The sequence below is a fragment of the Oryza brachyantha genome, chromosome 7 (genome assembly GCF_000231095.2).
Source record: "Oryza brachyantha chromosome 7, ObraRS2, whole genome shotgun sequence".
Classification (NCBI taxonomy): Eukaryota; Viridiplantae; Streptophyta; class Magnoliopsida; order Poales; family Poaceae; genus Oryza; species Oryza brachyantha.
Window position 1 is genome coordinate 4,110,329 of NC_023169.2, and position 70,363 is coordinate 4,180,691.

Genomic DNA, 70,363 nt, shown 5'->3' on the forward strand with positions numbered 1-70,363 from the left:
TATCAAAACAATCAAGGATGCTTACTATCTAAGTCTTCGATGTGTTTATGTGCTGAATGAAATCATCTAAATTTCTAGCTAATGCATTGGCCGAAAATTTTCCCTCTTGCCATTTTGTTTGATAAAGTTGATGTTAAGGAGATACTACAACCAGTGTAACCAATAGTTGGTGTCAACCAAAAGATAAAACTCCCCAAAAAACCAAGCATAGATCTAGAACTTGTGTTAAAAAAATTTCAATGTGGGCGTCGTTCACGTTACCGAGATAGTGGCCAGAATGAAAATTCTTCTTCCAAATATTTCTGCCATGTTTCTCATGTCATCCTTGTATAGAATCAAACTGAATGCGTCTATTAATAGCCCCTCTGTCAATTTCCCATTGGAGAACTATTCCTCTACATCATTTCCATAAGTAATAGAGTTGTCGATCTCTAAGAGTTTTACGTTGTGGTTGTTTTCAAATATAAATGGGATGTGATCGAACTAAAGCATGTCATTCAATAAACATTTAACTGAATACACTGCGGCCTATTAAAATTATTGTAAAAAAAGTCAACTATAAAGGAAAAAGGAAAAAAGGTGCTCACATTGTCGCCTAATGCGCCCTCGCAGGCCGACGTAGCGTGTCGTTTTCTTTTTGGCTTCCTTTGTGCTGCTTCATCCCCCACCATTGATGAAGATGCTCCACCGATGGCCACGCATTGAGGTAGCACGTCCTCACACTCAGTTTGCTAATCGGCAAACCTAATCCTCTTCACCCTAGCAGGGATTTTCCCAGTGATCTCCATCGACGTGCCTCTAGATTACTAAAGAGAAGCATTAGCGAATAAACCTAGGTTGCGGTCAGAATGAGATGAGAAAAATAGAAGCAAACAACCAAAAAAAATAAAAGAAGATGGGATTGAGTGGCGGAGGATATCAAGAGTTACCTGTCGGCCACCTTTGTGGGTGAAAAATTACCGGGAAGAAACTACAGCGGCACCGGCAATCCCCAAAACTGACTCCGCGAGAAGAGGGGTGGTGCTCATCAACGGATAAGAAAATGAAATGCCCGAAAAAGATGTGCGCGGTGATAACTACGTTGGTTATGATGTGCCTATATCCTGAAGATTCACTGCCATAAACTCTGTAGCTGACTAAAAAAGCGGCACGAATTTAATATCTCATGTCACACCCAGAAATTCCTCACATGAATTTCTAAACTTAAATGTGTATTAAAATCCCTGTCCATGACCAGCCAGGATACACAAATAGACAACGTTGATTACATGACCATCATTCTTAGAACAACTGAAAATAATATTTAACGAAAATGCAACAGAAAGATAAAGTAGAGTAGCTCCAATGTAGCACGGCTTCAGTGCATAGGCAACGGCTTGACGGCGAGCAGCTTACTCCTGAGAGTCAGCTCCATCGGATTCAACCTCTAACTCTGAAGGGGGAAATTATGCAAGGCTGAGTATAAACCACCGTACTCAACAAGTAGCATGAAATAGGAGTAATAAATGATGCAATGGATCACAAGGGATATGCTAAGGTTAATTGCATAAAGCAGCATTTAATAAATAACAGAGATTTAAATAGAATAAAATAAATAAATAACATTTGTAAAGTACCAACATCAATGTCCAACGTTACACCATGTTGCAACGGGCCCAACCACTACTCAACGCTACACCACGTTGTAGTAGTCCCAAACCAAAACCATATTAATCATGTTATTAATGGTTCGACTAATCACAGTGAATATAGCAGGTCACCCTTAACCGTGGGCATGGGTATTCGAATAGGTTTACTCTGATCAAAGGTGTACTACTGTATCCACAAGACACAGTTCCACTACACTTGGACGTGCGCTGACATACCATCATGACATACCGGAAAGAAACATGTGATACAACCCGTCGCATAACCCTCTCTATTCAATCACATCACACTGCAGGATTCATTCCCTCCTTTAAACCAAGGCGGGGAGACCCTCTTGTGCCTAGGCGAATCCAGAAGCAACATAGACCGTCGTAGGGCCCATCCATACTCTATCACGCTCACCCTAGCTTGGGTGCGTCGAATAGTTCGCAAGTACACTTCAAATCCCACCGTTGCCCATACTAGCTTGTGGTTAGCACTAAAATAACTTTCAGGGTTTCCTGCAAATCAGTTCTTAATTGTCATGGGTGCGAGTCTCAAAACCATGCACCCACAGCCCACTATTATCAATATTTTGGTTGGCATTAACCCGTACTGGGTATTAAATCATCATCATCATTAGCTATCCACTACTAGTAATGATCAATGTGTGATCCCATGAGCTACTTGTTCTAAGCAAAGCTAAGTGTTACCTAGGCCTAACTCTACACAAATTACCCCTGGTATATAACATGAATAACGGAGGATAAACAACGGCATAATAGGTTACCCAAAAATAAAATACAGTAAATACTTTAATTAAAATAATGCAAGTTTGAATAAATAAAGCAGGTATTTTGCAATAATAGGATCAATATGTTCAAATATGAGACACTTGCCATGCTCTGCTCTCTGGAGTACTTCGGCGACGATTTCGAAGTAAATCGGCGCATCAACAGGCTCTGGATCTAAGCGAAAAGGCACAAACATAAATAAAACAGGCACAAACTCTACTGAAACATCACAAGAAAATATTTTAATGGATTCTTGGCAATTTTATGAATTTAATGAAATTTTAATGGATTTAAACGGATACCGGATGGATTAGTTATGAATTTTAGAAGTTTAACTGTTTTTTTAAACTAAATAGAAAATCCTTAAATCAATTAATTGTGTAATAAATCAATTAATTGTGTAATAAAGTGAGGTGCTGATGTCAGCGAGAGGGATGAGGTCCACCTGTTCGTAGGAGGCCCGGCGGCGTTCAGGTGCGGGGAGAAAAAACAAGCGGCGGCGTGCGGAGAGGAGGATTTTATAGGGGCGCGATGGCCGGCTAGGGCGGGGAGGAGGTTGGAGTCCACGGCAGGTGCGGCGGGGAGACCGAGTCGGCCATGGCGGTGGAACGCGGGCTCGGTCGGGCCGGGGCGGGGGGATCGGACAGGCGGTGCCCGCCTGTCAGGGGGAGGCAGGCCGGACTTCGGCGTGAGCGCGGAGCGAGCTGGGCTGAGGCGGCCCAGCAAGGAGGAGGGGAGGGCGCACGGGCGCGGGAGGAGGAGGAGGAGTTGGGCCGCGCTCGGCTGGGCCGGCCCGAGAGGAGGGAGAGGAGAGGGAAAAAGAAGGAAAAGAAAGGCGAGGAGATTTAGGCTACGGCCTAAATACGAAAAAAAGAAAAAGGAGGGGAAAAGTGAGGAAAAAGAGAAAACCTCGCTTTTTGCCATTTTTAAATTAACTTTGGAGCAAAATTTTATACTCTACAATTCAAATTTAAATCTAGTTAACAATTTAGCCTATTCCCGAGATATTTTAAAATATTCCAGCGAACTTAAATTTGATTAAATTAGTTCTTTTGAGGGATTTTTTTCCTGATTTAATTAAGCCAACTTATTTGATAATTTCTTTTACGATTTAGGCTTAGATAGAAACTTCAGGTGTGACATCTCACCTTTGAGATTGAGTTAAAAAACAACTCACTCAAACAGGTACGTCATATATCCAGAAAACACTGTGAGTGTATGGTATGAATTAAAAAATAACTGGCTTCGAATTTAGCATAGTGTTATGTGATGGGGGATAGAGTTAAAAAAATAACTCACTCAAACAAAGCACGTCATATACCCAATCGCGTTGTACCATATCGGGTATGAGTTAAAAAGAATAACTATCTTCGTAGGTAGCATAGTGCTGCATGTTGTTGAGTCAAGAATTAACTCAAAAAAATGACTACCTACTTATTGAAAATTGCATTGGTTGTTTAGTTAAAAGTTAACGTAAAGTGTAAAACAATTGGATCATAAACTTGCGTGAGGTATTCACTAAGATAAATATTAACTACCATCTGTAAACAGGTGGGATGCACTTGTGATGGGGGTGTGGGGTAGGGGCGGTGGTGTGGCACGCGTCATGTAATACGTAGCTAGAGCGCATAGCGCCATATAGTAGTTATATTATTTATATTTATATATATATATTATAAAGAGAATAACGATTTTATCAAATTTTCGTCCATCGTGGGCCCGTATGTCAGCCACAGCCGACAAACAATATTTTGGCCGTCACACGCACTGTGAACGACGTTTTAAAAACTTTTCGTGCTCACCCAGGAAAGAAAATTGGATAGCTGGATGGGAATAGTTGATGCCATTGACGTGAAGTCGTGGATTCGATGTCCGCGACTGCTGCCGCAGAATTCACGATTGTATTATTTTGTCGATTAAAATAAAGATTTTTTTAGTTCTAAATTTATATAGTGCATTTTGTTATGATTTTCTATTATCAAATATACAGGCACAATAGATTTTAAATTTAACATCAAATTTTGGTCACCTAAATGAATTCTCAAATTAAATCATTACTTTTAGGGTATAGTACGTTTATTGTTGTACAAAGTTGACGAGCAAAAGAAATTTCTACATATAAACATTTCATTCATGTATAAAGTTTCTGAACAGAAATAGTTATTTATGTTTAAATTTTATGAATACCTATGCATAAATATTTTATTTGTATAATACCTACCTTAATTTGTTTACGATATTGAACACAATTCACTATTCTCAAATATAAACTTCTTCACACAATGTATGCCTCTCACATCAATTATGTGTTGATCATATTTAACTATTCCCGACTCCACGAATAATTTATTTTCAAATTTTATTTTAACTAGCAAGATGTCCGTGCTTCGCTACGGGTAAAAAGAATCATTATATATTAAAGAAACCACTAAAACATAAATGGAACTCAGTAGTAATTAATTAATTATGTGAACCATATGATAACTATATATCATGTTAGTAAAATTTAAAAAACAATCAAGCTCATAAAGAGCAATTAATCATTGCATGTTTTCACTACACATGATTAAATAATAGGCATGTGAATGTGAAATTGTCTAGCTAAGACTTCATAATTTGCAAAATCATTTTACATTTAATCTAATAAATATAGCCTAGATATTATTTCTCATGAAGAAAAAGGATTCTAGAGATAATGACTAAGAAATACTATCAAAATCATATCAGCAGGCTCAAACAACATGGAGGCTTTGACCATAAAGTTGTCGTCAGACGCTTTAAAAAATACGACACATCTAAAGAAGACAAAATGTTAATTAGCATAAATGATAAAAAAATCAGTACGTATATAGAACAAATGACTTGGAAGGTACATTTTCTAAGCCATCAAAAAAATTATTTACTTGTGATTGGTCTATACATTGGAGATGGAGCAGAGAACAGTGAGGATGTATGATGGATATAATGACATTACAAACACTCTCTCTAGTTTAAATTCTGGTTTTTTTAGCTTTCCCCTTATTTTATCTTTCCTTTCTTTTTTTTTATTCTGTTTTTTCTTCTTCCTTTTCTCCTTCTTTTCTTCATTATTTTCCTCTAACAGCGGAGAGGGAGCTAGAGACGGGCGATAACGGCGCGGTGGCAATTTTGCACTTTGCAGTTTCTTAGTTTAAGTTCTCTTTTTAAATAAAAGTGCAATTAAATTTTTGACCTTCTACTTGAAATTATATATATGAAAAATATTTTTCATTGGTAAACTTTCTACTTATACTAAATATTTCGATTCATAAACATGATACATAAATAAAAATTTCTATTTATAAGCTTTTTACATAAATAGACATAAACTTTATACATAGATAAAATATTTATTTTTATAATCTTTATGCATATGTATTCAAAAAATTTAAATACAAATAAAATATTTCTATTCATAAACTATATACCTAAATAAAATACTTATATGTAGAAATATATTTGATCCCAACTGTCAAAATAATTTACCCTAAAATCACAATAATAATGACTTGATTTAAGAATTTATTTAGGTGTCAAAATTTTGGTGTTAAATTTGTAATCTATTGTCTAATATGTTTTTTAATAAAAACAACACTTTAAATTAAGACTCAAATCTAAGTTTCAAACCTAGATAACAGTTGATCAAATTTTGGTCAAATGTCGCTCACATCTGTAGTGACTTGCAGTTTCCCGTTCACCTTTGTTCTGATGTTCTGAAGAAAGCAGTGATAACTTTGAACTAAACAGTCAGCTCTACCAAGAGATCATTTCTGATTTCAATTCACAACGTTGTGGACGAGGAGGGAAGCTCAGAGAATCAATTCACCGCGTCACGGCTGCCACAACGCAAATGTGCCAGGAATTTCAGGTTGATGTATTAGGACACGTACAAAGTTATCTATTAGCTGACTCTCTCAATCGCCACGTAAGTAAAATTGGTGATATGAAGAAAAGAGAGAAAATGAGAGAAAAAAAAAAGCTCTCAATCGCCACGTAAGCAAATTTGGTGATATGAAGAAAAGAGAGAAAAGGAGAGAAAAAAAAGTTGTTCCCATTCATGACAACGGCTTAGAGCCGATTCTTACCATTTATTAAAGAACTAGCTTAATAAAAAATATATTATTGCATTAATGAATAAACCACATCTGACTACCTTTATAGACTCTTGTTGCTGACGTGGCTTGAAATAGAGCCCGCAACAGGCTCTACCTTTGAACATGCACTTACAAGACATTGAAGCTCAAGTTTCAGCGACAAATGCGGCTCATTGGCAAAAGCACCAGCCGTGAAAAATATTATGCCAGTACATGTTGAGTTCAACTTATCTGAATGCAAATCGCAGCATGTAAACCAAACAAGGTACCATATCACAAAGGAATAACACCCAATAAAATATGCAAATATGACTTATCTGCAAAGCACATATTAGCTGATGACAAGTCACTTGCATTATATCAAATTCATGGAAGTGTGCAGCAAAATAGTGAGAACTTAGCCACTGAGGCATTCGCTAAGTAATAGCTACAAAACTCCAATCACATAAAGACCACCACACAGATGACTATCGCAGCACCCTAACTTAGATGATGCCAATCTTGTTGGCCACGTCAAGAGCGTCATAGTCTGGTGTCAGCTTCACGTAAGCCTTCTTCTTCCCGTCAGGCCTGGAAGACAAGTAGAATCACTTAACTACACTAGCTGGCAAATCAAACAGTAAAATGAGGTACGAAGGTAAGTGCTAACCTGATCAGAGTGTTCACTTTCTTTGCCTGAATGTCATACATCTTCTTCACGGCAGCCTTGATCTTCTTCTTGTCAGCCTTGAGGTCAACAATGAAGACCAGAGTGTTGTTGTCTTCAATCTTCTTCATTGCCGACTCAGTTGTAAGAGGATACTTCAGGATTTGGTACTGATCAAGCTTGTTCCTTCCAGGGGTACTAACCCTGGGGTACTTGGGGTCCCTAGCCTTCTTCAGGGTCTTGGGGCGGTGAAATGTCACAGACGTGCGGATCTTCTTGGTCGTCTTCTTGGCTGTCCCAGACTTAACAGCCTTGGCAGCCTTCAAGGCTTGGGCCTTGGCATCACCCTTCTTGGCAGGAGCAGCTACACACAAGGAGATCAAATGTCAGTTCATGCATCTTAAGCACCGAGAAATGGTCAATAAACATGGCAGAACTATCATGGGCTCTAATGTAATCCATTACAGGAATGAGCATGCATCAAAACTTCACAATTCAATACTCATTTTAGAACAAACGTAACAACATAAAAGACTTTATTCAGTACAAATAATTGCAATCATTTGTCCTAAGACCCTATCAAGTAAAGTAGCATGACTACAATATTATGATGCACAGTTCTAAAAATCAAGAAATACAATCAATATGAACCAATTTCTACGTGATCTCCAATCAAAAGAAGGCATAAAAAGACCATAAATAGTTTTGGTGTACCTTTAGGAGCCATTGGAGCTACACAGGGCTGCCTTTTGGAACTGCATACAAGGAAGAAAAGTAACTTAAAAGTATGGAATAGCAAAAGCTGTCATGAAACCGTTAAGAATTGAAATATTCTAGCACATTATCAATAGATAGAGCCATAAAACTAAGCATAATTGAAATATTCTAGCACATTATCAATAGATAGAGCCATAAAACTAAGCATAGAACTGTTAAGTACTGATCAGACAGCGCTGATAATTCTGAAGGCATTAGGCAGACATTTCAGCAAGTGCAAGAGGAATAGTAATTGACAACATGCCCTCTCATCATAATATCACCTGAATCAAAAACCCCTGACGTAAAACTAGATATTAGGGCATTCCCAACCCATAACACTAGATATGGTTTCTATAAACTTCCCATCATCAAGAAACTAGTACTAAACACTACTCTTCCAATGCAAACACCACTATTCCACACTTAAATTTAATACTTATCTCACATGATATCTTGGATGTTGTGTAGAAACCATGTCTCATGCCAGACATGATTTCATTCTCTTTCCTCATTTATTCACTTGCCACATCATTTTTCATCCTATGTGGCAATTTTTTAATGCTATGGACATCATCATAGCCATCAGGTTGGGAATGCCCTTAACTATTATCAAAAGCTCACATAGGCAACAGACTCAGAGCTCACAAATCAAGGAGCCACACTAACTAATAGTTAACAAAGCACTACATCTCCAAATCAACCATAACGAGCACACTCATATAACGCCCAACATCTCGGTGAATATCAGCAGCACTATAGATTCAGAGCACTAAACTGTGATGTCCTACCGACAATTTCAAGAAGAAAAGGCACGAACAGCGAGCTGGTAGCAACTACAAGAGATGCGTCGTCAGAAAGGCGCCCCAGGGGGAGCGGATCTAGCCTGGCTCACCCTCAGACCAAGGGGAGCCGCGACCACGTCGGGGCCACCGAGCAGATAAATGCGTTCGGGCTAGCAAGAGTATGGCGGAGAAGGAGGGAGTAGGAGGACGCGGCGGCGTCGGCCTTACCTCTCCGGCGCGGGGGCGGGGGCGGGGGCGGGGGCGGCGGACGGGAGGATGAGACGACGGCTGCGGAGAAAGCCCTAGCGCCGTCGTGGGGCGGCGCCTTATAAGAGAGGAGAATGCACGCGAGGTGAGGTGCTCCCCTAGGGTTCAGTCCAGTCCAGGCAGGCTGGGCCGGGACGCGATGCTGTGTGTGGGCCCATCTCATGGTGGCCCTGATACTGCCTGGATGGGCCTGATACTAGCGCTCGGCCCTCGTGTCCACCATCTCCGTCCCGCCCCCCTCGTCCTCGGATCGAGAATGAGGATACGTTTGGTTGATGATCAAGACAGGATGGAATATGGTTATCTATATTTTAACAGATATGGTGATCCAAATTTATATTTGGTTAGATGGATAGGACAATCCAATGTTTTGTTTGGTGGGATGGTTGAGGATGGATGAGATAAGCATATTTAATTACTAATAAATAATAATATTAATTAATCAACATAAATATTATCCTAATTAGTACAAATTAACAATAAAATATACCTATCATCACTAATTAACACTAATTTAAACTTTTTAATTACTAATTAATAAAAAACACGCTAATTATCACTAAACAATCACTAATGAATACCGTTAGTGAAGATAGATGAGCTCATACAGTCAATTTGGTCGGATATACACATTCAGCATCTTCATATAATATTCCTCTCCTGGGCCACCCTATCTAGGGATGACAATGGGTAAATACCCATCAGGTATTGCTATCCCATACCCATACCCACTAATAAAATTTTGTACCATTAAAATACCCATACCCGTCATGGGTAAGAAAATTTCCTCATACCCATACCCGCTTAGGTAAAGCTTACCCGTCGGGTCACCCATATACCCGCAAAAGTTTAAAACAATCTAAATATCCAACTTTCCATATAGTATATTAATAAACGCTAGATACTTAGGACATAACACATTCATATAGTGTGGTGAAAAAGGTATCGATAGTTTAAATACCTATGGTTTTGGTTAATTAGGCTAGGCTAATATGATATTAAGATATGACATGCATTTAAACTTATGGGTATTTATTACTCATAGGTAAACGGATATGAGGATCATAAGAACGTTTCTCTACCCGCATATCTATCGGGTGAAAGTATTTGCCCAATTACTTACCCACGGGTCATATATTTAGCTCATACCCATATCCATTATAAATACCCATCGGGTCTTGGGTTGCGGGTCCCCATTGCCATCTCTAACCATATCCAGCTTCGCCCGCGAACCAAACACAATAAAAAACTAGACGGCCATCTCCCATCCAGACAAGTCCAGCCAACCAAACACACCCTAAATCGACAGCGCCTCCAGCCTATTCACGGCACCGGTCAGATCGAGCCTCCATCCCGGGCGTGTCCACCGACAGTAGTAGCATCAGCCGCCACCGCTGCCTTCTCCGCCTCCGCCGTCACTGCTACCAGTGGCGGATTCAGGATCTGAAGGTTGAAGGGGCTAGCTACCAGCCCCCCTATTCTTTCTTCTTTTTCTTCACCTCTTCTTCCCCATCCTCTTTCCTCTATTTTACACGAGGAATCCGACGCGTAGGGAACTGAAGCCCTGCTAGCCCCCCGATAGATCCGCCCCTGACCATGACCTACAACCACCCCGCGCACATCAGAACCTAACTAACACAGGCTACAAAACCAAACCAGGGAGGGAGCGCGACCACGGCGCGTAGGGAGATGGAAGATCCGCACCTTGCCGCGCTTCGCGGGCCTGCCTCCCCTTCCCCCGCTGCCGCCTTCTCCTCCGCGTCCGCGGCCGCCGGGACACCGCACCACCGAGCGAGTGCGAGACAGGCTATACTGCGCTGGTGTGGTGGGGGGCAGCCATTTTTTTATTTTGTTTTCTGCTAGTGTATACGATCCAATAAGGCATTCCAAAAAATTTTGATCCAAAAACATTGTATCAAATCTTTAGACATCTAAATGAAACATTGAACATAGATAAAACAAAAAATACAGTTGCATATTGCATAGTTATGTGAAAATTTTGAGACGAAGCTTTTAAGCCTAATTAGTTCATTATTAGTCATAAGTGCTACAGTGACCTACATGTGCTAATGATGGCACCTACATGTGCTAATGATGGCTTAATTAGGCTCAAAAGATTTGTCTCGTAGTTTATAAGCTAGCCATGAAATTCGTTTTTTCATTTGTGTCCGAAAATTCATTTTAACATTCGGTTAAACGTTTGACGTGACATCCAAAATTTTCTTTTCATCAACTAAACACCCCTCGGTGAAGACTCTTCACGAAAAGTTATATGATATGTAATAAGTAAAATATCTAGTATGTTCCCAAAAAGGCGGTTGTTGGTTTCTGTGTTAAACATTTAGTCACCCGTCTTATTTTAAAAAAAATTAGTCATACGTAAAATATTATTCATGTTTTATCATCTGATAACTATAGAAATATTAATCATAAAAATTTTAAATAAGACGAAGAGTCAAGTATTTTATCTAAAATCTAAAAAATAATTTATTTTGGAACGGAGTTTGTAGTAGTTTTCTACCGTGTTTCGATGGTAGATGGAGGATTTGTAGTGACGCCAAACTTTTGGTATCGTTTGGCGTTAAGACTAGACAGAGATTTTGGATAGAAATTGTTAATGCCAAGCTTTGGTAAGTTATTTATTGGGAGAAAATTAAAGTATGCCTTTTCGGTTTGAGATTTTTTTCTTTTCCTTTCATGCACGTATATATCTATTTATTTGTCTTGTATAGTATTGATAAAGTATTCAATACAACTATAAAGTAATCGAAACAAATATGATATGTAAATGGCATGCTCGACCTGCTGAATACGGGATACGCATAGATATATAGATACACGGTGCAGATACGTCCATCAATAACAAATATGCCAATCCTGTAGGAAAACAAGACCCTAAATTGGGTGATAAGCGTCTAGAGCATACAGGGAATTGAAGATCAAATAGGGTAAAATCAATCTTGATTTTTTTTTATTTTTAAAACATTTTAGGCGTGGCAGTATTATCTTGCTACGTTATTATGGGTGGCGTGGGTAAAAAGTTTATACGGTGAAAATATTTTCATGAGTTTTAGTAATAATATTACTTAATAAAAATGTTTTAAAAAAATTAAAAAAGCGTAAATCTTCGAGACTTCATTAGGCATGGCCTTAGATTTCTCAGGCAATAACTAAAATTATAGAGTCTTTTACCCCTATACCATTAAAAAAGATGTTGGTTACCTGTGTGCCACTAAAATTTTTCCAGATACTTCTATGCCATCCACCAAAATTTCTTTTACCTACATGTCATTCCGTCCCCCTTCTGTTAGAAAAGGAACTCTTACATGTGGGACCCACCTAGAAAAATTACCACCACCGCCCCCAGCCAGTCCTCCTTCCTCTCCTCCTCATCCCGTGCGCCCCTCCCCCCGAGCGACCCTTCCTCCCAGAACCCTAGCGCCGATGCCGCCACCGCTGCCAGACTGGCTAGATCCGCCCTTCCCCTGTCTCGTCGGACCCCTGTGCGGCCCTCCCACCCGTGCGCGAGTACTCCCCGTGCGCCCCTCCTCCCGTGTGCCCCTCCCTCCCGGAACCCTAATCGCCGGCGCCGCCGGACCGGCTAGATCCGGCGTTGGCCTGCCTCGCCGGACCGCCATCACCGCCCTCGGACCGCCGTGTGCGCTTCAGACTCCTCCTCTCTCCCTTGCGCCACCCGGGCAGTCGCGGTGGTGCAACCAGCCGGCGGCCAGGCCGGCGCATCGGCCGGCGTGCCCGTGCGGCCACCCAGGCCGCCCCCCACCGTTGTCGGCCTCCTCTCCGCAGCCATCCTGCCATGCGCCAGCCAGTTAGGCGGTGCGGCCATGCGACTAATCGGCGGCCAGGCCAGCCGGCGGCCACGCCCATGGTGAGACCCCAAGCCGACTCGCCTCCAAATTTGCCTCTTCTTCCCGTGCAGTGAGGTAAAACTTGATAACTTCTAGGAGAACCGATGGTAACTAGACATCGTTACAATTCCATTGTTGAGAGTGTTACAACTCTTGTTAGAAATCTAATTGTTTGCAGATAGAACTCTAAGGCAGTGAGGCAATTTTGGGTCTCAAATATTTTTCTATTCAATCACATGACATAACCATGATTGCATAGGGTTGTACTTGAATTGTAAATTTCCAGTTGATTAAAATGCATGATAATGTTAGCATATTTTCTTCCCGTGCTTAGCATGCTCTGTTGTTTTAATCTATCTGTGTGCCACCAAGCCGTTATGCTTAGGATGCTTTGTTTAATCTGCATGCTCTGTAGGATGGATACCGACTTGGGTAGCGAGCCTCCTGACATTCTACAGTGGGAGATTGGTACTGGGCAATCAGTTGAACTTAGCATAGACGATTCTAGGCTTCAAACACATACTAAATCGATACAGGGTGTATTGCAGTGGCTTCAAACACATACTAAATCGATACAGGGTGTATTCTAGGCTTCACACACAGAAATCTGATGCAGACTATGACAAGAAAGATCCTCCTATGGCAGTAGGCACTATGTATTCAGACATGAACGCTTTTAAGTTGGCTTTAGCTACACATGCTACCAAATATGAGTTCCAATATAACATTGAAAAGAGTGACAAAAATCGATACAGGGTGTATTGCAGTGGCAAGAATGTGGGCTGTAGGTGGAGGATTCATGCCACTCCTTTGAGCGATGAAGTCACAGTGAAGGTAAAATTTTTGTAACACTCGGTATGCATGCATTGATGTCTTTATTTTTTAGTAGTAAATAACCATTGATGTCTTAATTGGCAGATCACAAGAAACCCATATGATCATGAGAATTGTCAAAGCACTAGGAGGGCAGGCACTTGTGTAGGAGTAACATAGTTTTGGGTGTGTGAGCAGGTGCTTGATTGGTTGAAGGAAGATGGAACATTGGGTGCCAAATGGCTGAAATGGAGGTTGAAGGAGACCCACAAAATTGATGTGACATACAGGAAAGTTTATCTAGGTAAGCAACTTGCTATGGATAAACTTTATGGACCTTGGGCCAAAAGTTTTGACAACCATTACAGATTTAAGGCTCAGATAGAGGATACTAGTCCTGGATCCTTTGTTATAATTGATCACCATACCATCAACAACAAAATAAGGTTTAATAGGTTGTTCTTTGCTTTGAAAGCTTGTGTTGATGGTTTCCTAGGAGGTTGTAGGCCATATGTTGCAGTAGACAGTACATTTTTAAATGGAAGGTTCAGGGGCCAGTTGTGTGTAGCTTGTGCAGTTGATGGTCACAACTGGATGTACCCAGTAACTGTTGGTGTCATTGACTCAGAAACAAATGAGAATTGGGAGTGGTTTATGGGGAGGCTAAAAGAAGCGATAGGCAACCCAGTTGGGTTTACATTCAGCACTGACTGTGGGCAAGCAGTGATGCATGGGGTGAGTGCGGTTTTTCCATATGCTGAACATAGAGAGTGTATGTACCATCTAGTACAGAAAAAAGGTTGCCCAAAAGTTTGAAGGAAAGATCTTGCCTCATATAGTGCAAAAGTTGAGAGGAGCTAGCTATAACCTTGACATTGAAGTAATCACAAGCTCACCTGATAGCATTGCAGAAGTTTCTGCTAAGGGAGGTTCTGCTAGTAGCTTCAGGTTTATAGTAAACATAACTGAGAGGACATGTTCATGCAAAGCTTGGCAAAGGTCAGGAATACCATGCAAACATGCCATTGCCTACATCACATCAATCCCTGGGGCCAAACTTGAAGACTACGTGGATGAGTGCTATTCAGTTGAGAAATTCAAAATTGCATATGTAGGTTCTGTGCCCTCTATTCCTGACAAGTCCATGTGGCCCAAACCCACCCATGGATTCTTCATGAATCCTCCATTGCTTAAGTCAACTGCAGGAGGAAGAAGGAGGAACAGGATGAAATCAGCTTTGGAGGGAGGAAGTAGTAGGAAGAAATCAGGCACAGAGGGAGGTACTGGCAAAAGGCAACATGAGTGCCCAATATACCACCAGTTAGGGCACCATTGGTACACATGTAAGAATGACAATCCAGATGACATAGCTGCATATGAGGCTGAGAGGTAGACTTTCTAAACATAGATACACAATGACAACACTTCATGCTTACTTATGTAAAATAATAATTTCCCATACTTTATTTCAGGGGTCCACCCAAGAAAAGGCTGAAGAAAGCATCTTCCAGTAACACAGTGACTAGCATTGTTGTGGTCACTCCTAGATCTTGCATGGTATTCTCCCACAATGAGGAGGTGGACAATGCTACACATAAGCCAAAGAGAGTGAAAAAGGCTGCCAAAAAGAAGGGGTCACCAACAACAAGTACTGACAATTCAGTGACTAGTAGGTATGGGTGATCTCTTCATCTCTCACTTTCACCTTTCCTTATCTTGTCATTTACAACCTCACCGATCTCATTTACAACCTCACTTCCACTTTTTTTCACCCAAGGTCTGCAATTAGATCAAATGACCCCTTTGCTTTTCAAATTGGGCACCCTCTAGTTGTTCATGAAGACATTGCATCCTATGAAGTCTCTCCATAGACAGTGCAGACACCAAGGAAGCAGCAAGCTGTCATGAAGAAGTGTACACCAAGGAGAGTTCCAGTTGAGGTGGCCAACCCATCCAGTCCAGTTTCTAATACCAGAAGCAAAAAGAAACTCCAGCTTGAATAAATTATGTGGAGGAACTAATACTTTTGATGTAATTTAAGACATGTATGGTTTGGTGTGATGAAAACTAGTGAACTACTACTTTTCATGTGGACTTTTTTTTTGTGTGGACTAGTAATATTTATGTGTGGACTTACTATGGTGAACTACTACTTTAAATGTTGGTGATCTTCTTATGTGTGAACTTAGTGTGCTGATGAACTACTTTATATATTGCTCATATGAACTTGTTGTGGATGCAATGGTCATGCCGTTGTTTTTTGTTGGTGTGCAATGGTCATGCACCTGCTTTTATCTATTGTATTCCTATATTTTTCTAATTTATTCTCATATTTTTACTGATTTATTCAGGTAATTTGGGTATTTTTCTGTTTTTTAATTATCCTGATTTTTTGCAATTTTTTTGGATTTATTTACGAATTTTCTTTTATTTCATACAATTTTCAGGAATTATTAGCCAATTTTCCTGCATTTCTGTGAATTTCTAGACATTTCAAAATTTAATTACGAATTTTCTAACTTATTTCCTTATTTAAATTAATTCTGTCATTTTCTTTTTTTACTGATTTTCCATATTTATTTACTGCTAATTTATGCATTTTTCGGATTTTTTGAATTATCCTTATTTTTCCGAATTTTATGGTTTTATTTATGAATTTTCCTTTATTTATACAATTTTTCAGATTTATGAGCAGATTTTCCTGAATTTTCTAAACATATTTTAATTTAATTATGATTTTTCTTACTTCCAAAATAATTATGTTATTTTCTCAATTTTTACTGAATTTTTCATATTTATTTACCGTTTTAAATATATTTCTATGAGTTCTTTACTAACAAGGGCAAAACGGTATTTTTATACCTCTATTTAACGGTGTCAACGCACCATCCATTCAAAATGGCACGTAGGTAAAAAAAATTTTGGTGGATGGCATAGAGGTGTCTGGAAAAATTTTAGTGGCAAACAGATACCCAGCATCTTTTTAATGGCATAGGAGTAAAAGACTCAAAATTATACTACCTCCGTCCGTCCCAAAATAAGGTTATTTTTTAGTTTTGACTCTTCGTCTTATTTAAATTATTTTTGCGATTAATATTTTAATTGTTACTAGATAATAAAATATGAATAATACTTTATGCGTACTATTTTTTTAAGTTTTTTATAATTTTTTTAAATAAGACGAATAGTCAAAGCATTGGGCATATAAATGAAAAAATGACATTATTATGGGACTGAGGCAGTAGCTACGAGTACGTAAAGAATATGGGAACCTTGGAGTATAATATATATATCATGGGCTAGAGAAATAATCTTTCATCATAATCGATCGTCGACCATCCCATCAACCACTTCTCTCGTCAAGAACTTTAGCAGAGTTAGACCGTGTTCGGCCTCCTATAAGTTCGTTTTCCGCGTGCACGCTTCTCGAACTATTAAACGGTATGTTTTTTGCAAAAAAATTTTATAGGAAAGTTGTTTTAGAAAATCATATTAATCTATTTTATATTTTTAAGAATTAATAATTAATTAATCATGTACTAATCTATTACTACGTTTTCCGTGCCAGACATAATTTAACTTATGCCCCCTCATCCGAACGGGGCCTTAGTCTACTGGGCTACGTCCGGTACCATCTAATTTAAATAGATTCTCTCGTTTTTCGCGTGTATGTTTCTTGAAATTTTAAACGGTGTATTTTTGAAAACTTTTTATAGGAAAGTTACTTTAAAATATTGTATTAATCTATTTTTAAAAAACATTATACTATCTCCATCCCATATTAAGTTTATTTTTTAGTTTTTATATATAATGTTTTGACTCTTCGTCTTATTTAAATTTTTTTGCGATTAATATTTTAATTGTTACATAAAATATGAATAGTACTTTATGCGTCGTTCGGTGCTCGTCGCGCAGTCGCTCAATCTCCGTGCGAGCGTCGCTCCCAGTGTAGAGCTCGCCCGTGTGTGCCTCGTCGTCTAGCCCCGGAGTAGGGGCGTGGAGGGCCCTGGCCGCGGAGGCGGCCCTCTGGGCCCGTCTTTGTGCCGCGGCCGAGGCGAGCATCGTGCGGCGAGAGGCAACCGTTGATGTCTGGCCGGCGGCTACCAGCTGCCGCTGCGCCATCATGACCAGCTTGGCCACGTCTTTCAGCCGTCGCTGGGTGTTGGTCCCAGGAACTAGGGTGATCGACAGGTGGCGTAGGAGGGCTCCAACTGCCTAGAGGGGCCTTCTGGGGTGCCAAACTCCAGGCGACGCCACTCCCCGCCAGGGCATTGCGTGCCCGCTTGCCCATTGACTACGAGCGCCTGGTCGTCTGTGGCCGCTGCAACCGCGGCTGCCGCCTGGGCCGTCAAGCGGAGGTGGGGGCGAATTAACCCCCCGGGGGTTCCTGCGATGCCGGTAGCGAGGGTTTTGATTGCCCTGCTAGACTCCAGCACCTCATCTACCAGAACCTGGTCGCGGGGCAGGGGCGGATTCTGGCCCTCTTGCCCTTCTGCCATCTCCGGCCGACACTAGTGATTGAAAGGATTCTCCTCCTAGGAAAGAGAGGGGAGAGGTTTTTACAGAAACCTCAGCAGCGCACCCCTACCTGGCGCGCCAGCTGTCGGAGTGTTAGTTCCTCGAGCGGGAGTTCATCGAACCCCCTTGTTTAGTTCGGCCAAGGGGTGTAGGGTTAACGTTTCTGTGAGAAGGATGAACACGAGGAAGTATACAGGTTCAGGCCACCGAAAGATGTAATACTCTACTCCTGTCGCTTGGTCACTAAGCTAGAAGTGAGTACAACCCTTCTTTAGGAAGGTATCGCTTATCTTCTATCTGAGAATTGCTCAGTCCTTTTTCTAGGTGGAACAAGGCCTATTTATAGTAGTAAGGGGTGACCACAGCCGCCACAGACCTAACAACTACTTGACAAGTAGGCCATCATCACGATACGACCTGGAGATGCGAAGATCCACAGCCGTCACATCGGTCTTGATCCGTCAATGGGTAGGAGGGCGTGTCAGCCGTGTTGTCTCATCGGTCCCATCGTTCAGTGTGTTGGCGAGGCGGCGACCAGACCTCTCTAGTCGGGTCCTGTCCGGTAGAAGCCACCTGTTACGGAGAACGTGGCAGCCTCCCACCCTCTTCTTCCTTAGGAGCATTTAATTCAACGGCGACAGAGAGAGAGCCGGCGACCTGACACAGCGGGGACATCGCCGCCCTGTCAGGGATACCTGCTCCCTCCTTGCCTCTTTTTCTGCACGGGATGGCCAGTGCTGCGCCATATTAAATGAGTAGCGGCCGCACGCTTGTGCTCCGCGAGCCAGCGAACACGTGTCCGAAGCCCCTTCCCATCGCATTAAGTGCGAGGGTTGGGTCCCTGGGCGGTACGCTTTCCTGGCACGGGGTCCGTAATGCTTTTCAGAGATGCGCCGCAGGTCGGGGGAGCCCGACCCCGACCCCTTGGTCCGGCTGACCATTAACGGGGCCTACGGGGAGCGTGATCCTTGGGGCCCGACCCTCCTCGGGGGCTTTCGGGTCTGTCGTTCGCTCGCGTCACGCTTGCAGGGATACCTAGGCCCATATCACCGATAATATTAATATGATATTTTAAAGTAACTTTACTATAGAAAATTTTTAATATATATGAAGTACTAATATATATAGAGTTTAACTGTTTAGAACCGTACAGGCGAAAAACGAGCCAATAGTCTAGAGGTGGGAGAACGAACGGGGCCCGGAGTCGATCATCCTCCGTTTCTCGCGTAAACCTTGCCTAGGGTTTAGCCGCCTCCCGCTTCCTCCGGTGCCGTCCGGACCCCGCCAGCGAGCGGCATGTGGCCGTCGCTCCGGCGAGCCGCAGCCGGCGGCGCTAGGTGAGGCGACTCCTCATCCTCTCCCGGTTTCCTTACTTCGGCACAGCTCGGCTCGTCCTACGCTCGCGCGCTGTCCGTCTCTTAGTTGAGATGCGCCGCATCTGTTTGGGGATTAGGATCGTTGCGCTTGATTTCTTCGTTGGTTCTAATATGGCAGATTGCTTTGTGCGTTCGGAGAGGAACGATGGGCGTTGGGTAGTTGCAAAGAGCGATTTTTTTTTGAATTTTCTGATTTGTTGCCTAATTTAATTTCAGAATAGGTGCGAACAAGAAAAATTCTTTAGCAGCATGTTTGTAGGTGCTACTATGGTTGATGAAAACTTCCATGGAAATGGCAATCTCTGGGTTACTGATTGATTTAGGGACTGAGTCATTTCTTGGGTTAATCTTTACAGGCTGAAGAATGTTTCTCATTTGCTTCCTGTTAGCTCCGGATTCAAGGACGGTAACCTGTGCGGTTCTTGGAGTGGTGTGGAACTCCCCTTTGGTCTAGACACTGTCTTCCCCTCGATTCGGAGACTTTGCTCAGAACCTGCAGAAAGGCCCTTCAGCAGCAGGAATGGTGGTGATATACTGGGTCAAGATGAGTCTGATCTACCAGATGGCAACTTAGAAACTGATGGCGAGGCTGATCAGCAAAATGGTAGGACTGATGAATTCAAGCTGAGTGAGACCAAGACTAAGAATTCAGGGCCCCAGTTTCTTGCAGTGGATCACAGTTGTGGCACAGATTTGCAAGACAAAACATACAAGCCTTTTCTTTACAAAGTTGTATTTGATGCTCCCTCAAATAATTTTAGCCATGTGCTTGATAAGTGGATTGAAGATGGTAACCGTCTTGAAAGAAATGAAGTCATGATGGTTTTGTTTCACCTCAGGAAACAGCATCTGTATCGGAAGGCTTTGCAGGTACTGTTTTACCAACTATGCAATTTTGTCTTTGTGTTAGTTACATCTTATAAAGTAAATGCCTGCAAAAATAAACTATTGTTTACAACTATTGGTAAAACCAGCTGTCTTCTTTTGGAATTTAATGGAACTTATCTCCCCCTATCTTACTATATGAAGTACGAAATCTTAATGTTCAAACTGATCATGCATAATCTTCTGCCAAAGATGTTACAAGCAGATATATTATGTGGATTCTCTTGTATGCAGCATAGAACTCTAGCACTGCAATGTAATTGTACTATGTAAGTTGCTGATTGCCACATGAAGCTGAAATTTCTTGAGTTGAATATTCTGTGCATGTATCTGTTGCCTCTCCTGATATACTTGAAATTTAGACTCGTATGGAATTCTAGGCTGAAACCCTCAAGTGTACTGGTCATACTTTGATGAAACATAGCATTTGTCTTATTTACTGAAACTCTATAAAAGAAGGTCTTCCTTGCGTCCAGCTAATTGCAGCAGAAGCACTTTGCTTGATGATGCCATCTACTGATGAAGTTCAATTTTGCCATAACAGAGCTATGAATCTACAAACATTGTCCTTATAATCTTATAAAGCATGTGCCTAGTTGGTTGGGAAATTATTTGAGTGGACAATTCTTTAGAGGTTGCTTAACTAGCTTCTGCTATTCTCTCTCTCAATATGGATATGCATTACAGGAACATCATTACTAACGTCTAACACATAGGTTTGTTTCAGTAAGCAGTAGAAGCATGTAGTTGATCTAGTGCAGTTGAAACATATCTTCAGTTACAATTATGTTCCTGTGTTCTAGAGTAGTAGTTAGGACTTAGGAACTTAAATAAAATCTGAATACTTTAAAACACTCGATTGTTTGTTGATCCAAATTTTAAGTTTTAATATTTTTTTTCATGCTTGAGTAGTTGAGTTCACCTGTTGCCACAAGAAACGAAATATGACATGACAATTGACAAGTCTAAATCAAATAATCTATTTCTACTTGATTTTTGATATTATTGAAAAACATGGCACCCTTATAGTCTTATGTTATTAAGTAGCATTACTGACATGGTGACTAGTGGATACTTGAATAATAATTTGAGAAACAATCATCTGGGAATAAGGAGTATTGCTTTCATTATAGCTTAGCACTAAAGGATCAAGGATGATCTGTTTTGTAAAAAAATGTGTTCACTGGTACAATCCTTTTGCATGTATCACTAGGACAGAAACAAAAATGAAAGAGGGCTTAATATTTCGTATGGAAGATTTGAAGAAAGGGTGAAATATCAAGTTGTTTAAACTACCACTATCAAATTTGTAGTATGGCCTTCTGTGTCTTAATCTTATGCCTATCTTCGTTAAAGGTACCAGTTGAACAAGTTGGTCAGTGGGCAACTATAATAATTTGGAGCAATGCTGGAGAGTGATATACTCTCTGAATATGATGTGAAACTTCTTATGTTTCATGCAAGACGTGTGCTTGAATCATAAAATTTCAAAAGTAACATTCAGGTCTTTAAACAATGTTATAAATGATTTTATCAAGTTGCAATCATGAGTATCAACTTTAAAAGCTGAAGTCCCAAAATTCCCAACTACCTCCATACTCAAAAGTTTAGACAATTTTTCTGATTTTTTTATCTGAAAGCTGAAAGTTTAAGATGCCAAGATTTTACATGTGTTATCAGCAAGTTTGAAAGATCAAAAAAAGTTCCAAATCTCAAATTTCATAAAGAGTTCTCGAAGGTTTAAAAATATGAATAGAATCCAATAAAACAAATATATCCAAAATCCACAGCTTTGTCACCCATGACTGGCCTGCCTGCTGCTTGTCGTCTATATCCAGACTTGGCAGTACCTCTGTTGTTTCCTATAGTCATTTAACAAGTGCCACACTCAGTCAACTCATGGCAATGAGGCAATCAGCAGCTGGCATCTACTATGCATAAGCGCTGTTGCGTCAGCTGTTTGACCGTCACTTGCGGTGCTAAACCTTTGTCATGAATCATGATTGTTGCCCTGACTTCCCAAGCTCCAACAGCAGTTGGAGGGGAAGAATGGCCCATTTGGTGCTTGGGTCAAAAAGTTGAGACTAGTGGTTCAAGGATGGAGGAGATGGTGGTAGTAATGCAATTGGAATCCAGAGATAATAGGAGCTGCTGGAATTGGGGATTTTTGGTGCATGGGTCAGCGCTTATCACTTATGGATTTGGGGATTTCAAGCTTTGTGTTGTGGATAAGGTGACGCGGTGAGGACTTCTATTTGGGAGTTGGAAATGCTGAAACCATGGCTGTCCATGAACTAGGGCTGAAAACGGAGCGGATAGTTTCCGTCCACTCCGGAAAAAAAATGATACGGAGGTAGCTCGGAGCGGATATTTCCCGGATAATTCGAATACGGATACGAATACGGATAATTTTCTTCGGATACAAATACGAATACGGTATGACAGTTTCCGACGGATACGGATATTCCGATGGATATCCGCAGATTGTAATGAGCGGATATCCGCGAACACCTAAAATCAGTTCAGCTCACTTGATTCCAGGTCTAGCCCATCAAGGCATCAATCAATTTACTACAAATTGCTTTTGTGCTATTAGACTATCAGTATTTGTTGAACTCATTATATGCTATGGGGTGGACTTATGTCACTTATCTGTTACCCATGAAACTAAATGTAACGTGTTTAATATATGATGAGGCCTAAAATGACTATTATCTTGATTAAGTTAGCTATATATATGTGGTGCTATTTGTCTTTACGAACGGTTCGACTGGTTTGTATGTTCCGAGAAATATTTGTTTTCGTATTCGTGTTCGACTACATCCGATCCTTATTTGTATTCGAGATAATTCGTATTTGTCTCCGTATCCGAGATATTCGTATCCGTTTTCGTATCCGCCTAAAAATATGGAAACAAATACGTTACGTGTATTATCCGTCCATATTCGCTCCGTTTTCAGCCCTACCATGAACTGGTTAGTAAGAAGGGGTGGCCAACATTTTGTCTAGTTGAAAACATTAGGGAATGGTATACAATTTGCTACTTGTGTTTCCTAATTTATATTGAAGCATCTGCCTTGCAAATGCCATGCATTGTTTTTCTTGCTCATTTGGTTCTCATTTATAAAAACATCCTTGCTCTTAGTTATGGTATGTTAAACTGACAGGGTCAAGCTCTACAGTCCTCTTGCAAACTGTATGGCGTGTGGTTTTGTGTCATTTAATCCATGTATTTGTATGTATGACTCAAATCACATTCATAGACTGTTGGATATGTTATTTTACATTTATAAACTGTTGGGCAAATAGCACAGTTCTTTAATACATCTTTGGATATTTTCAGTTTGTGGAGTGGATGGAAAGAGGAAAGCTACTCAATTATGAAGAACGTGACTATGCTTGTCATCTTGACTTGGTTGCACGAACCGATGGTATTGAAAATGCTCAGAAGTATATTAAGAGGGTTCCACTACCTTTCAGAAATGAGGTACTCTATGAAACTCTACTTGTGAACTGTGTGCGTGTGGGCGATATCCAGAAGGCAGAAGAAGTCTTCAAGGAGATAAAAGACTTACGCTTGCGTTTAACTCTCAACATCTGCAACCAAATGATATTGTTATACAAGAGGATTGCTTCTGGAAAGGTAGCTGACATACTCATGTTGATGGAGAAGGGAAAGATCGAGCCTTCTGCCTTTACATACAAGCTGCTGATTGACTTGAAAGGGCGGTCAAATGACCTGGCAGGCATTGAGTTGGTCTTAAACGAGATGAAGGCTTGTGGCATTGAGCCTTCTACTTCAACCCAATCAATGGTTGCTATGTTTTACATGCGTGGAGGGCTCATAGAGAAAGCAGAAGCAGTTGTGAAGAAGATGGAAGTGCAGCTCTTGGAGTCGACGAGCAGACGACATGCCATCAGATCTCTTCTTCACCTCTATGCCGCCCTCAACAAGCCAGATGATGTAGCCAGAATATGGAAATTTTGCACAGAACCTAATTTGGAAGATTTCCTGGCTGCAATCAAGGCATGGGCCGAACTCGGTCATATCGAACAAGCAGAGGAGACCTTCGAGGAGATGGCGAACCTGCCAACAAATATATCTTCGAAGTACTACATTGCAATGCTGAATGTCTATGCACATAATAAACTACTGGCTAAGGGCAAACAGTTTGTGGAGAGGATGTGTCGAGACGGGTGTCCGGCCGGTCCTCTAACCTGGGATGCACTTATCAATCTCTATGTGAATTCAGGTGAGGTGGAGAAAGCCGACTCATTTCTCCTGAAAGTGGCAGAAGAAAATCCTGACAGAAGGCCCCTCTTCACTTCGTACGTCTTCTTGATGAAGGGATATGCAAAAAGGGGCGATATCCATAACACTGAGAAGATATTTGATAGGCTGAAGAAGGGCGGGTACCCGGCAAAGTCACTACATTATGGTGTCCTACTTGAAGCCTATGTCAATGCCAAAGCTCCAGCTCATGGGTTCTTGGACAGGATGAGAGGTGACAATGTGCGGCCATCGATAAAACTGCGTACACAATTGAGATCTCTTGGCACCTCTCAGAAAGGACGCATTGCAGAGTTGGACTGAATTTTTCTCTCTTTCGCTCTTGCTTTGTTCTTGTGATGGATCACCCAAAAGCGTTTCTTTAGTAGCTTTACAGATCAGAGGCTACTTGGAGCCAGTAAACTCAAAATACCAGAAGAACCAAAATTTGCTTTTACGATCATTTTATTATTATCTAGGAATCAACTCTAAAGTATGAATTTGCTTCTACGGTTATCATCAGTCACTTTGAACCTGCCATGCTGGTTCATGCATTGGTCATTGGAGCCCTAGATGGGCACTTCACCTGATGATGTGGCTGTCTTTACTTGGCTCTTAGATGCGAGATATGGATGTCTTTGCTTGGCTCTAGATAATGGAGATGAATCCGGATACTTCTGGCCACTTGCTTCCTTGTCATCAATTTTTAGTCTAGATTTTGACAATGGAATATATCACGTCAAGATTAAAACAGTTTAGTTCCCAAACTTTATACCCAAATATATGCCTGTTTGGAGAGCTTCTAGCAACAACTGCTATGGGGATGTTTGGTCAAACTCCAACTGAAGACTCCATAACGCAGAAAGTTCTCCAAAATTATCATGAAATTCCTCCAAATCGAATTGGTGCCGGCTTATGCTTATAAGCCAAAATTTAAATTTCCAATCTTAAATTGGAGTTGGTTTTGACGTTTTTTATTGCATATTAATTTTTAGTCTTTGCTTATAGATCGCTGGTAACACGTATGTAAAAGGTTTTTCTCAACCTATTTTTCCTTTGCAAATATACCTCTGTTCAGTTTTTTGATATAATGTTTTGATAATATTTTTATTGTTACTTGATGATAAAATATAAATAGTATTTTATGCGTGACTAATTTTTTAAAGTTTTTTAATAAATTTTTAAATAAGATGAATAGTCAAAAAATGAAAAATGAAGGTAATAGGCGACGGAGGTGGTACATCGTTTTGCCTTTTTATTCTAAAAAAACCATTGGCCTCCTTGATTAACCTGCGCCGTCGATTTCCAATCAAACGGCACAGCGAAGCTCCTATTTTGGCCCTCTTATGCAAAGGATCCGGAGAACAGCGACGCGCGGTGAGCTCCTCCTCCTCCTCACTCCCGGCGAAGTCAAAATCTCAAGAGCACACGAGAGAGAGAGAGAGAGATGGCGGCGGCAGCGCTCCGTCCGGCGATCCTCCGCCGCATCCGCCTCTCCCCCTCCCCGGCGGCGGCGGCGGGGGTGGGCGCTTCCCAGCCCCACGCCCTGGCGCGGTGGCTCGCGCGGCCCATGTCCTCCCACGACGCGCACCTCACCCGCGACGAGGTCGTCGACCGCCTCGTCGACGTCCTCAAGAGCCACCCCAAGGTCGACCCCGCCAAGGTAAGGGACCGCCACCCCTCGAGCCACGCCGCCGAGTCGGCGGCAACATCCGAACCCTAACCCTAACACGAGGAGGCGCGGGTGGTGTGTGGCAGGTGAGCCCCGAGGCGCACTTCGAGAAGGATCTGGGGCTGGACAGCCTGGACACGGTGGAGGTGGTGATGGCGATCGAGGAGGAGTTCAAGCTCGAGATCCCCGACCAGGAGGCCGACAAGATCGACTCGCTCCCGCTCGCCATCGAGTACGTCGCCAACCACCCCATGGCCGCCTGACCGCGCCGCCGCCGCGGTGAGGCTTCTCTTGATTTTTGTTCTGCGGGAATGAATAATTCGCTGGAGTCATTCAGGAAAACTGGTCCCTGCTACTCTAGGTTATCTTGTCGATGTTGATCTCTAATGTAACATCCACATTTCGGTTCTGTGACTATATTATGCTACTAGATTTTACTCTTTTGTTCAATTGTTCATGTGGGATTTGCTGCCTTTGATGAACTAGTTTTGACTTTTGCGTTGCTCCAGTTTGTTGCAAGATATGTCTGTGCAGATTTTATTCTGAACAAAGATAGTATTTGCATTTTCTATTAAGATTTTCCTTCCATCTGATTATGCATATGGAAATTGGGTAGGTTGCTAAAAAAAATCGTAGGTTGGTTATTGTAGGAAATAATGTAGGACGTCTCCACATGGGAGACATGAATAGTTTCATAAAAAATATGCAATGCATCTTTTGCTTTCCCCCATTTGTAGTACTGATATTTTCACCCTAGTTTTGTGTGCCAAACTGATGATCAGGCCATTCAAATGCACTGCTTTCCTTCATGTGAAGAAAGACAGTTTAATGCACCTTACCATTTAATCACCATTTCCTCAAATCCATAAATTCGCTTACAAGTTTGATGTGAAGTGAGCACAACATGTGCTTGAGTTTATACTTGCATTTTGCCTATCATCCAGTGCCTCAATCAGTGTTATCAAGTAACCACCTCCTGTAACTGGTTAAGCACCAGTTGATTGGTGAATTGGCATTACAGGCATGGTTGTCATGGCTTGGCACTCTGCTTGATCTGGATACTGAACAGCACTGGACCAAAAAATCAGCTATGTGATGTTCCTCTCCATATCTAGCTGCTGTTATCGCGAAAAACCTTTTTGTGCTATGCCTTCTGTCTGTTTAGTGGAGGTTTAATAATCTTTTTTCTACTTTTGTCATCTCCATCTCCTGAATACAAAGTTGATAGTTTTTGTACACTGTGTGCACATCTTTTCACTTGGCTATATCTTTTACTAGTTCTAAAGATGCTTTGTGAGGATAATCTCCTTAAAACCTACCAGTATATTGGTGAGGACATCTTCATATTTTGGGGTTGATACAGGGAAGCATACAGTATTGAGCACCATGGACCTTACTAAATTTTCTTCCTTGAAGTATCTCACCATCTGAATATGTATTTTCATTCAAAATGCAGCTGTTACATCAGCTTTTGTGATGGCACCTGGTTCACTTTTGTTCCCATGGCTTCAAGACTTAAATTTTCAATTTGTTTGCAATTCTTCGTTGCTGCGGAGTACTGCGGAGTACTTAAGTTTAGCAGCCGCTGAACCCGTCTTTTATTTTCTGCAATCTATGGAGTGTGGAATGGTTGTCTTTGTTTCCCTTATGTTCGCTCTGACCTATGTATATCTTATATTGTTGTTGATGGATTTGAGCCTTTTATGTAGCAAGCTGCTGAAGATATTGCATATCTTTAAGAGCATTAGCCCCTTGGTTATGAGGGTTTTGGTCTTAAAATGATGCAGGTTTATGTGACCAACAATCTATGTCTGCTCTATCTTGTCGTGTGACTGTCAATCTATACTTGATTTTGACATGGAAGATTTACCTGCCAGCTCTTTTATGTCATGAGCTTCCTCTTAGACTGAATTGAGCTGACATGACTTCTATGAACACTTGAAACATGCATATGGAGTATTAACATAGACCTTGTGCTGGCCTTTGCTGCTGCTTGTCTTTAACCTCATCTAGGTGCCTACTCCTTGGCTTTGTCTCTTCTGAATTTTCGCAGCCATCTTGCATGTCTCCATTCGTTTCGTTTTGCTACTGATACTGCTAAAAACGGTAGTGAAAACTACCATTTGGTTTATTATGATCCATGACTTATATGATACTACTAGATGATGAGTAGGAGCTTGAATAGTTGAATCCCATCATGCGAATTGATTCCTGTGTGATATGGCAATGTGGTATTGCTATTACTATCAGAGGGCGTCACCAACTTGAGAAAATTGCAATCTTGACAGCCGAAACAACGTGTTTTGTAATTATAGGACACGAAACATTGTCTTTGTAAAGATTATCCTTAAAACGTTGGATATTTGATTCTCATGACATTAGAAGATAATCTAATTTAAATACACGTATTTACTTAGGAAAGTAGCCATATTGCCCCCCACCGTATAATCACTGTTTCTTGTCTCCTTGCAACAGAATTACAATCTTACTAGTTACATGCGTGTGCTTCGTAACAGAATTCTTAAACCTGTGCTTCGCAATAGAATTACATTTAAGAATGATATATTAGATATTTTAAAGCACAAATTTTATTCATAATATATTAAAACTAACCAACAGAAACAAACCTAGAAATAATTACTAATACAAATACAAAGTAACATAGTAGTATTAAGGCTAAGATGAACTAATTTTTGCGTTGAAACAGAGAAAAATAATGTTTGTTAAATTAAATAGCTGATTGCATAACAACAAAAGTAAAAAAAATAGTATAACAATAAGTCATTGTGCTTAATTATGTATTGTTCTGAGGAGCCATTGCAACAGGCATGGGTTACGACCGATCAAACATGCTAACCGTTTTTAAAAGAGCCCAAATGACAACAGCCAGAATATTATATATAAAACTACATGCCCTTGGCAGCCTGAAGCTTTCGTACATCCAAAATCTGCCGCTCTCTTTGACACACAAAAATCAGCGAAAAGAGACCAACCCGAAAATTCTGCACATAATGTTGATATATGTCTACATTCATTAACATTTATATAAATCTAGACAATGCTAAAAAGTCATTATGGAATTGGAAGAGTAGAATGTAATCATAGTACTATGTGATTCTTGATTGTATTTTTACTTGGACTTTAAAAAAATAAAAGGTAAATTGGGTTCACATTTACCGATTCCATTTGTATGTTATGTTGTCAAGAGTCCACGAACACTTCAACATGTCATGGATAATAGTTTGTAAGTGCATGCAAGAGGTAGCTCAAAAGCTCATACATGCATGTAATTGATTATTTTAATGATATAATTTGAGGTTTTGTTAACTTACCCCACTAAATATTAAAAAATTAAAAAAACATTTCCATTGTACCGTTAAAAACTATGGAAAATAAAATTGTAATTTCTCGTATTTGGTACAAAACCTTCTCAGAATTTTTTCTTAGATTAGATTCTCTTGTCATAAAAGTGAACAAAAAAAATTTAAACTTCTAATTGAAATTGTATATATATGAAAAATAGGTTCCATCGGTACACTTTCTAAATAAAATAAAATGTTTCTAGTCAAACTTTAAAACACAAATAAAATATTTTCATCCATAAACATTATACATAAATAAAATATTTATATGAAGAAATTTGTTTTGCTTGTCAACTTTGTACAATAATCAAAATAATATACTCTAAATTAGAATAACAATGATTTATGAGAATTAATTTAGGTGACAATATTTTGTTGTTAATGCATGGGCTATAGAAATTTGCAAACATGCTTCACAGGAGATTCAAACCTAGAACCTCTCCTTGAGAGAGAAGAAGACCTTATCCACTAGGCTATGTAGCCACTTGAGTCTTTTATTGAACGTTAATTAAATTAACTCGTTAAGATACGCGGAATGGATTTTGTACGACGTGGGAGGGCACGAGGTGGACGGTGCGACGTGGGAGGAAACGGAGGGCGAAAATATGCTTTTAAAGTAGTAAAGATAATCTATAAAAGCACAGTTCTACCTTGCATCAAAAATAGATTTGCTCCATGCCTTCACCTTCTACATTCATGCATATGCATGTTCACAAACCCTAAATCAACACTAAACACCGAGCTGTTACTGCGAGGGCCAGGCCCACATCTATATGGGCGAATGCCCAAGGCCCAAGGCCCACTTGCCTCTTCTTCCAATAATCCTCGACTTGAGTAGGGATGGCAACGGGTCGGGTTTGTTACAGGTAGAGCAATTACCCGCCCGCCAACTCAAAGATTATGGGTAGAATTTTCTATCCGTACTCGTGGGTAAAATATGATATCCATAACCGTACCCATCAGGTACCGAGCAGGTATCGGGTACCCGTCGTGTCAATCATTTCACATGTTAAAAGCCCATCAAAATAACCATTTCAACATATACAACAAACTAAATATACCGTTCATAATACAATATTGCATCACACATAAAAAGTTCAACAAATACAACATATTGCTCATAATAAATGTTGTAACAAATACAACAAACTAATCATAGTAATAATAATAGCACATAGCATATTATCTATAGATTTAACCATTTAATATTGCATCACATATCAAAAGTTCAAGATATAGGTCATATAAAAAATTTAGTTAAAAGGAATACATCCTAAATATTATTACATGACTAACATAATAAAGTTTAGCCAAAATTTATTATATGGACTATGTTCGGGTATCTGACAGGTTATCCGCGGGTGAGAAAAATACCATGCCCGTATCCATGTTGATTCGAATTAAATACGAATAGTACCACGGATAAAAAATTATACTCATACCCATCCCATCAGGTCTGGTACCCGTACCCATACCCAAATTACCGTTCCCTAGACTCGACTCGTCTTCCCCGGAAGAAGCCATCCTATTCCTCTCCACTGCCTCCGCTCGCTCTCGTTCTCTCGGTCGATCGACGGGGAAGCGAGCGAGGAACAAGCCGCGCAGCCCTGCGCGGGAGCCCGCGGCCGCCTCGAAGGATGCGGATGCTCGTTGCTGCGGCCGCCACCCACTCGCCAGCTGGCACGGCACCGCCTCGCCACCGCCGGCGGCGAGAGCGAGCCGCCGCGCCCGCGCCCGCGCCGCACAAGGCGCTCAACGCCATACTCCGTTCGCGCGTCATAGCCTGCCTACGCGCACGAGAGTAAGTAAAGCTGGCATCCCGCGTCCGGCGTCCCCTGCCCGCCACTTCTTCCCTCTCCCGAGGTTTGCTGCTGCCCGCCACCCGTTCGGCGGTAGGCCTCGCCGAGGCAGAGGCTCTGACTCCTTCCTTCTCCTGCAGCGGAGAGACGGCGATGAAGGCGGCCCATGCGGCCGTGCGGGGCGGCGTCTCTGTGGTGAGTTGGGATGATTTTTGCGTACTCAAGCAGAGCTTATGTCACTTTCTATTTTGAGGTGGCAAGACTCCACATTTATCTTCCAGTTTGGACATTTGGTGGTGGCCAGGGTTTACGTTGCCGCGGTAACCGCGCCCTCCGCGGAGGCATGGCTTCGGTAAGCCGCGGTAACCGAGTTTAAATTTGAGGAGAATTTAAAAAATTTAATGAAAAAAATATATGTTGTATATGTTGATATATAGTGTAGTTTTGTCAAGGAAATTAATGAAAAAACGTATTCCCGGCATAATTAAAAATCATGAACGAGTATTTCGGGAAATAAAATTAAAAAATAGCCTATTACAAGTAATATTTCATAGGAAGATGGTCAAGAATATTTTGTTTTGAGTCATTATTATTTATACTAGACACTAGGGTACATAATGTTGAAATACAAATATACAACGATGGATATATGGAAAATATGTATAGAGAAAAATTATACGTGCATCTTAGTACACATAATAGTTTTATTCATAATAATGGATAATAGGTATAGTTGTGACGCAATAATCAAAATGAAGTTATTGGTGTGAATTATTTGGTAAAGGATGATATGACGGTGTATGTTTGTATGTTGCAATATCAAGAATTTAGAAAATGTCATGTAAAACTTTTCTTGATTTTCCTATAACATGTCCTATTTTTCCTATGTTATAAATATAGTCAAAAAATATTTTCCTATTTTTCATGTATTTTTTTAGATTTTTTAAAGTTTTTTTGCATTTGACATCACAACCACGGTCTCCTCGCGGTAACCGCGGTTTCCTCGCGGTAACCGCGGTTTCGGCTACAAAAACCGCGTGGGAAGCCGCGGTAACCGTCGTTCTCTTGTGCTGTTCTAGCAAGTAGTTACCGCAGTTACCGCGGCAAACCGTGCGGTAACCACGGTAAACCGCACGGTAAGTCGCAAAAACCGGGCGAGTTTAAATTTAAATTTTTTGGATTCAAATTCATCACGGTTTTTACGGTTTTTGTGATTACCGTGCGGTATCCGCGGGAGCGCGATACCGCGGTTTTGGCGGCTTGCGCGGTAAGGGGAACCCGGGTGGTGGCAAGAGTAGTTCATCTAAGCTTTTGCTTGATATGTTTTTTTTATTGCTCATCCCTGGTTGTGATGACTGGCATGTGCTGTGTTTTCAGCTAGAGGTTGTGATGTCCACCCCTGGAGCGCTGGAGGTGGTGCCATTTCCACCATTCTTCTGCGGGCTTTCCCTTCTGCCATGATCATTGCTGCCTTCGGATTTCAAATAAATTGATAAATCTTTCTCGTTCCAGGTTATTTGTGATCTTCGCAGAAGTTATCCTTCTTTGACATTTGGGGTCAGTCCCTGACATATTTACTTCATAGGTTTCTGTATCTTTGCCTTCATAGCTGTTTCATGGCATCACGTGTTATGCCCTACATATTGTGCACTCATTTTACATAGGAGCCTCGTCTTTTCGTTTCTGTTTATACTTATTTGAATTTTTAATCTTAGCTGATTTTAGGATTTTCTCATCGTAGTTTATTTTTCAGCCTGTTTTTTTACATCGCTAAAAACACTTATATAAAAATTTTATTCATAAATTATTTTTCATTTATAAATATACCCAAACGATGACCCTGATAGCTTCCATGATACTAGTTCTTTGGTCATTTTCAACATCTTACTAAAGTTGTGGTGTAGTTGTTTCCAGATAAAGGTAGGACATCTTTACTATTTTTACTTCCTACCAAGCTGTGTAGTGCAAGTGTATGATTTCTTTTTCTAGAAGGTGGTAGTCACATCGTGTTATACCAGAGCTAAAACTGTAACATGTGTAAACTACTGGCAAGCACATAAGTAAGTAGTTGATGACACTTTCTTGTATTTACGAACCTTCTGTTATATTAGATTGGCACGGTCCTAAATCCTGAAGATGCAAGGAAAGCCATTAGAGCTGGTGCACAGTTTCTCATGAGTCCTGGTACAGTCATGGTAAGTAGCGCAGGCATTACTAGAACATTTCCAAAAAAATGTTTCTTTTTCTAATTACAGAGGTGCATATTTCCCGTATCGATATTGTGCTGTTCCTTTTAACATCTTTCACATACATTTTTGGTACAATTTGTTGATGTAACATAGTAGCATCATGTCAATGGTTCATATAGCTTTCAAATGAATTTAATTTGGCATGTTTGATCCAATTTCAGTCTGTGCTTGATGCACCTACTGGGATGCACTACTTATAATATACTTACAGATCATCATTACGCATCTAGATGCTGATTAATTCTTGCATATTGCATTTGTGTAAGGAAATACTTCATGATCTTGAAGAAAGAGAAGTCCTGTATATTCCAGGAGTGCTAACACCAACTGAGGTATGTTGTGCAGTCCTGAATATCATGAACTTATTTTCATTCTCACATATCTGATATGTTTGACTTTTACAGGTTATATCTGCTTCCAGTGCTGGAGCAGAAGTCGTTAAGGTATTTAGGTTTACCTCTCTTTGTAAGTTTTGGGGATAGATCTTAGCATTAAAAATAAATTGAAATGACAGCATAAATAGATGATTTTCCTGCCATTTTTATGCCGAGATTCTGTCAAACTATGTTATTTTGTCTACCGATTTTATTTCTGGTTAATTAGCTAAATGTACTCATTTTCAGCTTGTGTTTATAGTACACCTACCAATTGAAATCTTGGCTTGTGGTAAAATTCAATTAGGTGTACCCAGTTTCAGTCATGGGTGGAGAGGCCTATATGCGTGCTTTGAAGAAACCATTTCCTTCTCTACCAATGGTCGCTTCTCAAGGAATAAGCATAGGTAAGTTACCTGATCTAGCATTGATAGTTATAATACTCCCTCCATCCCTAAATGTTTAACGCCGTTAATTTTTTTATACATGTTTGACCGTTCGTCTTATTCAAAAAATATACTTAATTATTAATTATTTTTATATAGTTTTGTGTGTTGTTAAATATATTTTTATGCATATATATAGCTTTACATATCTGACAATTTTTTTTAATAAGACAAATAGTCAAACGCGTATAAAAAAGTCAACTGCGTCAAACATTTAGGCACGGAGGTAGTAATATTTACTAAATATATCTGCATGTTTCCATTAAATATATCAGATTTTAGGACTAATAACGCATAAAATTGTTCCTTTTAGAATACCTAAGGATATTAAATTAGTCACAAACTAATGGTTACTGTATGATGCCATTTAATCTGATGCTAAGTCCTTATTGTAGATTCTATCAACGGGTATTTAGAGGCAGGGGCATCTGCAGTCGTGCTATCTGATGCTATCTTTGATAAAGAATTGATGAGAGAAAGGAAATTTGATGAAATTTCAGAACTTGCAAATCTGTCCATTCTACAGGCATCGCAATCAAGAATGACGAAAATATGACAACTTCTTGGAGCATTATATTCCATTAAGAGGCACACAATACTAATCACCTAGCGCGAGGATTGGCAGTCATTTTGTACAGTATGATTGACACTGATAGCCACTCTGTGATCTGTATGAAGATAGGTAGAGAAGTAATCAAATTCAAAGCCCTAACACCATGTATCAAAACAGAGAAAAAAATCAAGGGCACTGGTGATCTGTTGAACAAGTGGTATAAAATCTCCCAGCTAGCTACCATCATGGTTCACAAAACCGTGATTATCGTGATAATCGCACGTATCGCCAAGATATGGTAGCGGTTTTTGGCGATACGGTTCCACGGATATTCTCCCAATTCAAAAATTTTGAAAATAAAGTAGAAAATCCAAAAAAATCGTGGTGATAGTTATGTTTATCATAAACTTAGTGGTGAAGAAAACTTTTAAAAACAAGATATGAATCAATTAAAAAGGTTAAAAGGTGAGAAAAAAATGAAAAACTGACTGTTCCTGAGGCCCAATACGCCCAATGCAAAGAAATTCAAAATCGTTGCGATAATCGTAGCAAACCGTGCAATAATCGCAGAAAACCACGTGATTACCGTGATCAAAACTATGATTACAGTTGCATTTAAAATCATGCGATACCACACGATTATTGTGATCGATACTGTGATAATTGTCGTCTTCAAAATCATCACAATAATCGTATCAAACCATACGGTTTAACGTCCAAAACCATGATGATTCTTTTTAAATTTTGAGTTTTAAATTCGCACGGTTTTTTAACGATTATCCGGAACCGGTTTCGATCCTCTCCATGATAAATGAAACCCTGTGTACCATTACAGACACTATGAACTTACTGTAAGAATGAATCAAACTCAAGTGCTGAGAGAAAAGAATGTGTGCAGCAAGAGAGTCGCATTCGCCGTTGGGTAGCAGAAGTATCAAGGGGATTGATTCAAGGCTGGAGAGTCTCATTTGCATTTCAAGAGGATCGAGCTCACGAAAGCTTGCTATCCCAAACCAAAGCAAGACATGACTGATGAAGGCTGATTTGAGGTCTGTTTGGGGAGTTTTTTCTAGCTGCAGTTTTTTTTAAAAACTGCTTCTGTCAATAGCTGTCCCAAACGGTCCACAACTTTATATAGATTCTGGCTGAGTTTTAGGAGTTTTTCTAGATTTTTAAAAGCTGACTAACAAACAGTTGTTTCTCAGAATCTAAAGCTCTTCCAAATAGACCTTTGGTCCAACTTTGCCAAGCTCGCAACGCAACAGCTTTGACTTCGCCACTGCCTTTTCCTGCAGGTGTTGTCATTGCCGTTGCCTGCAGGTCGAGGAGAGGAGCCTCGATGCCGCTGCCCCATGGGCCAAGGGATGAGCCCATCGACCGTTATGGGTGGGCAAAAATAATCCAGACTGAGAAAACGAAAGAGTAACTAACACCGAAACAGAAATGACATTTTCGGTTGGCATTTTTCCCTAACTAAAATTCATTCGGTCATCATCCTTCATTAACTAAAATGATTGAACTAACCAAAATTAGAAAAAAAAGAGGTCATATGGCTATGATAATCTTGGTGATTTGGAGCATAAGTCGGGAGTAAGGACTAGTATGTTGATACTTTCTTGGTAAATTATTACAAAATATACTATTTGTTATTATCATGTGCTATTTAATTTACAAAATATGTCATAAAAGAGGGAAAATGCCACCAAAAACTTATTGTAATTTGCTTGATTTTTTTATCTCCTCAAATTGTCACATATTTCAGTCATGATTGGAGACTGAATTAACCGAAACCGAATTAAACAGGATTCTTGGTCTTGAGTTTTTTACAACATAATTCAGTCTTGAGTTATATATAGATAACCAAATTTTCTTAAAAGATCGAACCGAATTAACCGAATAGATTGAACGCCCACCCCTAGTCACCTTCCTTCACAGGTTGGGGGAACTCATGTGATCGCTAACTACCTCATGCCAAGGGAAACCCACCGCCACCTTGCCAAATATGATAGTCGAGGCTCCAGTTCCAGCCGTTGCCCTCACTGGGGTTCGGGATGGGTCTTGCTACCATCATCCTTGCTACTACATGAATGCTCAACGATTGGCTTGGGCAACGATCAGGTGGAGGAGGGACCGGTGATAGCATAGGATGGGATTCGCCATCTGTGAGAGCAACACAATAGGGAACGTGCAGCCACCGAATCACCATCGGGAACGTGCAGCGCGAAAATAATAAAATAAAATAAGAAAGCCCAAAACAATTAGGACATGTTTAGTTCCCAAACATTTTGTACCAAAAACATCACATCGAATCTTTGAATATCTAAATAGAGCATTAAATGTTGATGAAACGAAAAACTAACTGCACAATTATGTGAAAAATCGTGAGACAAGTCTTTTGAGCCTAATTAATCCATGATTAGCCATAAGTGCTATAGTAACCCATATACATTAATGATGGTTTAATTAGGCTCAAAAGATTCGTCTCACGGTTTCTAAACGAGCCGTGAAATTCATTTTTTCATTCGTGTAAAAAACTCCTTCGAACATCCGGTCAAACGTATGATGTGACATTCAAAAATTTCCATTTCTTCAACTAAACACCCTCTTACTATGCCCGCAACTAGGGGTGAAATCGGTCGGAAATGGTATTATATTTTAATAATATTTTCGGAACCGATATCAGTATGGGTAGAATATTTTCATATTTATGAAAATTTATAAATTACACTATGAAATTCAATAAAGTTCAGAAAGAAATTAAAAATATTAAATTTTAAAACGATAATGATTAGTAAGATATCAGTTTTATATTATTATTTTCAAAAAAAAATATCGCTATATTTCCGTACCGTTTTTTATCGCTACCCGCAACAACTTCCTCACGTGGGCAAGCAAATCAAAGACAGTTTGGCCGGCCCATTTATAACTCGCTCCTTCCTTCCATCCACCCGCTGCCTCCTCTCTCTCTCTCTCTCTCCCTCTCCCTCCCTCCCTCTCCTCTCCTCCCTCGCGACGCGAGTCCGCACCCCCGCCTCCGCCGGAAGATCCGCCGGCGCCCTGCCGTCTCCGCCGCATCCTCACCCACCGGTCAGCCTCCCTCCCTCCCTCCCTCCATCCAACCATCCGTCCGTTCCTCTATATCCACGCGCTGTTTTTTTTTGGGTTCCTCTTGTGGAATTCGCATCATGAACCCTAGATAGGCTCTCCTCCAGATCTGCAAGTTTCTCTCCTAGTACGCCCTGCCCTAGCCTTGATACCAGTAGCATTGTTTATTTTTGGTCCCAAAAGGGTTTCTGTTTTTGCGTTAGATCCGCCGGTGCGTGGTTTGGATCTCGCGTTGATTTGCGATGAAATGGGGGGTGTTGTGAATTTCTGATGGATGGGTGGATTGCAGGTGGAGGGAGGGAGGAGAGATAGGGGAAGATGGGGCTGGCGTTCGGTAAGCTCTTCAGCCGGCTCTTCGCCAAGAAGGAGATGCGGATCCTCATGGTCGGCCTCGACGCCGCCGGAAAGACCACCATCCTCTACAAGCTCAAGCTCGGCGAGATCGTCACCACCATCCCCACCATTGGTCAGCCTCTCCCTGTATTTCAATGAATTCCGTTTGCCTTGCTGTGTGCGTTTTCGATTTGTGCATGTAGATTTTCATGAATGGCCACGATAACTAATTATATCAGAGACATATAAAGTAGTGGTTAATAAAATTCAAATACATATAAAATAGCGGTTAAGAAATTTAGATGCCCTACAATTCAATTGTTCAAATTATCAGCGGTGCTATACTGCTCTTTCTTGCCGGTCAACACACAACAAAATCTGCTGAATTTCGAAGCTGACACCTGAGGAGAGTAGCCAAGTCTCTGCTGAAGAGCTGAATCACATCCTATGTTGACAATCACATTTTTTCTTAGATGCTGGCCATATCTCATCATGCGTCTTATAGGGTCTGCAGGTGCCCACCAGTTATGGACCATGTTGTAAACTTGTGGTTGGGCAATGAATGCTTTACGTGTGCACCTTTTCATTTGGGCATCATTGTTGTGCACTTCAAAATTAGGGTTTTCTTCTTAGAGCTGTTGATAAACATAAATGTCTTAATTTCTTTCATTACCTAAAAAGTTGGGTTTAATAATTGCATGCAAAAGAATTGCATACTATTGTGGCTTCTGTTGTATGAAAGGTTAAGAGTTATCATTCCATGTCAGATATCATACTCTGATGTAGTGCCTTTAAATATACACCTAGATTTCAAATTTTAAACAATAAATTTGGAAAAAAAATGTATGTTGGGCAGATAACAAGTGTGATCTTCTCTTCCTTCTGTACTTGAGCAATGTCATAGTCTCAATGTTTCCTTTTCTACTTCTATTTCCTGTATCTTTCTAAATAAGTAATTTTCTTTGAAACACAGGGTTCAATGTTGAAACTGTCGAGTACAAGAACATTAGCTTCACAGTCTGGGATGTGGGGGGTCAAGACAAGGTAAAACTCGTGCATTATTAATTTTTATAGTCTGTTTGATGCTATTTTATTGCTTGAATATTTTTTTGCTGCTGCGTGTATTTTCTTAATGGTCTTTTCTAATATATAATCAAGCAGACAGATTACGTGAAAAGTGTTAAACAACCACTTGGTCCTATGTCTTGACTTATTTAGGTTTCAAAACCATCCAAATGTTATTTAGCGTAGCGTCTAATTTGTCTTCGTGTTTGTGGAAACAGATCAGACCTCTTTGGAGGCATTATTTCCAGAACACACAGGGTCTTATCTTTGTTGTGGATAGCAATGATCGGGACCGTGTTGTGGAAGCTAGAGATGAGCTCCACAGGATGCTGAATGAGGTAAGATTACTTTTTTTTTTTCTGTTTTACTGTCTTGTCCTGTTGATGTGCCATTTCAATTCATTCATGAATTATGGCACTAGTCTGATACCCATGACACGTTATTTGATTAACTAAGCAAAATGCTAGTTCAGCCCTTTGTAAGTTCAGAAAGATAATGGCAAATCAATTTACACAAGATATACTACTTTTATCTACTGCCTGAAAGCCCTCGTACCTTTTCTGTTCCTTTTGGAGGAATTCTCTATACTGGAGCAACTGAAAGGACTTGTATTCCAGGGGGATACAATTGATTAGCTGCTATCTGTCATGCGTTTATTTATTTAGGATGAGAGACTTTATCCCTCTTGTTGTATACACTGTTGGGAAAATAGCACATCTTTGTTGTTAAGTTGACAAATCTTAGCAACCATACATAATGAAATTCAATTGAAATCCATGCAGGATGAGCTACGCGATGCTGTGTTGCTTGTGTTTGCCAACAAGCAAGATCTTCCTAACGCTATGAATGCTGCTGAGATTACTGATAAGCTTGGATTACATTCCCTTCGCCAGCGACACTGGTAAATATTCACCCATTTCTATTCTGTTCAGTATAGAGATAGCCTGAAGCTCATCAACAAATGAGTATTATAGTATTGTGACAGCATTTTTTTTACCTTTGATGTAATTCACTGGCTCATTTCACCCCTAAAAACTCTTGATCGCTTTTATATTGTCATAGGTACATTCAGAGCACTTGTGCCACAACTGGTGAGGGTCTGTACGAAGGCCTGGATTGGCTGTCCAGCAACATTGCCAGCAAGGTCCTATTCGTCCTCATTTCAATTGCGATACGCCAGAAGTTGTAATGTATTATGTGTTTGACCTTTTTCTCTGTTGTGCAATTGTAGGCTTGAAGCTTGGAACTCCGACCATAAAACTTGGAGCTGACTAGGAGCAATGCATGTATCTCATTCATACATAGTTTGAAGCACTGCTTCAATCTTGTTAGGTGTCTTTGGCAAGCCCAATATTTTTTTTGTAATGATACCTCACTCGAATGTCATCTCGCTTATTATCTGCACCTCTTCCTTTTGCACAAGGATTTGCCATACGATGTTTCTGTGGCCATATTGTGATGAACTTGACCAATACCTTCAATATACTTGTTAGCTGTTTCATTTCTACAATAACATAACATGTATTACTGCTCCTATGTGGCGGGTTAAGTTCTTATCACTTATTTTGTTGGTTAACAATTGGTTTGTTTCTCCTTGTTGGTACGTGGGAGCGGGTGGGTCTCCCCCAGACGCAGAAGTGGGCAGAGCCAGCCTCAGCTAAAGTTGGCAATGGGCCTCATGGTCTGAGACCTGGTGGGTTTTTATACTCTATTAGAATACATTTATGGTCCAAATCTTATATCTGGAGATCTATTAATGGGCAAAGCATCTAGTGGGTTTGGTTTAGGTGTGTTTCCTAATCACCCGAACCTATTAATCTGCGAGTGGCCTAAGGCCTAGCAACCACCAAACCATAGTATGGATTAGGAAACTTCATTCAAGTGGCTTTAACAAAATATCACTCTTTACCATGCTCTTATGAAAATGTCATTCTTCATGCCACTCTCAGGTATTTAAAGTGTATTTTTATTTTTTTTTCATCCAAACTGATTTGTGAAAGGACTGAAATGCCCCTGCTCAATTTAAAAGCATGCAGCCTATCCAGCCACCTCCATGCCCAGCAAAAAAGGGGACAACACCGAGTTGCAAACACTAAAATTAAATCCCAGACATTCATAATCATGTAATAAATCATATAATAAATATCAACTCATAACCAAAAAAATATATATTCATCTCAACTAACAAATACATCACATAATAAATCTCCCAACAACAATAACCATCAAAAATCAAAATCAATCATTCATCATCCCATAATAAATCATATCTTCCAACACCAATAACCAGCAAAATCAATCTCAACCATACATCATCACATAATAATAATAAAAGTCCATCTGAACTCAATCTTCAACAATAGTTTCTAGTACTAAACATTACAAAAGACCTAGGAGAGACATATTACATGAGTTTTGCTCTCAGCATTAATCAAAATACAAGTGGTGCAGCAATCATTTCACACATGATTAATAAGCAAAATACAACATTGAACTTCATATCAGACTTCATGGATTAATTTGTAACCAACTCTTCATGATGGAATCAACTTAGTTTCATTTTCTTAGGAGTCGGCTTTTTGTTCTTCTTTTGTTGAGATGATCCTCCAGAAGTGTTGGCTCCTCTAGAAGGATTTGTTGTGTCTCCAACCCCTCCCACTCCAAGAGGAGATTGTTCCTCCGCCTAGTAGCATTGCAAGACGCCTGTGCATACACATGAGCTAAGTTAGAGACAAGAAACAAATATTAAGACACACTCCATGGATCAACTTACGTCCTTGTAACCATTCTCGGGCTTTCTTGCAAAATTCTATCTACATTGGTTGTTCTCTGTGATGTGGAAGGTTCAACTATGTTCATAGGTTTGGTCTTCCTAGTTTTTCTTTTACTGTACATCCTAGTTTTTCTTTGGTAAACAAAAAATTGATATCATCCTTGTTCTTCTTCTCACGATCGTTGTCGTCGTCGTCGCTCAGCTCCACCTCCTCGACCTCGGCAAGTACTTTGTGGATCGTCTTTTGCAATCCCTCCTTCCGGCTCCCACGCTTTTGGCCTTCGGGCCATTTGGACGTCTTTTCAGTTTTACTTTTTAAATTTGGGCAGTTGGCGCATATGTGGTTTGGCTCTCCACACTCAAAACAGTTGAGGGCATTGCCACTCCTCCCTTTCTTTTTGTGCCTCACATTGTTGTAAGCCCTAGAGAATTTGCGAGCTATTAGAGCAAGATCATCTTCAGGGATCTTCTCTATCTGCTCGTCAGAGATGGAGTGTAATGCGGCAAGTGAGATGCCACCATACACCAAAGCAGTATCATTAGCACAAGTGCTAGAATATGGCTCAAATACACGTTCCATCAAGTGCTTTTGACCTTTGCGATGGAAAATTTCCATCTCGTGGGTTTTCAGCCTAGAGTAAAGCGTTTCCACAGTGAGTGAGCTCAAAGGTGCACTTTCTGTGATGGATGTAACTTTCATAGCCCAAAGTCCAAGATTAAGGTTGTTGAGGAGGTGTTGAGCCTTATCATTTTCTTCAAGCTCAAGACCGATAGACCTCATGTTTGAAATAATCTTCTCAAATGTCTTAAAATATTCATCTTCTCAAATGTCTTAAAATATTCATCAATAGATTCTCCAGGATTCATCTCAAATCGCTGGTATTCCCTCTTGAATTGGTTTTGATGAACCAATTTAATCTCCTTGCTTCCTTCATGGAAGGAGCACATATTTTTCCAGATTTCGTTAGCAGTCTTGAGGTGGTTCAATCTGCTGAACTCCCCAGACCCTAACCCAGCAAGAAGTGCATTTCGAGCTCGGTAATTTGCCTCCCATTTTGGAACGGCATCTGCCGTGAGATTTGAGGTATCTTCGGGTATTTGGTAGGCAGTGATAACACTTTGCCATTCCTTGAACCCTAACCCCTGAAGTTAAGATTCCATTCATGCCTTCCATAACATAAAATCTGAGCCACCATCGAAAATGAACGGTTTAATCGAATACTTCTCCATAGCCTAGAGCCACCATCGAAACGGCTTAATCGAATACTTCTCCATAGCCTAGATTTAGTTCGTTGCCACGGTTAAGTTACAACGAACTATAACCGGGCTCTGATACCAATTATGAGATCAGATTAGGCTACAGAGGGGGTGAATATAGCTAAAGTGTAACTATACACGAAAAGAACAAAATTCCAATTCGATCGCAAAACTCCGAAAAGATATCTCCGTGAAAAATAGGAGGACAGGAATGGAGATGTCAAAAATAAAACAGAGCAAGAAATATCGACAGGAATTTAAATGCGGAAAGCATAAAATTTAAATGCGGTAAATAAAATTTCATTTCACAAGTAAACTTCAAATTTCATTTTTGAAGTTTACAAAGCTTGGTTCACAAGCTTAACAATAACAATTCATGAGAGTTATTGTCGCATCTAGCCAACACAAGCTAGAGTAACAAACCACTCTCGAAAACATTTTTCATTCCATCACAAAGTTGCTAACTCAAGCAACCATCCCTTCCCTATTTATAGGGCTAATCCTCCATTGCAAAATGACCACATTATCCCTGAAACTTGGCGGCTACTCCAAGTCCTCACAGTCGTTGGATGCAAGATCAAGGCATCAGAATGAGCCACTTCTTCACTTTCAGGATTTTCTCAGCTGATCCCACGAGCCACAGAAGATCCACCCTCCAACTGCCTCCGGTGCGTGCATGAGACAACTAGCTCGGCCACGCGTCCGTCGCTGATTGGACCACGATTCCCCCGGGGCCCATTCGCCAGCGAGCTCCCATGCCTCAGCTTCATGCGCCGAAACAGCCGCGCGCAATCCAGCCTCTCCGGGCCCGCACGCCAGCGACCGAGCCACATGCATGCGCGCTGGGCTGTAGGCTTGCGCTGCCCTGCCACCCGAGCGGCTCGCTTGTGCACAGCACGCGTGCATGCATGCACACAATACGTACTCCAGCTAGCTATCTCGCACAAGCATATGCATAGTGCATGCAGGTACATGACCATGCATGTGTACACATGCAGCTATGCATGCATATGTGTTCCTCCTTCTCTTCGATTTTCTTCGCGAATATCCAGTGGTTCTGCACGATGTTCGTCCATTGCGTACATGCATGTGTCCCACCTTATTACCTGACGTCCTCGACCGTGCTAGATCACAACTCTCCCTGAGTTTGATCCTTGTTTGTCGTTGACCAAGGTTGACCCAAGCACCTGCACACAAACAATTCGAACCATCGTTTTACGGGCACAGATTTCGCAACTTGACCCTCATTAGTCAACACACACGCTTTACCCACACTTGCCAATTTTCCATCACAATTAATACAAACCACTCTTGGTTTCACACTAAGTTGTTAAAAAGGCCAATGCATGATCATATGGTTGACTTGTGTGTTGCCACTCCTCACAAGTACATGTTTTTGTCGTTATTGTAATGACATGCCTTCCAAAATCCTTGCCAAAGTCTTGCACCTCGGCAGTATGTAGGCTAGTTGTGATAACCTTCAAGTGGCCTAAACCTCTTGTTCTTACCTTTAGTTGGAGAATTACAGCCGGTAGAATCGTACCCTGAAGCTGTTCTCCAATTCTCCTCCTCTTTTCCCACGGAACCATAATCTTCTCTCTTAGCTTGTCAACAAGGTCAACAACCAGTAAATCTTTTATTTTAGAAATATAGTTGTTGAACACTTCTGCCATATTATTTGTGATGTAGTCACACTTAATTGCAGTGCTGAATCCACATCTCATCCACTTCAAACTATGATATGTGGACAACCACTTCCAAACTTCAGTAGGTCCATAACAATAGGTATCATGTGCTTCTGAAACACCTCTTCCTTGTAAGCTTTAGCTGCAGGGTACATATTACCAAAAGTATTGCCATGGAACTTTTTTAAAAAATTCTTCATAAGATGCGAAAAACATTCTCTTTATTCAGCTCTAGGGAAAATAAATCTTCTATTGTTGGGCGGGGGGACGGGGGCACGGCGGCGGTTGGGAGCACTACAACAAATATGACCTTCTGTGACGAATTTCTCATGACATCGAAACTATTCGTCATTAGCACATTCCATTTTATGACGATTAGAATGAGATGGGTGGCTTAGTGACAAAAAAAGGTGTTCATCGTTAATATCAACTAGAAATCATCATAAAATTTTCAATGGGACATTATGACGAATTCTAATTTGTCATAAAGGGCAAAAAAACAAACGTCACAGATTTATATAATGCATTTCTAGAAAAATATATTAAAAGTTGAAGCAATTTAATAAAGTGAATTGATAAGGAACTAAAATTTGCCTTTAAAAATCATGGCTGAATATATTTTTGTAATATTCTATGTGGTCTAAATTATTCTCTGAAATTTTACGTGAAATTTGTAAGCTCAATAATTAATTTTAATACCACAGTGCATTTAACCTATTAAAATAAATGGAAAATAAATTAAAGTCCCTCTCTATGTCCTTAGGACTTTTTTGTCCAAGTGTTACTCTCTCGCTTCCTTGGCCCGCAGCCTCTCTCTCCTTCCTTGGGCCACCTTCCTCTTCCCCTCCTCCTCTTCTGGCCACCGGTCCAACCCACTTGTTCCTCCCTCACCGAGAAGTTTATTTTGTCTCCCTCACCGGTCCAACCCATTTTATTCTGAATTAAAATAATTCTTCAGGTACAAAATGATTTCACATGAAAAAATTATCAACAACAAAGTTGAATAACTTATCAAGATCTATAACTATTGTTTTGGTTATTTTGCTATATGACTTTGTTTCAATAATTTGAATTCGAATTTCAAATTATGACAATTTCAAACAACATTTTCAAATACGAAATGATTTCAATTGAAAATTCATCAACAACAAAGTTGTATAACTCATCAATATATACAACTTTTGTTTCAGTCATTTTGCTATATGACATTATTTCTATAATTTTAATTTGAATTTTAAATTATGACAACTTCAAATAAATGATTTCACTTGAAAAAGTCATCTACAAAAAAGATGTATAACTTATCGATATATATAACTTTTCTTTTCATCATTTCTTAATCTGATAAAGTCATAAAGTCATAGTAACATTATTCATAAAATTTACATATCTCTGCTATAGTTTATAAACTATGTAAGAGATATTTACATTTTGTGAATAATGTTACAAATTACTTTATCGAATGAAGAAATGATCAAAATAAAAGTTATAGATATTGATGTAACTTTGTTGTTGATGACTTTTTCATTTCAAATCATTTAGTTTTCGAAAATATTGTTTGAAGTTGTCATATTTGGAAATTCAAATATTATATAGGACAATCAAACTCAGATGGGAAAATAACCAAATTAAAATTGGTAGATCTTAATAAGTTATACAATTTTGTTTTCGACGACTTTTTCACATAAGTTCATCTTTTGTGATTTTTTATGTATTACTTCACAATGATATAATAAAATAAAAAGAAAAAGGTAAAAAAAAAAGATGAAATGAAAGAAGGCTGTTACGGGCCAGCCCTTTTAATTTTCCCTCACCAACAAGTCCATTTGGCCTCTCTCCTTTCATTTAATTTCAAAATATTAAACTTCGAACTGAATTTTATCATACTAAATGAACTTATGTGAAAAAGTTGCCAAAAATAAAGTTGTATAACTTATTGAGATCTACCTATTTTACTTTTGTTATTTCTCCATCTGAGTTTGATTAACCTATATAAAATTTGAATTTCAAATTATGACAACTTCAAACAACATTTTTAAATACTAAATGATTTCAACTGAAAAGGTCATCAACAACAAAGTTGTATAACTCATCCATACCTATAACTTTTGATTTGGTCATTTTGCTATATGACTTTGTTTCAATCATTTGAATTTAAATTTCAAATGATGACAACTTCCATCAATATTTTCAAATACTAAATGGTTTCAGCTGAAAAAGTCATCAAAAATAAAGTTATATACCTTATCAAGATCTATAACTTTTCAATATATGTCAGCATGCCTTTGGAAGGAACAAGAGTTATGGCAGCTGTGAACCTTTTTTTGTTGTTGTTTTGATCAGTGAGTGTATTGTTACATGTGAGACTTGACTTTAATTTACGATATTCTTTGTTATATTGTATGTTAATATATATTGATGTATGCTATATATCTTGGGCCTATCTAGGCTTTTCAAATTGTTTTGGCCTACTTGCTAAATGTATATAATACAAATGGGCTGAAAATAGCATATAGGCCTTAAATGGGTTAGATGGTTATTACTGGGTACAAATCTTGGTCTTTGGCCTTTATGGTGTTTTTAAATGGGCTTGGCCTACTTGCCATTTGTCACAAACGAAAATGGTATAATATATTTGGGCTGAAAATTTTATATAAATTGCCAATTGGGCTGGGCTTGATTTTAATTGGGCTTAGCCCATAAATAGACTGCTTACTACAATGTCCTTGGCAGACCAACTTATAAGTTATGACGTTTTTTGGGCTTGTTAATGACAAAAATGAGCGTCATAGAACAATGACGAAAGAAGGATCGCCACTAGATTAGTGACGGAAAAACACGTTTTCGTCACAGAACATCATTAGAGACGCATGATAGTATTCGTCACAGGAGCGTCACAGATTTTGAAACATGACGAAATTTCTGGTTTTTATGACGTAAACGAATCGTTATCTATCATGAGATTCCTAGGCGCGGAGGCCGGTGGAGGCGGCTTCACCGGCGGGAGAAGGCGACGACGGCTGTGGCCAAAGAAGCTGGCGGCGGTGGATGGCAGCGTCGGCGTCGGGGTGGGGAGGAGTCCGATCTGTCCAGACAGAAGCCAATCCACGATCTATTCAGAATAGAAGAGGAGCACTTTGGACTTTTCCTGTATTTTTTGATGCAAAAAAAAGGTAAAAACAAGTGTACCTAAAGCCTAAAGCCTCTGGTCAACACTCACCACACGACCTTTCTCCCTTGGTCGTGTCCGTGACCGTGTTCTCTTCTTGTGCGGTTTAAGTTTAGCCAAAATATCTTACGATGTAGAACCTTTAGAATTCTTGAAACTTTGGAAGTTTGGGGGTTTAGCTTGCTAAGAGTAGTGACAGTTTTGTTTGTTCTTGTATAGGAAACATATCTGGTAAACTCAGGCTTTATATACTTTCAATATTATTACATGTATGTATAAAGTCTAATCTTCAAATTCATTGAGATAAAAAGTTAAAATTATTTATACATTTATAATCTTAAAATTGTTAGGATTTTATTTTATTTACTATGGCTAAAATATAAGGCTATATAAATATATGTAATAGTTTGTTTCATCTTTTTTCCTATAGCTTATAAACATTGCCAAAAATGAATTTAAAACTTAATTTTGGGTTTTCGTCATAGTCTGTATTTTAGAATTTTCTTTTAAAATCGCTAAGAATATATTATATATATATATATATAATTAAACCCATAAATTATATTTTGGTCTCTATTAAGTATAGACTGAACAATCAGCGTGAGTGAAAGGACAAGTAGATTTTTTTTCTAAAATATTCGGTGATATTATCTTGGTAGTATGTACCTAAAGCTTGTGTGTATATGATACATTCCCTTTTGTAAAATTCAAAGGTGTTTTACTCCTCTGCCCTGCACCTTTTGTTTTGCCATTTGTTACTTTATTAGTTGATTACAAATCGAATTTGGAATGCGACAAAGATTACCGGCAAGCCATGTGTGATGGATTGGAAATGAATACCCCAGGTCGTATGGCCCATCCAGGTTGATCTTAGCCTGGTGGATGCAAAAAGTTGTGTGTGTTATGTTTGCATCTTTAAGACATGTCTAAAATTAATCCATAAAACTAAATTTTGGCAGTTAGGCTGGAAATCATACCTTTAATAGGTTTTTAAATTTATTTTCAATATTTAAGCACGCTTAACATGAACTCTCTCGTATCCCAGATTTGGGGAACATATGTATTCCTAATATAGGATAATTCAGTTTTAAGTTTTTTTTTTGGAAAAGGGAGTAATTTTTACATCAATTTTTAATTGGATTCAAACGGAAATTTGAGGAATTAATTATTAGTGCTCTCTTGAATATGCTCCAATGGGTGGTGAGTGGTGGCCAACTGACCATACCCTATGCAGGATTGGGAGGTTTTACTTAGACAAATGGCTCTTTAATTTGCAATACCAAATGCATTGTAGAGGAATTTGAGAGCTAATTGATTTTTTACATCCCACGGAAAATTGGATTAAGAATTTGGATTCAAAAGTAGCCACTAATATTTGACTACTTACTGGTTTTCTTTGTTTCTAAAAAATAGCTATTGTTTGAGTAGATCTAAAAATGGCTATTGGAACCTCGCTTGCGCCACTCTTTAAATTTGTTATTTGATTTATCAAGTTGTACTTTCATCTACACGGTAGGTTGTATTATTTTATTCTTCTTTGAAAATATACTGAGTGTTATAAAATTCTGTGCCGTAAGCTGACAAAGATGGTTATTTCGAAGGTACATGGCTCACTAAGAGTAAGTTTAATAGTAGGACTGACTATTAGCTATAAATTCATATTACAGATAACATACATAATATATTAGTTATAAGGTTGGATTAAATATTTTTCTCAGGTTTTTTCTTTCACTTATGTATGTAATACATCTACATTAGAGCACATATGTAGAGCTAGCTCTTGCATTAGAGCTACCTCTCTTAATTTTATATTTTATCTCTTCTCCGTATATACTTATAGTTAAGTTACACACTTATTATACTTGCTATAGGCAAGGACAATTGCCCGAGAGCTGAGAGAGGCAGAGAGTTTGCCTTGAACTCAATTCTGGGAGGAACTGCCCCCATGAAGTTTGACATAATTGTCTCCAAATTCCAATGAAAATTCAATTCATGCGACATATTCTAAAGTGTTAGGGAAATATACGTATACCTGAGAAGCAAATTTAACATGGAAAACCCTTAGGGAAAAACCACGGGCGCCAACCGGCAATAACCACTATGAGATGTGATTACAACGCAGGGGAATGCACCGGGCCGTCGCATCTTTCCCGTACAGCTTACAAAGGATATATATGGAAAAAATCAAGGAGTTCTAATAGAAAAAGGTTGATAGAATCCTATTAGAAAACTGACCCTATTCTTACTTCAAGTAGAAAACGGTTAGAAGAAATCTAGTAGAAAACTAGTAATATAATTCAAATACATTACATATAATAATTCGGGTTATATCTCTAACACAAGAGCTCTCAAAGAAAAACAATCCTATATTAATAATATGCTTATCCTACTAAATTTCTTTTCAAAGACTCTTGTTCTAAACACCTTTTATATAACCACTGCAAAGTTGACTGGCTAGCAGGGCTTTCTCGTTTTTATTTCTGGTTATAAGGCAGAATTTAAATTTTCAACTTCGAGTTTAGAGTTGATTTTAGTGTTTTTAGTCATATTTTATTTTTAGATCGCTAAAAATACACATATAAAATTTTTATTTATGAATATGCCATTTGTTTTTTTTTAAAAAAACCAAAGGATGACCGGTAAATCTAATCATCTCAAGCAACCCTAAACCTTTATCGACGATGACATGGTCATACAGCGGCGATTGACTATCAGTACGTGTTGCTTCCAGGTGTATTAGTTGAGAAGTTAAATATTTATGTTTAATACAGATTCGAGAAGTTGAGCTTTCTAGCGTCAGATTAGTCACGCTGTACTACAGTACATGTTAAGCTACCACGTGCAACCGCGTGTACACATATATGTATCTCGTTAATTAGGATGTACCTACTCCGTATAGCAAGTCTAATTTAGGAATGTTTTTGGGATACGATAGATTAGAAACAACAATATGGATTTTTAGAATGTTAAATTATACTTGTAGTCTAGGAATTTATATGGTAAAAAAATATAATTATTAAAAGAATATACTCGTCCCGGTAAAATAAATTTGCTTAGTATGTGTGGGAGGTAAGAAAAAACCAGCACACGATGTTAGTGAGCATCGATAAATATAAGAATATCCACATCAAAACATCGTTAGATCTATGCTGTAATAATACACTTATAATTCATATGATTGATCTTACTGTACATCAAAGGACTTGCATTTTAACTATAGAGTCGACTTCATCTATCATATCTATGATCTTAACTAGGTTAATGTTTTTACATGTTGATTATTATATTAGCATGATATAGTTAGTTTGAATCCATGGCTATTATTCATGTATCTCGAGTTACACATTAACCATGTAATTTTCTTTCTCAAACGGTGGCTTGTTTTCGAGACTCAAGCCTGAATAAAAAAGTAGAGGTTTTATGTAAAATATTTATACTGACGTAAACCGGCACTTTTAACATGTATAACACAATTCTAGTTCCATCGTCACTTTTATAACGGTAGAATTCAATAAAAAAGTTCAACCATAAAAAAGAAGCAAAGCTGGCTAAAGTAGCGTGAGAAAAAGAGCTAGAAAATCGAAGCTACATTCAAATAGATCTGTTCTGGACTTCGTTCCTAATATTATATTTAGAAGCTAGAGCTCTATCAAATTACCGGACCAACGGTTTTTATAAAACCATCTTAGTTCTTAAACTGCGATATTTAAACCATTTTAAAAGCCGCTAGTCATTTTACCGGTCATCCTTTCGTTTGCAGAACATCTTTGAAACCAAAGCATGTCATTTTTGAAACTACGATATTTAAGTCATTTTACTATATTTTTTTTTGAAGCTGTGATATTTAAACCATCACAACAACAGAGTATTATTGGTATAGATCGACTTTTTGAGACGCTCCTAGCTCGTGGAGTCGTGGTTGCACGGGAACAAAAAGCCATCTAAATTTCTTAAACAGGCGATATATAGCCATTTTTGAAACCGCTAAGCTAATAAAAGGAAAGGCAAACCGAAGTTCCCAAACAAATCAGGCAACGCAAACTTGTCTTTGCCCCGCCTCGCCGTCTCTCACCGAATTAATCAAATTTGATTAACCAATCAATCAATTAAAGCATCCAAACCCGTCCAAAGCCGAAAGCCCAAATCAACCTCCTCGCCCTCCCCTCCCTTCCCTTCCCTTCCCCCGCCGCCGATCACGCCGCTCGCCGGAGGAGGAGGCCGCGGAGGAGGAGGGAGCCAGCCACCCGCGCGGCCGCGAGATTTGCATGTCCCGGCACGGCGGGGGCACGGGATGCGTGCCTGCTGCTGCTGCTGCCCGGCGGCGGCCGGGATCGGGCCGCGGCTGCGCTCCTTCCTCCGCGACTACGACGCGCTCCAGTCGCTCGCCCTCGCCCTCATCTACCTCCAGGTGCGCGTTCCCTGTCCCTCTCTCCATCTCTCTGTCTCTCTCATGGATCGGCGCCTCCCCACCGAGATCTATCGCTTGCGTCGCTCATTGTTCCTTTGGTTCCCTGAATGGTGGGGAGCCTTTGGGAGTTTGGGTCTGAGGAGGAGGAGGGGAGGAAAGAAGGGGGCCGCCGTCTAGGTTTCGCTACTACCTTGCTTGGATGTAACTGCTTCGCGCTAGGGCGCGCATGTTGCTTGCGGCGTCGGGATGTGCTGGGGAATTTGGGGTGGGTTTGGTTCAATCGAGGTTTAGGTTCCTTCTGCTCGATCTGGTTGCTGGGTGAAGTTTGAGCGTGGTACAGTTCAAATTCCTTCGCTGCAAAGGACTAGAAAATTTCCCCAATTCTGCTTGTTTTTATCAGGGTGATTTCTTGGTGTGGCGAACTACATTCCTGATTTTTAGTCTATGCTTGCGGATTTATTTTTAGTCTACATTCCAGTTGAGGAAAAAATGGAGATTATATTTGTTATATTAACACTCTTTACCCTGACTAACTAAAAGTTTGAAAGATATCAGAGAGGTTTTATAGTTGCTGCATGTCATTCAATAGGCGTCTAGGGTCCAATATCATTGGTTATACCTTGGATTTGGTACCATTTTGGTATTGTACCTTGTGGGCTTGGGCAAATAGATTCCCATGTTTAAGTAGATTCTGACGACTTGATGCCTGTATTGCAAAGCAATTAGTTTGCTTGATTATGAGCTTGTGGCTTAAAGGTGATCTTTAACATTTGATCAATTTTTTGGTTTGTGATAAACTTGTAGTGGTCTAGAAATATAAAAGAGAGGAATGAATATAAATGTCTACTGTAATCTCAATTTTTTTAAATATTACTTCCACAATGGTATTATTATGTCCTGTATTTTGCCTTTTTTTGAACTGGCACAGTCGTTATCTTCTTGATGCTTACAGTGTTAGCAACAAGTTATGTTTGGTCGATGCGACTTAATTGTGTAGACATTGCATTAAAATCTCTCATTCCAAACGAAAAATAGCATATTCCCAATGTCACCATGGTTTAACATTGTACATGCAATAACTTCACTGATTGCTTTACATTTGGTTCGATTCCACTATTATGCTTCTTTAATGCTTAGAATGCTGAAACAAGAGTTTGCACATCCAAATTCCGAACTAAACTACTTAAGTTTTAATTGCATAATTAATTATTTGTTATTTTCTCAGATTGGTTGTGCACTGATTGGATCGCTTGGAGCATTGTTCAATGGTGTTCTTGTGATCAACCTGGTAATTGGGCTCTTTGCTGTTGTTGCGATTGAGAGTAGCAGCCAGAGACTTGGCCGGACATATGCAGTCCTCCTGTTCTTTGCCATTGTCCTTGATGTTGCTTGGTTTATTCTCTTCTCACATGCTATATGGTATGCCCTCTGCAATGAACCAACGACTATTATTTTCAGTTTAAAACCAGCTTTTATTCTGCATTGCGAAAAATGACATGGTATTTTGCCTAGTAAATAGGCCTTGTGACCTTTGGTTAAAATCCAAAAGTCAAAAAGGAAATGAATTAGTTTACTCATGGAATGAGTCCGTTTTGTGTTTGATGGTTGGATAAATCTCAATGAAATGGAAAATCCATACAGAACAACTGCCAAGCTAGCTTGCTTGTTCTTTGATATGTTGGGTTTTGCATTTAGATTCCCCTGAAACCATGTTTAAGCAAAAGTAGTAAAGCACAAACCTCGTTTCTAATAACATCCTTTGGAGTCAACTAAAGTTCAGTGGTTCTAGTCTGATTCACTTGTTTCTGCCATTTCTTTATTCTGGAAAATAGTTTTAGATTCTATGGAGGTTCAGGGAATGCTTCGAAACTGTTTAGACTTTGCATTTTGTGACAATAAGACTGGATGTCACCACGTGCTTGTGTAGATTTTGCATTATGTTGTTATGTAAATTAAGTGCCGTATGGAAGTACCTTGCTGCATTGCAAATACTATAAGTACCCATATGGGATTGGTTGCTTCTAGTATTCCATACCTTATGTTTGTCAACTTACAACCTGATGAAAATACAAGTCTGTTATTATACCTGCTATTGCATGAACATTGAAATATTTGCCAGTACACTTCCTTTCTAAGATAAAGGGATAATATTTTAACATTCTATTTTTTATTTTTAATCCATATTCTTATATCTCTATTTGATAGGAATATTACTCCTGAAGAGAAGTATGGTCAACTTTTCGTTTTCTCACTCAAACTAGCATTGTGGATGCAAATCATTGGGTTTTCAGTTAGGTTTTTGTCCTCCTTCATATGGATCCAAATGTATAGATTAGGGGTTTCATCAAGCACACCAACTTATCATGAAGTGAACTATGACGGAAGAAATAGTTTCTTGAGTCCAAGATCAAATTCAGTTAGAAGGAATTCCATGGCTGATGATATATTGGGTGGTTCTATTTATGATCCTGCCTACTATTCTTCTCTTTTCGAAGATGTGCGAAACAATACATGCAATCATCAGGTATTCCCTCCTAATTTCTTAAATATTTTCTTTTGTGTATGTGTGTTTAAATAACCACTGTCCCTGTTGTTTTATACTTGCCTTATATTTGTCGGTCTTTGAGATCATGAAAGAATTTTTATTACATCCAGTGATACAATTTTCAAACTATACATATATTAGTTTCAACCACACAATTAAATATTCTCAAAGTTTGTCAGTGTTTGAAGTATGTCTTTTGTCTGTATTATCATTGCTTGAAGTCTAGCATATTTAAATTCATGTTGACTTCTCTATCTGCAGGGTGATAAACAAAGTGGTAGTAATGATAGTGGATCAACATCTGCGGGTCAATCTCCACGACTTAAATCTTTTGCAAGTAGATCTTTAATGGCCAATGATGTAAGTCATGTCTGATGGCATTCTTAGACTTCTACATATCCCTTTATTTATGTCAAGAAACTTGGTCTTCGAATGTCCCTACGAAGAAGGTTATGTCTCTGTCTCATTTAAGTGATTCTGGGAAGGTTCTACATGTCTTGACCACAATTGATCATGAGTACCCATCATGGTGGATGAAACCATAATTATGGTCTATGATGGTATGGGTCCCTGATGCCTCTATTGAGTTGATTTACTTTATGATATTGGGTGGCTCTAGTAGCACCCCTTAGGTCCTGGCTTCGACTCCCTGTGAGAACGAATTTCAGGCTGAGGTTTAAAAAAATCCCCTTGTCTGTCCCACGTCAAAGCACAAGTCTAAGGCTCGGCCCAAGTCGGCCCAGGTCGTTAGTCGTTCTCACATGGGCTACGGTTCAGCTGTGTACGGGTGGGGCAGGGGTTCAAGGGTTTTCTTGAACTGCGTAAGGTCTTCTTCTATGCTTAATGCCCAGGGGCTATCTTACCCCCTGTAGGTCATGTTTTTACTTAAGTTTGGATATCTGGTTGTAAACATCATGTGCAGTTGGAGAACTACCCTTTCCAGTTCTCCTTGCATAACTATGTGCTTATTACTATCTGCCAGAATATGGAAATAGGTATCATACTTGATTCATGGCTGTTGTCTCAGTGATTCTTACCACTAGGATCCTCACTTTGAACCCATCACATGTGATTCAACAGGTGTTGATCGAACAGCTTTCTAATGATTGGCATCAATGTACTTGGTAGTATTTCATGAGTACTAACTATGTTGATGTATTTACGACATTATTTGACATTTTTCTTTTCACAGGTGGAAGCTGGACTAAGAAGACCCCTGAACTCATAATGGAACTCAGTTATATACGGAATATGTTGCCAACATAAGAACACCGGGAGCCTTCTGCAGGCCATTGTTACAGTTGAATCATAGTCGTTTTTGTACAGAGTTCATGTTGCAGACCAGAGGGTTTTCTTAGGATAAAAGGGCGTTCACCAATATACTGTGGTGATGATCACAGCTGCTGCGGTGCATTCTTGACTTATGCGGGATTTTCGGTGCCATTTTGGAGCATTATTTTTAGTCAGCCACTTGAGCCATACAAGTTTTTGGAAGAGGCGGTGGTCCAACCTTGGTGTCTCAGATTGGTTTCCACATGCTCTGTGACAACCTTTATGTCTCAGATTGGCTACAACTTACATATTTGAAATGTTCTGCAGCACGGGGTGGCCCATTTTCCAATCCTGTGTATTGCCTGTTTCCTCGGCTGCTAAGAGGATGCAGCTGTTAGATTTTATAGACATGGTCCTACTACGATCTATTAATCCAGTTTTAGCACTAGGCTGGCATCTTCTTCGCCATGTGGCGTTTATTTTTTCACTGTTTATAACTTGATATTGTTATTTTTTTTTACAAATTACTCATCTCTGAATCTGCAAAGGAGAAAAGCGAAATGTAAATTTCGTTTTGTTCATGAGTAATTTTTTTTTGAAATATTGATGAGTAAATTCTTATTGGTGGTTGAATTGAATTGAAACCGTCGTAAACTTCGGCTTTAGAGCAATGCATCCTATGTGAAATTGTGATCCTCCGTAAGGCGTTTGCTTCTCCCACCACCCGATCTAAGTCCAGGCAATGCATTATTTTGCTCGTTATCATATCGGGACTAAGGGGGTGTTTTATCGAGACTAAGAGGTGTTTGTTTTCCGGGACTAAAGTTTAGTTTGTAGTTAAATTGGATGTTTAGTTACTAGTTAAATTGGATATTGGACACTTATTATAAATAATAAATGTAGATTATTAATAAAACATATCCATAATCTTGGACTAATTTACGAGACGAATCTAATGAGCTTAATTAATCCATGATTAGCCTATGTGATGCTACAGTAAACATACCCTAATTATGGATTAATTAGCCTCAAAAATTTGTCACTCGAATTAGCTATCATTTCTGTAATTAGTTTTATAATTAATCTACATTTAATATTTGTAATAAGTGTTTAAACATCTGATGTGACATGGGGCTAAAAAGTTTAGCCCCATCTAAACAACCTCTAAGGGCCTTTTAGGTTTGGTCGATCAAACCTATCTGGAATTTCAAAGGATTGGATCGTTTCATAAAGGTGCAATTTCATTCTGCCCCTGTTTCGGATTCTAATACTGATTTTACTCTTCTTTTTTAGGGTTTATATTTTTCTCATGTTTTTTTAACTGAACCAACCGTCTTCCTCTCTTTTGGATGGAGGGACCTAACGATGTTAATTTAGAGGATAAATGTACTCTTTTACTCTTTTTTCGAAATTTTATTTTTAGCCTTGTTTTTTGTTGTTTGCGTTTTTGCCCTCCGTTGTGAATCGCAAAAATATATATGCAACAACAGAGAAAAAACAAATGACAAAAAAAACATGGCTAAAAATGAAATTCCCGAGAAAAGGTAAAATAAGAGTATTTTTAACCTCTAAGTTAACACCGTTAGGTCTCTTGATCTAAAAGAGGGCAGATTATTGGTTCAGTTAAAAAAACAGGGGTAAAAATGAAAACCTAAAAAAAGGGTAAAATCAATATTAAAATCTGAAACAGGGGTAAAACCAAATAGCCCATCCACAAAAATATATATTTAAAATTCATAAGTAAATTTCACAAAAATACATATACTTGATTAAACTGTCACATCTACAGATTTAAAGTGTATTGCAAAAATACATATTTAAAAAGTAAATATCACAAAACTATAAATTTAGTTGTGAAATTATTAAAAACTTTATATTTTTAGAGTTTAAATCCCTAGTGTTGGAGCCATAATCATGGTTGTTTTATGATAAATTTTGCTAATAAATCTGTAATTTGTAGTTTAAATTCGTAGTGTTGGAGCTATAAACATTGTAGTTTTGTCATGATTTTGCTAATAAAACTGTAATTTATGGTACTCAATATAAAATATATAGGTTTACGATAAACTTGTTGTTAAATATATAGTGGTGTGGTACAACAGCTTAAATATATGGTTTTGTAATAGTTTGTTAAAAATATATGTAGTTTTATGAATTTTACTTAAAATTCATTCGTTTCAAAGGAGCAATAATAAGCAACAAGAAGTAAGCTTTTCTACCTGCTACACTCCATAGATTGTTCTCCCTTCACTCCAAAACATAACTATTTATGTGCTTTAAATTTTATACCACTGTCAGTAATGTATTCCATGATTCTCATCAGATCAATGATTAATTAGTCAAGACAAACCTTGGTAAGGAATTAGATCATTCAGAATTAAAAAACAATTACTACAATTAGTAAAATGGTATATTTTGAGGGGCATTTAACTATTTGCCACTCTTACGAGTGGTCTTAACATTTTGCCACTCTCATGTGTCTATGACATGGGGGAATTTAACTATTTGCCACTATTCAAAGTGATAGCTCTTCAAATGCCATTCTTATGTTTGGTCTTACATTTTTGCCATCGAAGAGAGGAGATTGTCTAATATTTTGTCACTTTCGTCTACATGGCATGCCACATCACGTGCCAATATGGACATGATGCCTAAAAAAGTCTATTTTGCCCATGCTCAATGTATTTGATCTCCCTCTCTTTCCGTTCTCCCTAGTGGTGTATTTGGGATTTTTATTTTGGTGATTCAACTTATATAATCTTTTAACTGTCATAAATATAACCAAATATAACATAGAATATATATAACTGTAATATAAAATTGATTAAAAAATTATTTTATATATGTAAATAAATAATATTTTTATTTATTAGAAAAATATTTTTAATTGTCCCGGTATTGCCTAATATTAGAAAAATATTATTTATTTACACATATAAAATAAATTTTGATCAATTTTATATTATAGTTATATATATTTTATGTTATATTTGTGACAATTAAAAAATTATATAAGTTGAATCACCAAAATAAAAATCCCGAATATGCCACTACGGAGAGATCAAATACGTTGGACCATGGACAAAATAGACTTTTTGGACATCATATCCATATTGGTACTATGATGTTGCATGCCATGTAGGCGATAGTGGTAAAATATTATGCAATTTTCTCTCTCCGATGGCAAAAATATAAGACCAAACGTAATAATGATATTTAAAGAGTTGTACTTTTAATAGTGGCAAATAGTTAAATTCCCCCTATGACATGTGGGTCCGGGCCACATGTTATAGACACATGAGATTAATTGCACTCGTAAGAGTGGCAAATGGTTAATTTTCCCGCAACTAATATGGATAGATTTATATAATAGTTACTGCTAACTCATAGAGAGACCATGAATAACATGTCATATGTTGTGGTATACGAGCTAGCCTGGGGTTGGCTAGAGTAAAAAGAGGTGTTACTTATCTGGTGCGAAAAATATAGTAATAGATTAGTATAAGATTAATTAATTATTAATTATAAAAAATACAATATAGATTAATATGATTTTAAAGCAACTTTTCTATAGAAAATTTTTAAAAAACATATCATTTAACAGCTCGGGAAAACGTGCGTGCGGAAAACGAAGTAATCTAGGGTAAGGAAATTAGTAGCCGAACGTGGCCCTAGATACGAGTACCTAGGTATAATGCTGTTGACGTCAAAAAGTAAACGTTGACGTGTCACACACGAAGGTCTGGGAGTCAATCTTAGATAGTTCCAGTACAGGACCTAAATTCTTATAATGATGCGCGGGCATGCCAGTCAGTTTGATCCTATAACCGACAAGATAAACAGTAAAATAAGCCAACCGATAATATCCAACCGATCAGATATTGATGCAGCAGCGTTTAGCCGATAGGATAAATGATCGGCCGTAAAAGCTTAGATCGGCTAGAAACTCACTAGAAATAGACTTGAAGTAAATATTAGACTAACGCGATCCGCCAAGTTACCTATTAATCTTAGTCGATCGGACAAGCCCCTATAACCAGATCGAACTAGACGTGCATAGACTGGACTTAACCAAGACAATATGCAGTCGAGCATGATATGATTACATGAAACATGAAGACCAATAAGGTTAATAAATAAACTGACGAATTACTTGGAATAAACAATGAATCATGTATTACGATCGGCTAAACCCAACTTGCATGTAATTCTCACAAGCCGATGCAATATAAATAACTGCCAATCTAACTAAATCAAACCGATTGGTATAGAAATAATGTAATAAAGCAATCGGCTACTCTATTGATGTAAATATGATAAGCATGTAGATCGGCAAAAATTATCAGCTATAGACGGTGGGCAAATAATCAAGATCTATAAAATACCTAGCCTAGATTGCTAAGAATAATCATAGAAGATTGAATCCAACCGAGACAATTCAATATTAAACCTAGTAATTTCAGGATAGATACTAAATAGATCTATATCGCTATCAAGCCAATGAGTCGATGACTGGTAACTTATCGGCTGGTACTCTAATAAAATAGTGAACAAAATACATCAATATGATATAAATCATCTGACAAACGCAATGTACTAGATCGGACCTAACCGAGACAGTACTAGATTGAATATATCAAATAGCTATCAAACCAATGTAAATTGTCCAAAGTAGTCGACCAGATCAACTCAAATATGAAAGTGATCTAAGTTGAAACTGATACGATAACTAGCAATCACACAACTAAATTAAAAGATCAAACATAACCGAGACAGTTCTAATCTAGCCGAATGATTACCGTGGCCCGGCGGAACGATGGACTTACCACTCTGCTGGAGATCGAAGCGATGCAGCCCCGCGTCAGGTGCCAAGTTCCACCGGAGTTGAAAACCTCAGACAAGAGGGTGGCGATGCGCCGAAAGTAATTGATCTAATTATGATGTAGATGATTTACAGGGACCCCGGGCATACATATTTATACCCTCGGGTGAAGGCTAGGCCATGTTGGACACGACATACAACTCCTAATAGATAAAAAGAAATAACAAACTCCTATTTAGATTCTATCTCTAACACACAAGTCCTGATCAGACTCTAAGTTCCTTAGAGATAAAAGAAAAATCTAAACTAACTCTAATTAACATATAAGATTAAATTACACGGATTCTGATTATTTCCGAATCTATGTGTAACATTCTAGGCCCAATCGAACTTTATTTCTTATCCGATCCAGACTCCATCGGCTGAATTCGAGTCGTATTCCGCTTGGTCTTGTATCCGATTGCTTTGTTTCTCGTTTAATTCGGTCTTTAATCATGGTTTAATTTCCAGAGAATTATCTAAATTCTGGTGTTAACACGCTTAGTTGGTTCGAAAGCACCGAAGGATGAGGAGCTAAAAGAAAAAGAAGAAGAATTCAAATACATGTTTAGTTCACATGTATTGTTCTACAGAATAAATTTGTGTTAAAAGTCCTAAACTTTTTATAATATTAATAAATCAGTGATGAACGAGAGTATATGATACAATAAGATGCAAGCAATTTTTCTTTGCGCGTGTGGTTGACTCCTACGCTGCTCTTTCTTGTACTTTCCGATGGTTGAATGCCACGGTGCGTTGCTACGGGATATGAGCAACATAATCCAAAACAATTATTATTAGTTTTTGGTAGAATCATACTGAATCACATCATTAATCTTTCTAAATTAACCGATCAAATAAGCGCATCATCCTCATAAAAGAAGCGCATCATCCTCATAAAAGGAAACAATAAAATAACCCACAAGGAACTGAATATGCACTGAAAAAGAAAAAAATAAAAAAGCCCAACGCACTTGTGATTTTTTATTTTTATTTTAATAAAAAAATTAAAAAATATACTATTGTTTTCAAAATAACAAATCGAACATCCCAACATTAGCTGGTGAACGCAAAATATAAAATATCACTAGCTAGACATGAAATCCGACGTAGCAAACGACTGCTGGATAGGGGCGACATATTTACGAACGGTCCCTTGACACCCTATAGTTGGTGTTTTATTCGTAGGGAGGGGGCTTCATGCTAGGTGAAAGGGGTTCAGGGCTGGTTATTGTGTGGGTGGTCCTCTTGTCGCTCAGCACGAAGGCGTTTTAAGCCCAAACAAGGGAACAAACTTGGAATTTAGGCAAAATTTACGTCCACATACATCTATAGAAAATGTTACATCTATTTCTCCCCCGCTTTATCGGGTTTGATGAATTTGAAATCGTAAAATTTTACTTACAAATTTATGTTTTTTAGGGGAGACTTTGAAAACCTACTAGATAGAGTCTTGAAAAATTTTACGGGTCAAATCGCTTATCTATTTGAGATTAGATTTTTTACGGTTGGTTCTAGGTAAAAAGAAAATATAAAAACATTAAATTAAAAAACATTAAATTAAAAAGGTGCTTTCTCTGTCCTCTCCACTAGATAATGTCCTCCAACCTTCTACTATGTGTTTTGCAAGTAGCCCCTTGGTTAGTCTTAAAACACATAGCTATAGGGTGTTAAGGGGGTCGCTTACAAAATGATCGGGTCCCATCTGCCTATCCGAGGGTGTGAATTTTGCAGGTACACATATTAGGTTGACAGCGAGGGAAGCCATATGTAAAATTCACACGATCTATTCAATAACTCTCTCCCCACTACTCTGGTCATTTGCTACATATAATGCCATACCTACTTAGTCGTTATATTTCACGTCCACTAGCTGGGCATTGAGAGATTAGATTTGCTACTCCATTCATTTCATAATGTAAAATATTTAACTTTTTTACTTACAACGTTTGACCATTTGTCTTATTTAAAAAATTATAAAAATATTATTTATTTTGCTTGTGACTTACTTTATTATCAAAAGAACTTTAAGCACGACTTGTTATTTTTTATATATACTCCTTCAGTCCTAGATTACAAGAGATTTTGACTTTCTGTTTGCAATGTTTGACTACTTATTTTATTTAAAAAAATTTGAAAGTATTATTTATTTTGTTTATTATTAGAAGTAGTTTAAATATTCCTTATAAATTTGTATATTTGCACTAATTTTTGAATAAGACGAATGGTTAAAAATTACGAGTAAATAGTCAGAATCCAATATATTATGGATAGACTGAGTACTAAATTGTTGAATAAGACGAATGGTCAAACGTTGTAACAAAAAGATCAAACATCTTACATTATGAAACGGAGGATGTGCTTTTGAAAACAAAAATCATTTAATTTTTTTGAATAAAATAAATATAAAAGTAAACAAAATTCAAGCACTGCAACAAAAAGAGATGAGCCAAGAAAACCTTCCTAACGCGGACAAATCGATGAACTCCCCTCCCCGCATCCGCATGGCCCACCACCTCACCCCCTAGCTGCTTGCCTCCTCTCTCTCTCCTCACTCACGACGCGAGTCCCCCCTCGCAGGAAGATCCACCGCCGTCCTGCCGTCTCCACTGCATCCTCACTCGCTGGTGTCCCTCCGGCCATCCATTATCATTCCCCTCTCTCATCTCTCGCTCGCTCTATCCACGCGCTGTTTTTTTTCTTCTTTTTTTTTATTGTTTCTCTCGTAGAATTTGCATCATGAACTCTAGATAGTCTCAACAAAATTTATGATATGCCACTCTATACATATGCTATCTACAAAATACCACCGTTTACATTAAAATGATACTCTCAATCTAACGTTCTACATAGAATACCAAGAGATATTTTGAGCTGTTTTTGATTTTTTTTTTATCCAACAGGATATGTAAAATGTCGTTTGTACCCCTGTTCTATTCTGGATAGATCCAGAACCAGATCGACCTCTCTTCTCGTCTCCTCGTACTGCCCGGCGCCCTCCTCCCCGTCGGCACCTCCTCCCCGGTCGCCGGCGCTCTCTCCGTTCGCCGCGACGTACCCCGTTCGTCGACCGTCCCTGTCCGGCCGCCGCGGCCACCCCCGCGTCGCCATCTCCGGCCAGCGCGGCCTCTCACGGCTCGCGGACTGCCTGGCGTGCCGGCTGCCGCCTTCAACCCCGGCCGGCGCGGACTCCCCCCGCCTCGCCGACTGCACGCCCGCCCCCGTCCCCCCGGTTCCCGCCTTCGCACCGGCCTCTGCCCCGGGTACCCGGCTGCCGCCGCCACCCCTGGCCGGCGCGGCCTCCACCGCCTCCCCCCGCCGCCGCGGTCTCTCCCGGGCGCCCTTAACTCGGCCTCCAGCAGACTCTCTGGCCGGCCCGGCCTCCACCATGGAGCAGCAGAGCATTAGGTAATCTCCACCGTTGTTATTAGTTCTTGAATTATTTGCTTAGTTAGTGTAGTGCTACGATTTTTGTTAGTGACATGATTTTAGTGCTTTGGATTTGATTTTAGGCTTCTCTAGGTAATCTCTGCTAGGGTTTAGGGTTCATCATGGAGAGTAGCAGGTGTTTCCATGTTACACTTTGTTGAGGTTTAGATGAGTCGTAAATCTACACTTGTTGATACTTCCATGTTTATCTCAGTATTGTTTTGAGGAAAAAACTATTCATGTTTTGATGTTTCATCCATGGTATCTAAGCTTGTGCTATTGGATGGTGAGCAGAATCCTCGTGTTTACAAAATAGAGCAGGGGCACTATAGTCTTTTCACATTTTATTTGATGGCTAAAATAAAGGAAAACAGCTCTAGAAACATCATAATGGCATTTTGTAAGGAATGTTACACTGAGGATGACATTTTAATGGGGAACATGTAAAGGGTGGCATTTTATAGAGAGCACATGTATGGAGTGGCATATCATAAATTTTCTCAGATAGGCTCTCCTCCAGATCTGGAAGCTTCTCTCTTAGCATGGCTTCAACTCAATAGTAGTGGCAGTGTTTAGTTTTGTTGCTAAACTGTTTTTAGGTTTGGGGGTTCGGCTGACCCCCCGTGTCCCACGTTAGGCTCTCCTCCAGATCTGGAAGCTTCTCTCTTAGTATGGCTTGAACTCTATAGTAGTGGCAGTGTTTAGTTTTGTTGCTAAACTGTTTTTAGGTTTGGGGGTTCGGCTGACACCCCCCCCCCCCCCCCCCCCCCCCGCTGTGTCCCACGTTAGATCCGTCGCCGCTCGTCGCTGGTATGGTATGGCGGTTCCGCTCCGGTCAGGCATGAGGTCAGTTTCATGGCTTTTTGGAGCATCGTGTGTGCCATAGGGACATTGGCCGTGAGTCCATCGGGTGTTCTGGTATGAGGAAAACACTAGAATAATACAGGCGGCTCTGGTAGAATATGCTGTGTATACCACTTAGGAAAGCTGCAATATTGATTATTTTACTGGAGTTAATTCAGTTTCTGTAAAATTCGTCCTAAATTAAGTTGTGAAGGATTGCTTGATTGGTTTCAAATTTTGAAGGATGAATCAAAGTTGAATGAATGAAGATAGTATTAAGAAAATGTGTTTGAATAGGCCTAGCATTTCGTTTTGAAATTAAAATTTTCTACAAAGAATTGATTTTATGTGTTAATTGAATTTTATGATTCACTTGGGAGGTGTACAAAGGAGGATTTATTCTGAATTTATTTATATTTTATTTGTAGAAGAAGAATTAATTGTATCCTTTTCTTTTTGGCTTTTCTTCTATTCTCATCGCGGAGCTTGATGGTTTGGTCGAGCAAATGATTCTTGTAAATTTTTTCCTTTTCTAAAGTTAACAACATTATGGGTAAGCTTGGTTCAACACGTGGACCAGTTGGCTGCCTGGGGTTGAATTTTCTTGATCTTTTTTTTTTCATATCTAACCCAACATTTATATCTGAGCCAAGTTTGTCACGTGGGCCAATCAGCTGGTATCATTCCGGCCAGCCTGAGATTATTTGATTTAATGCGTGTGGTTGTGCTCATCTCATAGTCGACAAAATAGATTGTGGGTAAATGACACCTACATTGTCACAAGAACATGCAACCCCCTTCCCCCTATTGTGCACAGATACCTGGGTAACCCTCCCTATGGGGTGCCATCCTGTAAATAAATCACCATCTTATTCTTTTTCCCTTATCGAAAGTGACTTTTATCGAAATACACTCTAATCTAAGGTAGTGAGTGGGTGTTATTCTCGGTAAACTTTTGGTTATCATAAAGAATCCAACCATCACTAAGCGTTGTTAATCTTTGTTTTTCATGTAAAATGGTCTCCACCCATCTCGTTATTATTGATTCTTATGTAATAAGGTTGCTATCTTTAACTTGTTGCTATAAAAGAAGCTATTTCTAATATTAGCTTCATGTGAGATATCCATTCAATCTTTGCGCTAGTTGACCCTCATCTACGGGTGTTCTATTGATTCACGTTGGTATTTGTCATGCTTTAGTAATTCTTAGTCTTTTCACGTTGATGCTTATTTACTTAATCCATGCATATTATGTGTTGCAGTTGTTATCTCAGGATCTGTGATAAATGACCGAGCTTCCTTTTAGATCTTCTGTTAATTCTTCTTGGTCAGTAAAACAGATGATTTAAGAAAAATGCTGGATTACATAAACATATCTTATACTGAAGGCACTGAAGGGCTCCCTTTTACCCCTTTACAGCTTTATCTAAACATGACTGGTAAACAAATCTAGAGAAGATACAAGGGAAATAGCGACATAAAGCAAAAGATTAAGGGTGGCTTACAATGGCTGGAGGTCAGCAGACAACTTCAGTTCCGATGGATAATGCAGCAGTTGTTGATGCCAAACCCTTGCGGACATTGACTCCCATGTTCCCTGCAGCACTTGGTCTGCACACTTTCACTGCAAAAGAAAACTCATCTTCAATTGTCTGTGTCACCCCGTTTGGACCGTATGCTGGGGGCACTGAACAGGCAATGCCTGCTAGTATTCCACCAATGTTTGCATCACCAGCTGCCCCTACAGAGCCCAACCAGAGGCAGCCGTATATGGTTCACTTGAATGGAGCTGCTCCTGCTAACGGTACAGCGAACAACACAGTGGTCATCCCTGATTTGCAAACATCTGGAGCAGCCACGGCTGAATCTGGTAAGAGGAAGAGGGGTAGACCCCGGCGTGTGCAAGATTCTTCTGTTCCTTCAGCTCATTTGATTCCTCCAGTTTCTTCAGCTCCAGGAGGTAATTTCACTGCTGTCCAGGCGCCTTCTTCAGCAACCACAGATGCACCTGGTAAGAAGAAGAGGGGTAGACCCAGGCGTGTAGATGTTCCTATACTGTCAACTCCTTCAGCTCCTCAAGTACATAGTACACCAGTTCTTCAGACACCTCCTGCATCTGCTGTAAATCAATCTGGTACAAGGAAAAGGGGGCGACCCAGGCGTGTACAGGATAATGCAGATACTTCAGCTCCCCCAATTCAATCAAAATATAGTGAGCCTGTTTTACAGACACCTTCTGTTGTCACCTCATCAGAGAATGGTAAGAGGAAGAGAGGACGGCCAAAGCGTGTGCCTGATAGTTCACTGATTTCTTCAAGTCATTCAGGTTTTTCAATTGATGATGATTCTGGTGACATAACAACAGGGAAACGTGGACGGCCTAGGAAAATTGATGTCAATCTGCTGAACCTGCCACCTTTGTTTTCAGATGATCCTAGGGAATCTGCTGATAATGTACTTATGATGTTTGATGCATTGAGGCGGAGGCTCATGCAGTTGGATGAGGTGAAGGAAGGAGCAAAGCAACAACATAACTTGAAGGCTGGGAGCATCATGATGAGTGCTGAACTTCGCACAAATAAGAACAAGAGGATTGGAGAGGTTTCAGGTGTTGAAGTTGGTGATATGTTCTACTTCAGAATTGAGATGTGTCTGGTAGGACTTAATAGTCAGAGCATGTCCGGGATTGATTACATGTCTGCTAAGTTTGGTAATGAGGAGGATCCTGTGGCTATCAGTATCGTGTCAGCTGGTGTGTATGAGAATACTGAAGATGATCCAGATGTGCTGGTTTACACTGGACAGGGCATGTCTGGAAAGGATGACCAAAAGCTTGAGAGAGGTAATCTTGCACTTGAGAGGAGTTTACATAGAGGTAATCAAATCAGAGTTGTTCGAAGCGTAAAAGATTTGACTTGTCCTACTGGTAAGATATACATTTATGATGGCCTTTATAAAATAAGAGAAGCGTGGGTCGAGAAAGGAAAATCTGGCTTTAATGTGTTCAAACACAAGTTGATCAGGGAACCTGGTCAACCTGATGGCATTGCGGTTTGGAAGAAGACTGAAAAATGGAGGGAAAATCCATCCTGTAGAGATCATGTTATATTGCGTGATATATCATATGGCGCAGAAAGCAAGCCTGTTTGCCTTGTAAATGAAGTGGATGATGAGAAAGGTCCTAGCCACTTCACCTACACAACTAAACTGAGCTACATAAATTCTCTCAGCTCAATGAGAAAGATGCAGGGCTGCAGTTGCGCAAGTGTATGTCTTCCTGGTGATGACAACTGCTCTTGCACACATCGGAATGCTGGTGATCTGCCCTACAGTGCTTCAGGCATACTTGTTAGCCGGATGCCTGTGTTGTATGAGTGTAACGATTCCTGTAAGTGCTCACATAATTGCCGGAACCGAGTTGTACAGAAAGGTTCCCAGATCCACTTTGAAGTGTTTAAGACAGGAGATCGAGGTTGGGGACTTCGTAGTTGGGATCCAATTCGAGCTGGCACATTTATTTGTGAATATGCAGGTGAGGTTATTGACAAAAACAGTATGATTGGAGAAGATGATTACATCTTTGAGACACCTCCTTCTGAGCAGAATTTAAGATGGAACTATGCGCCAGAATTACTGGGTGAACCTAATCTCTCTGACTCAAGTGAGACACCTAAGCAACTGCCAATAATCATCAGTGCAAAACGAACTGGAAACATAGCTCGCTTTATGAACCACAGCTGCTCACCAAATGTCTTTTGGCAACCAGTTTTGTATGATCATGGTGATGAGGGGTACCCACATATCGCATTCTTTGCAATTAAGCATATTCCTCCAATGACAGAGCTTATGTATGATTATGGTCAGAGCCAGGGTAATGTTCAACTGGGAATCAATTCTGGATGTCGGAAGTCCAAAAACTGCTTATGTTGGTCGCGCAAATGCAGAGGTTCCTTTGGCTAAAAAAATGTGAACCCTGTAATGGAAACATTAAAGCATAATCTGCCATTACAAGGTGAGTGATCGGCTGTTTTCTTATTTCTTCATCAACAGTATTATTCTTTACTGAAAATTGCACGTTCTGATTTGTGAAATATACTCTGTTATTATTATGTTATGGAGTTCATGTCGAGCATAATTTAGTTACATGTACTTTGAAGGGTGCATAGTTTTCTGCCTTTTGAAGTAATTGGTAGATTGAAATATTCCAATGAAAATGGATTTAACTAATTTAGTGCCTTTGGGTAAAATTAAATTGATATAGCTGGTTCTTCGTTTATGTAGCTTTGTGAGGTAAAGGCTGCTCTTTTGAATTGTCATTTAGCCCATGTTACCTGTACCACTGATTTATATGCTACTAGAAGTGCCCAATTTGGAAAACTTAGTAAATAGGAATCGTTTGAGAACAAATGTACATTAATTTTGCGCATACATAATCTTAAAACCATAGAA

At 39.3% G+C, this 70,363-nt stretch overlaps 7 protein-coding genes across 9 annotated transcripts in view; 6 read left to right on the forward strand and 1 right to left on the reverse strand.

The window, feature by feature from the left end:
* Nucleotides 1-6,861: 6,861 nt before the first annotated feature.
* On the reverse strand, nt 6,862-8,974 carry LOC102716052 (60S ribosomal protein L23A-like). Its single transcript, XM_006657498.3, has 4 exons — nt 8,948-8,974; nt 7,893-7,933; nt 7,182-7,542; nt 6,862-7,102 (listed from the first exon to the last, which is right to left on the reverse strand). The coding sequence occupies exons 2-4, from the start codon at nt 7,903-7,905 to the stop codon at nt 7,018-7,020; spliced, it is 459 nt and encodes a 152-aa protein (XP_006657561.1). The 5' UTR covers nt 7,906-7,933; nt 8,948-8,974; the 3' UTR covers nt 6,862-7,017.
* Nucleotides 8,975-19,351: 10,377 nt separating this feature from the next.
* LOC102703321 (pentatricopeptide repeat-containing protein At1g80270, mitochondrial-like) lies at nt 19,352-25,721 on the forward strand. The gene is made up of 3 exons (XM_015839002.2): nt 19,352-19,520; nt 19,916-20,429; nt 23,788-25,721. Exons 1-3 carry the CDS (start codon nt 19,480-19,482, stop codon nt 25,036-25,038), a joined length of 1,806 nt encoding a protein of 601 aa, XP_015694488.1. The 5' UTR covers nt 19,352-19,479; the 3' UTR covers nt 25,039-25,721.
* Nucleotides 25,722-26,057: 336 nt separating this feature from the next.
* Nucleotides 26,058-26,901, forward strand: LOC102716332 (acyl carrier protein 1, mitochondrial). Its single transcript, XM_006657499.3, has 2 exons — nt 26,058-26,377; nt 26,473-26,901. Exons 1-2 carry the CDS (start codon nt 26,162-26,164, stop codon nt 26,647-26,649), a joined length of 393 nt encoding a protein of 130 aa, XP_006657562.1. The 5' UTR covers nt 26,058-26,161; the 3' UTR covers nt 26,650-26,901.
* A 4,400-nt stretch (nt 26,902-31,301) lies between these two features.
* LOC102716610 (KHG/KDPG aldolase-like) lies at nt 31,302-35,389 on the forward strand. 2 transcript variants are annotated; one of them, XM_040526089.1, is made up of 10 exons: nt 31,302-31,549; nt 31,688-31,742; nt 31,852-31,899; nt 32,925-32,960; nt 33,060-33,104; nt 33,659-33,742; nt 34,063-34,128; nt 34,201-34,239; nt 34,478-34,577; nt 35,143-35,389. In XM_040526089.1, exons 1-10 carry the CDS (start codon nt 31,386-31,388, stop codon nt 35,199-35,201), a joined length of 696 nt encoding a protein of 231 aa, XP_040382023.1. In that variant the 5' UTR covers nt 31,302-31,385; the 3' UTR covers nt 35,202-35,389. The 2 variants fall into 2 exon arrangements, with proteins under 2 accessions (XP_040382023.1, XP_040382022.1); XM_040526088.1 differs by lacking the exon at nt 31,852-31,899 and having other exon boundaries at nt 35,012-35,389.
* Nucleotides 35,390-38,122: 2,733 nt separating this feature from the next.
* Nucleotides 38,123-41,177, forward strand: LOC102717078 (ADP-ribosylation factor 1). The gene is made up of 7 exons (XM_006657502.3): nt 38,123-38,256; nt 38,564-38,740; nt 39,581-39,651; nt 39,891-40,010; nt 40,455-40,573; nt 40,735-40,816; nt 40,904-41,177. Exons 2-7 carry the CDS (start codon nt 38,593-38,595, stop codon nt 40,907-40,909), a joined length of 546 nt encoding a protein of 181 aa, XP_006657565.1. The 5' UTR covers nt 38,123-38,256; nt 38,564-38,592; the 3' UTR covers nt 40,910-41,177.
* An 11,396-nt stretch (nt 41,178-52,573) lies between these two features.
* LOC102717355 lies at nt 52,574-57,434 on the forward strand. The gene is made up of 5 exons (XM_006657503.3): nt 52,574-52,964; nt 54,190-54,383; nt 55,170-55,488; nt 55,771-55,869; nt 56,702-57,434. The coding sequence occupies exons 1-5, from the start codon at nt 52,848-52,850 to the stop codon at nt 56,735-56,737; spliced, it is 765 nt and encodes a 254-aa protein (XP_006657566.1). The 5' UTR covers nt 52,574-52,847; the 3' UTR covers nt 56,738-57,434.
* A 7,136-nt stretch (nt 57,435-64,570) lies between these two features.
* LOC102703881 (histone-lysine N-methyltransferase, H3 lysine-9 specific SUVH1-like) overlaps nt 64,571-70,363 on the forward strand; it is a 6,683-nt gene continuing 890 nt past the window's right edge. The window contains exons 1-3 of one of the 2 annotated variants that reach the window (XM_040525778.1): nt 64,571-65,050; nt 67,177-67,241; nt 67,335-69,926. In XM_040525778.1, coding sequence (XP_040381712.1) covers nt 67,421-69,874 — 2,454 coding nt within the window. In that variant the 5' untranslated portion in view covers nt 64,571-65,050; nt 67,177-67,241; nt 67,335-67,420 and the 3' untranslated portion in view covers nt 69,875-69,926. Of the gene's footprint in view, nt 65,051-67,176; nt 69,927-70,363 lie in introns of both variants that reach the window. The other variant, XM_040525779.1, reaches the window with a different exon arrangement.

What these genes read in the sequence shown, in the direction of transcription:
- LOC102716332 (XM_006657499.3), top strand. Translation starts at nt 26,162, where the DNA reads ATGGCGGCGGCAGCGCTCCGTCCGGCGATCCTCCGCCGCATCCGCCTC. An exon ending in CCAAGGTCGACCCCGCCAAG is followed by an intron (nt 26,378 to 26,472) that starts GTAAGGGACCGC and finishes GGTGTGTGGCAG; the next exon opens with GTGAGCCCCGAGGCGCACTT.
- LOC102716610 (XM_040526088.1), top strand. Translation starts at nt 31,386, where the DNA reads ATGCGGATGCTCGTTGCTGCGGCCGCCACCCACTCGCCAGCTGGCACG. An exon ending in TGCGGGGCGGCGTCTCTGTG is followed by an intron (nt 31,743 to 32,924) that starts GTGAGTTGGGAT and finishes CTGTGTTTTCAG; the next exon opens with CTAGAGGTTGTGATGTCCAC. An exon ending in TGAGTCCTGGTACAGTCATG is followed by an intron (nt 33,743 to 34,062) that starts GTAAGTAGCGCA and finishes CATTTGTGTAAG; the next exon opens with GAAATACTTCATGATCTTGA.
- LOC102716052 (XM_006657498.3), bottom strand. An exon ending in AAAGTGAACACTCTGATCAG is followed by an intron (nt 7,103 to 7,181) that starts GTTAGCACTTAC and finishes CTTGTCTTCCAG; the next exon opens with GCCTGACGGGAAGAAGAAGG.
- LOC102703321 (XM_015839002.2), top strand. Translation starts at nt 19,480, where the DNA reads ATGTGGCCGTCGCTCCGGCGAGCCGCAGCCGGCGGCGCTAG. An exon ending in GCCGCAGCCGGCGGCGCTAG is followed by an intron (nt 19,521 to 19,915) that starts GTGAGGCGACTC and finishes TAATCTTTACAG; the next exon opens with GCTGAAGAATGTTTCTCATT. An exon ending in TGTATCGGAAGGCTTTGCAG is followed by an intron (nt 20,430 to 23,787) that starts GTACTGTTTTAC and finishes GGATATTTTCAG; the next exon opens with TTTGTGGAGTGGATGGAAAG.
- LOC102717355 (XM_006657503.3), top strand. Translation starts at nt 52,848, where the DNA reads ATGCGTGCCTGCTGCTGCTGCTGCCCGGCGGCGGCCGGGATCGGGCCG. An exon ending in CTCTTCTCACATGCTATATG is followed by an intron (nt 54,384 to 55,169) that starts GTATGCCCTCTG and finishes TCTATTTGATAG; the next exon opens with GAATATTACTCCTGAAGAGA. An exon ending in GATCTTTAATGGCCAATGAT is followed by an intron (nt 55,870 to 56,701) that starts GTAAGTCATGTC and finishes TTCTTTTCACAG; the next exon opens with GTGGAAGCTGGACTAAGAAG.
- LOC102717078 (XM_006657502.3), top strand. Translation starts at nt 38,593, where the DNA reads ATGGGGCTGGCGTTCGGTAAGCTCTTCAGCCGGCTCTTCGCCAAGAAG. An exon ending in ATGTGGGGGGTCAAGACAAG is followed by an intron (nt 39,652 to 39,890) that starts GTAAAACTCGTG and finishes TTGTGGAAACAG; the next exon opens with ATCAGACCTCTTTGGAGGCA. An exon ending in TCCCTTCGCCAGCGACACTG is followed by an intron (nt 40,574 to 40,734) that starts GTAAATATTCAC and finishes ATATTGTCATAG; the next exon opens with GTACATTCAGAGCACTTGTG.